This window comes from Mesocricetus auratus, unplaced genomic scaffold (genome assembly GCF_017639785.1).
Source record: "Mesocricetus auratus isolate SY011 unplaced genomic scaffold, BCM_Maur_2.0 Super-Scaffold_100676, whole genome shotgun sequence".
Classification (NCBI taxonomy): Eukaryota; Metazoa; Chordata; class Mammalia; order Rodentia; family Cricetidae; genus Mesocricetus; species Mesocricetus auratus.
The window spans coordinates 96,137,142-96,206,644 of record NW_024429266.1 but is presented as its reverse complement, the minus strand read 5'-3'; the positions used below and the strand labels follow the sequence as shown (position 1 = coordinate 96,206,644).

At 48.2% G+C, this 69,503-nt stretch overlaps 4 protein-coding genes across 6 annotated transcripts in view; 2 read left to right on the top strand and 2 right to left on the bottom strand.

The window, feature by feature from the left end:
* The window catches only part of Angptl4 (angiopoietin like 4), a 6,592-nt gene extending 1,392 nt beyond the window's left edge, over positions 1–5,200 (bottom strand). The window contains exons 1-6 of the mRNA XM_005081317.4: positions 4,704–5,200; positions 4,402–4,512; positions 4,168–4,285; positions 2,137–2,250; positions 838–933; positions 466–747 (exon numbers count right to left, since the gene is read on the bottom strand). Coding sequence (XP_005081374.1) covers positions 466–747; positions 838–933; positions 2,137–2,250; positions 4,168–4,285; positions 4,402–4,512; positions 4,704–5,036 — 1,054 coding nt within the window. The 5' untranslated portion in view covers positions 5,037–5,200. The remainder of the gene's footprint in view (positions 1–465; positions 748–837; positions 934–2,136; positions 2,251–4,167; positions 4,286–4,401; positions 4,513–4,703) is intronic.
* Positions 5,201–33,539: 28,339 nt separating this feature from the next.
* Kank3 (KN motif and ankyrin repeat domains 3) lies at positions 33,540–51,344 on the top strand. Of its 3 annotated transcripts, XM_021233698.2 has the most exons (12): positions 33,540–33,598; positions 34,543–34,690; positions 44,912–44,958; positions 45,691–46,953; positions 47,035–47,134; positions 47,329–47,535; positions 47,632–47,716; positions 48,256–48,472; positions 50,121–50,266; positions 50,356–50,556; positions 50,636–50,734; positions 51,141–51,344. In XM_021233698.2, exons 3-12 carry the CDS (start codon positions 44,925–44,927, stop codon positions 51,147–51,149), a joined length of 2,361 nt encoding a protein of 786 aa, XP_021089357.1. In that variant the 5' UTR covers positions 33,540–33,598; positions 34,543–34,690; positions 44,912–44,924; the 3' UTR covers positions 51,150–51,344. The 3 variants fall into 3 exon arrangements, with proteins under 3 accessions (XP_021089357.1, XP_040593170.1, XP_012976962.1); XM_040737236.1 differs by lacking the exons at positions 33,540–33,598; positions 34,543–34,690 and adding an exon at positions 39,682–39,763 and having other exon boundaries at positions 50,193–50,266; XM_013121508.3 differs by lacking the exons at positions 33,540–33,598; positions 34,543–34,690 and adding an exon at positions 39,682–39,763.
* A 216-nt stretch (positions 51,345–51,560) lies between these two features.
* Positions 51,561–53,501, bottom strand: Rps28 (ribosomal protein S28). The gene is made up of 4 exons (XM_005081315.4): positions 53,367–53,501; positions 53,228–53,275; positions 51,710–51,843; positions 51,561–51,627 (listed from the first exon to the last, which is right to left on the bottom strand). Exons 1-3 carry the CDS (start codon positions 53,403–53,405, stop codon positions 51,721–51,723), a joined length of 210 nt encoding a protein of 69 aa, XP_005081372.1. The 5' UTR covers positions 53,406–53,501; the 3' UTR covers positions 51,561–51,627; positions 51,710–51,720.
* Ndufa7 (NADH:ubiquinone oxidoreductase subunit A7) lies at positions 53,497–66,780 on the top strand. Its single transcript, XM_005081314.4, has 4 exons — positions 53,497–53,639; positions 54,377–54,426; positions 59,428–59,577; positions 66,577–66,780. The coding sequence occupies exons 1-4, from the start codon at positions 53,589–53,591 to the stop codon at positions 66,665–66,667; spliced, it is 342 nt and encodes a 113-aa protein (XP_005081371.1). The 5' UTR covers positions 53,497–53,588; the 3' UTR covers positions 66,668–66,780.
* Positions 66,781–69,503: the final 2,723 nt, after the last annotated feature.

Sequence of the window (69,503 nt, the reverse complement as noted above, 5' to 3'; positions counted from 1 at the left end):
CACATGTCTGCTACCCCAGCACTCCAGAGTTAGAGGCTGACCCTTTAAGGCCACCTATGGCTATACAATAAGTTCAAGGCCAGCCAGAGCTATATGAGACCCTGTGTCAGACAACTAAAACAGAAACAGCAGGGGCTGGGGTGTAGCTCAGTGGTAGAATGCTTGGCTAACGTGCACAAGATCCTATAACTCAAAAGGTTTTAAAAAAAGAACAAGACAAAGGTTTGTCTTGGCTTTGCCCAATGCCAGCTAGCTCCCTGCAACTGTTCTCATTGAATTTTCAAAATAACCTTATGAAGTGGGTGCCACGGTTATTACCACTTAAAAGACAGGAAAACTGAAAACAGAAGAGGTTAATTCGATGCCTGGACGGAGGGCACACAGCAGGCAAGGAGGAAAGGGGGCCAGGGCATGGACACACTTTGGGGCTGAACGTAGGCTACAGTGGGAGTAAAACTCGCTTACCAGAGAGGCTCTTGGCACAGTTGAGGTCCCCTCGGAGGTCATGGTCTTGGTCCCAGGTAGAGAAGGGCAAGGAAAGGCCATTGGGGGAGACGTTGGTGGCACCCAGCTCACTGGCCGTGGGCTCTGTGAGCTGCAGGCTGTAGGCTGTGTCCTCGCCCCCCAGGTGGATGGGAAACTGGAGCAATTTGGCATTGCCTTCCCAGTCCTGGAGCTGCACAGCCAACTGGCTGCCTCGGTCACCCGTGATGCTGTGCATCTTCTCCAGGCCCAGCCAGAACTCGCCTGTGGTAAGAGAAGTCATCCGGTAAGGCCAGCCCAGCTCCCCTCCAGCATTCCCCCCCCCCCCATTACGGCCTCCTGAGAAGCACCGACCTTGGGGATCTCCGAAGCCATCCTTGTATGCTTCCCAGGGCTGATTGAAGTCCACAGAACCATTTAGGCGTCTCTGAATCACTGTCCAACCTCCATCTGCCCAGGAAGACAAATCATCACCCGGAGTCTCCCTCACAGGGAAGCTGGCAGTCCTACCCAGTTCCCAAGCCTGATGCCAGGCTCCCACACAACCCCAGGAAGAGCAACACATGCATCTCTTCTGTCTCGGAGGGTGGGATCAGAACAGACTTCTGTCCCAAGACCTTGCAGGCACCAGTTGCAGATGTATTTTGTTAATTTTTGAAGCACTCTCTACCTTAGACTAGCCTAAACCATGCCTTTTCTTTTAAAGATTTGTTTATTTATTATATATATAGTGTTCTGCCTGTATGTATCCCTGTGGGCCAGATCTCATTACAGATGGTTGTGAGCTACCATGTGGTTGCTGGGAATTGAACTCAGGACCTCTGGAAGAGCAGGCAGTGCTCTTAACCCCTGAGCCATCTCTCCAGCCCTAGACCATGCTGTTGAAGCCAAGGATGACGTTGAACTTTTCCTATAGTCCAAGCTGTCCTACATAACCATGGATGATCTCAAAATCCTAACTCTTCTGTTTCCACCTCCCGAGTGTTGGGGTGGCAGACTTTTACTTCCACGCCCAGTTTATGCCGTGTTAGAGGTGGGATCCACGGCTTCAAGCATTCCAGGGAAGCACTTTACCAGCTATATAATGCCAGCCCATGTTTATTTAATTGAGACAAGGCTGTCCTCAACTTTCAATAATCCTCCTGCCTCAACCTCCGAAATATTGGAATTATAAATAACAAACACGCATGACCATATCCAAACTGTGGTTCTGGGGACTGAATTTAGGGTCTTGTATATCTTAGGCAAGCACTCTCCCATTGAGCTATGTCCCCAGCTCATTTGTATTTCATTATTTTGTGACTGAGTTACACTAAGTCACCCAGCTGACCTTGAGCTCACTCTGTAGATCACTAGGCCTAAACAGCTGCAAACCTTAACTGCAGAAACCCATCAGTGAGCTCGAGATGCATGTCAATGGGGAGATAAATATATACATATATACCTCCAACCTAAAATATAGACTACAGGCTACATCCTACAGGCTGCATATAGAGTGTGTGTGTGTGTGTGTGTGTGTGTTTGCTGTGGAAGGAACCCAGGAGCTCATACAGGCTAGGCGAGTGCTTTATCACCGAGTGACACATTGCTGGTTGTCATGACACCAAGGCTGTGCATGGCAAGTCGGCTGCTTGGTAGGCTAGCACATCCTACCTGAAGTCATCTCGCAGTTGACCAAAAATGGCGGGGATCCCTGAGGCTGGATCTGGAAAAGTCCACTGTGCCGCTCCCCTTCTTGGAAGAGCGCCTGGCAGTCCCTGGGAGGTCCTGAAAGTAGACAAAGGGAAAGACTGAAGCAGGAGAGATGCCCCCAGAGACTCCAGGACACAGGTGTGCACAAGGGCCGGGTGGTAGGGGGTGTGCCCCGGGGCCATCCCCCTAAACTTGTTCCTGGCTCCTTGCTGCATTCTCCAGTATGGCCTACAAGGTACACTGAGGACCAGCCCCTGGCCAATCCTCCCTCTTCCCACACCGCTTGTCCATCCTTTTTGCTCATAAATCCTTTCTTCCCTTTATCACACCTTCCTGCCATTGGGATTTGGCACATGGTCCTGATGCCAGGGATTCTCTTTTCTATTCCTTTCTCTGGGTCTGAGGTTTCAAAAGGATGCTTCCACTTTCTCAAACCCACTTAGACTTCCCAAAGTGAACACAGACATCTGCCCACTGGGGAGAAGTCATCTGGATAGTGTGTCCCTACTCCTCCCATTGAGTAGCGGTTTCCTAAGGTCAGGGACAAGGAGGAGCTTTGTCCATAGTAGGGACCTGAATCCACCTAAAGCCTGATCCTCTGCCAGCGTTTCAATAGACTTAAAACAACTGATGGGAATGGATCTGGGGTAAGGCTAGCGCAGAGCTGACTGAGCAAAAGGGTTTAGTTAGGAGGAGATGCTCACGGTGCCTAGATGGGACAGGGGACACTGAGGCTAGGGGGTGGGGTGGCATATGGCTGTCTCCGCTACCAGAAGAAGTGGGGCAGAGATGAAGAGAGAAGGAATGAAGAGGAGAGGAGGAGAGAAAGAACTTGGCCTTGACCAGGCCTCTAAACTCAGGAAGAACCGCCCCCAGCCCAGCCAGGGAAAGTAGGAGAAAGGTCACTGGGGGGAGGGGCATGAGGGAACTCTCTGCCAGCCAGCCCAGGCCACGCTGCCAGGAGTGGGGGGGGGGGGGCAGAAAGATGGGAAAGACACTTTCCAATCCCTCGGGCAGCTCCCTTTCCCCTACTTTCCTCTCATCCAATCAGGACAGGCACGTTGCCAAGCCATCCATGTGGGCTCCATTAGGGCCAGCTGTTTGTCTTTCCAGCTCTGAACTTTCCCCTATTTGGCTAGGCTGAGTCTAGGAGTCCCAAACCCACAAAACCACCCCATCTTTCTGCCTTTCTCTTCCACTACATCACCCAGCCAGAACCCGTGCCTGCTGACTCTGGAAAGCTCGCCCATGACCCTCACCATGCCCAGGTACATGCCTGGGTAAAAGCCAGGGAAGGGAACAAGTCAGCAACCAGCCCCGGGGTGTGAAGGGGGATATCCAAACTTTCACCCAGTTGGCTGTGGACAGCCACAGATGTCAAGCAGGGAGAGAGAATGGCTGTGAACTCAGGGCTGGAACAGGGAGCACCCGCCCCGCCCCCGCCCCCACTGCAATTGGAAACGAAGTATTGGGCATGCACAATATAGGACCTAGAGATTGTGATTGCAAAAGCTGTGGGGTATATGTGTGTGCATGATTAGATGGTGGCTTTGAGTACAGAAGAGGTACAAAGGACTTGGGAGCTGGGGTGGCAGGTGTCCCTGCCCTGGTGTTCCCTTTTATATCTATACCGAGAGACCTTGGAGGGTTCCAAACCTGGAAACACAACACACACACACATACACCCTCAGGATGATGTCCCTGAGCTATACCACCATCTCCAACCCCGAAACTTCAGCTCTTTATGGTCCATCTCCCTCCACTTGTTCTGCTAAGTGGCTAATAAGATTTTGGGGAGAGTCTGGGGAAGAAGGGTGGGGTGGCCTGGCCAAGCAGCATCAGAAGCCCTCGACACAGCCTAGTGAGCCCACAGGCATTCAAGTTTCATCTCTTCCTTTCTTATTAAGGTGGACCTGACCAGGGGGGTAAGTGGGAATGGCAGGTAGAGGGGTTGGGAATTGTGGGATGACATCAAAGCCCAGAGACACTCACTGTGCAAGCGGGTGGCATTGGGAGTCAGGCCATTGAGCTGGGCCATCTTGGGAAGCCTCTTTCCCCTCGAAGTCTTGGCCACCGCGTTGTCTAGGTGTGTGGGGGCCAGGAGGTCAAGCTGAGACAGGACAGGAAAGGGGTAGTCAGGCCTCTTGCTGACTACCACATTCTACCGCTACTGGTCCCCTCGCTTCTTCCCTGCCTCCGATTTGGGCCAAGCCCTGGGGTGAGTACCTGGCTTTGAAGATTTTGTATTCGCAGATTCTGCTTCGCTAGGTGTTTCTGCTGCTGGGCCACCTTCTGGAACAGTTGCTGGATCTTGCTGTTCTGAACCTTGAGCTGTGTCTGGAGAACGCAAGACTGGTGAAGACCTGGCTTTAAATGTCTGCAACCTCCCCTTACTCACCCTCCCTTCCATCCTTTTACATGTTGGTTCTTTGAGGCCCCTCCCCGCCCGGTTCCTGTGCACACAAATGCGCATCTGTAGGAGACCCAAAAGGAGTCCAAGGAGCCAGCCTCTTAGTGGGTGCGCCTACCTGCAAACTCTGCAGAGTCTCAGGCGCCGCTTCGCTGTCAGGGACTCTGCCCTCAGGGTCTTTGGAAGGTACCTCTTTGCCCTGGAGTCCCTGACAAGTGTCACCGCACTCAGCTAAGCGGCGTTCCAGTGCGCCTAGCTGCCCACGGGTGCGCTCCACGTGTTCGCGCAGCCCGTGGCCGAGCTGCAGCAGCCCATGAGCCAGCAAGTTCATCTCGTCCCAGGACGCGAAGCGCGGCGGCTCGGGTTGTGCAGGGCGGCCCTGCACGCTCAGCAGCCCCGCGGTAGCTGCGCACAGCACCAGGGCTGCGCTTGCGGTTGGAGCGCAGCGCATGATTCCCGGGGAGGTGGCCTTGGGTGCGGTGACGCTAGGACCCCGGAACGCAGGGGTTCGAGACCCAGTAGCTGGAGTTCTGGGGAAGCCGGCTTAGGCTTGCTCCGTTGAAGAAGGAGGCCTGGAGTTCCCAGCCGAACAGCTTTTCCCGGTGGCACCCAACGCCCCATTTTATAAAGCAGTGTGGGAGTGGGAGGGAGAGCCTCGGAGGCGGGGCCCGGGGAGTGCCGAGGGCGGGGCGAGCAGCCAAGTGTCGGGGTGCTGGGTGCCACAGGCCTGGTAGCTACGAGGTGTTTGTGCGTGTGCATACTTGTGTGTGTATGTGTGTGTGTGTGTGCGTGCGTGTGTGTCGGGGTGAAGAATCCTTGGAGATGCTGCTTGTTTGGCCTTCCCCCACAACCCCATGAGCGACGTGACTGTCGCTGCACTCCATGGTCCACTTTTAAGCCCGGAAATTCCCAGCCCTAGCCCCGCATCACGCTCCCCGCCGGGTTCAGTGGAGGAAAGGGCGTATAGGTCAATCGGGACATGGATGCCTTCTTGACTGACCCCTTCCCAAGTCAGAAGTGGAGTGGAGCAGAGTTGCGTGGCAGAAAGGTTTCTCCCTGGTCGGCTGAGTTCAGCTGGCAAGTGGCAGGCGGGCGTTACAGAACATTGCCCCCACCTCTTGGAGGCTTTCTGAGATCTGGAGTCTCCAGATCAGGCTGGAACCCCTTCCCCCCCACCACGCGTGCGCGCGCACTCCCTCTTCCACCAGCGTCCTCTCTGTTTTCCCACGCTCCTTCTGGCTCAAAGATTCGTCATTGCAGACGTCTTTGTGAGAGTCACTAACGCCCTTGTTCAATTAGTCGTTTCTTCCTGGCCAAATTGTCAGTGCTGTAATTGCTGGAACTTCTCCCTACATCGTACAGACCTCTTCCTGTTGCCTGCCCTCCACCGCCAGGGGTCTCGGTGTCCCGGAATTTACCTGCCTTAAAGCAGGAACAGTGTTTGAGGATAGCTGTCATCCCAGCTCTGGGGCATGACTCTGGGGCATGAAGCAGAAGGGTGTGCAATTATTCATCTTAAACTACACAGTAAGTTTGAGTCAGTCTGGACTTCTCTGAACCAGGTTTCCAAACAGTAACAACAAAGCCAGAGGCACTCATCTGTAACCCCAGTACTCAGGAGACAGAGTCAGGAAATAGTGCAAGCTTGGAGCTAGCCTGCTTAGTAAATTCCAGACCAATCAAGGCTGAAACGGCAGGACTTGTTGCAAACAAAACAAAACAAAAAACATTTCACAGTGTCAAATACTTGTAATCTCAGCACCCTAGAGTCAGAAGCAGTTGGAGGGAGGTCTGTGAGTTTGAGGCTAGCCTGGCCTACACAGTGAAGCTCCAGGCCAGTCAGGAGAAACTTGTCACAAAACAACAATAAAAACAAAATTAAAAACAAGGAGGAACCAGAGAGCTGTCTTAGCAATTAAGACCATGCCCAGCTCTTGCAGAGGACCCAAGTCCAACAGCCCACAACCACCTGTGACTCCCAGCTCCTGGAGACATGATGACTCTGACCTTGTTGGACGGACACACACACACACAGAGAGAGAGAGAGAGAGAGAGAGAGAGAGACAGAGACAGAGACAGAGAGAGAGAGACAGAGAGAGAGACAGAGAGACAGAGAGACAGAGAGAGACAGAGAGACAGAGAGAGACAGAGAGAGCAATTTAAAAAGCAAGCAATTTAAGGGATATCAAAGAAAGACTTCCCTTCCACACACATCCATTCATTCACTTGTTCCACACAGCTTAGAGCCGGCACGAGTTCCTTAGTTTGTGGATAGACCCTAGCACTGAGCAGGGGAAAGGGCACAAGGTTGAGACAAAGGGCGACCCTGTTTATGCTGCATGGCTAAGTTTTCATTCAACAGGTTTGTGTGGGCATCTCCTTCCCTGCCAGTTCCCCTCTAGCCTGCTAGGAAGAGGAGCTTGGCATAGAAAACCTGCCTGCCAGGAAGACCCTTAGGGCAGACTGACTGAAAAACCCCCAAGTTGAGTCAGCAGGGCTGGAAGCCAGCAGCGAATTTCTGGAATCTGAAACTGCATGCCCCAAGGCTGACGTGCAGGCAGGCGGCCTCTTGTACACTTGACCAGCTGGGCTGTTTGCCAGGGTGGCTGATTGCGGCAGCAGTGACAGGCAGACAGGAAGAGCAGGCAGGAAACCCTCAGCCAGGAATGAATTCCCATGTCCACCATCTGTCCACCCCAGGCATCTTCTGGGTGCAGGATGCAGCTATTCCATGCTAGCCCATAAAGGGAAAAATCACCAAGCTGGGTGTGGTGGTGCACGTCTGTCAGCACTTAGGGGATAGTAGCATGAGTCAGGATTTCAAGGTCTGCTTGGGCTACAGGAGGAGAACTGTCTCAAGAAGCAAAATTGGGGCTGGTTCTATGGCTCAGTGGGTAAAGAGGCTTGCTTCTAAGTCTGGTGACCTGAGCTCAGTCCCTGGAACCCACGTGTTGGAAGGAGAGAAAGGACTCCCAAAAGTTATCCTCTGACTGCAGCAAGTTTTCTGTGGCATGTGCACACACAATGTAAGTAAAGTAATGGAGAAAGAGAGGGAAAGAGGGGGAGAGAGACAGAGAGAGGCAGGGGAGGGGAAGAAAGAGGGACAGGAGAGATGGCTCATGCTTAAGAGCATATACTGCCCCCCAAAAATACTGTTTTCTGGCCTTTTCTGGCACCTACACACAACCAAACACACACACACACACACACAATTAAAAATAGAACAAAGTCTTGGAGGCTGAAGAGATGGCTCAGGCTCAGTAATATAGAACAGAATTTGCCGGGGTTTTTTTTTTTTTTTTGGTTTTTCGAGACAGGGTTTCTCTGTATTGTTTTTGGAGGCTGTCCTGGAACTCGCTCTGTAGACCCAGCTGGCCTCGAACTCACAGAGATCCACCTGCCTCTGCCTCCTGAGTGCTGGGATTATAAGCGTGTGTCACCAACGCCGACTAGAATTTGCCGTTCTTGTAGAGGACTTGCATTTGGGTCCCAGCATCCCCATGGTGATTCACATCCATCTGCATCTCCAGTTCCAGGGCATCCAATGCTCTCTTCTTATATCTCCAGGGACTCTAAGCACACACATAGAACATACATGCAAGCAAAACAATCATACATATAAAATAAGTCTTAAAACTTTAAAAGTATGAGTTCGAGGCCAGCCTGGTCTACAAAGTGAGTTCCAGGACAGCCTCCAAAGCTACAGAGAAACCCTGTCTCAAAAAACCAAAAACAAAACAAAACAAAACAAAAACAAAAAACTTTAAAAGTAAAATATAAAAAAAAAATCAAGGGAACAAGCAACTTCTTTGCTAACCTGACAATCTTTTGTGTGGCGTGTGTGTGTTCAAGTTAACATGTGTATGGGCATGCATATGTACAGCTGAGCATGCTCTTGTGTGTGCATGTGTATGGAAGAGGAAGATGATGGTGTCTTCTTTGTTGCTTTCTGTTTACTGAGGCAGGGTACCTTTTTGGACCTGAAGCTTACCAGCTTACCCTAGGGATCTCCCATTACTGCTTCCTGTGTGCTGAGATTACAATAACTTATTTATTTATTATGTGTATAGTGTTCTGCCTGCATGTATGCCTGCAGGCCAGAAGAGGGCACCAGATCTCATTACAGATGGTTGTGAGCCCACCGTGTGGTTGCTGGGAATTGAACTCAGGCCCTCTGGAAGAGCAGTCTGTTCCCTGAGCCATCTCTCCAGCTCCTCTACCCAGCTTTTATGTAAGTTCTGGGAATCAATTTCATTCCTTGCTCTATGGGACAAGTACTTTATCCACTGAGCCATCTTTCTGACCCCTGATCCCCACAGTCTTTTTTCCATGTACTTTTCATGAGCTTCTTCAGTACCACGTTTCAGAGAGTACGGCACTCTGAAGACTCTTGGAGGCACCTGATGTGTTCAACCATTACAAAAGACTCCTGTCCTCTTGGGACCTGGAGCTGGCTCTGGCTTCTATTCTAAAAACTTCTTTCTGGAATGTGCCCTGTTACCCAGCCATTGCGGTGACTCTATAAAGCACCTATCCACTGTGCATGTCCTGGTGTTCATACACTCCCAGCTTTGTTTCTGGGCTTTGATCTGAGAATATAGCTCATATTAATGCCCTTACCTAACATATATGAGGCCTGGGGTAATGGTCCTAGCACTTCAAACAAACAAAAACAAAAACAAAAAACGTGGCGTCTATATTTTGACTGAGGGTATAGCTTAGTGGTAGAGCACTTGTGTAGCATGCATGAGACCCCAAGTTTACCTGTATTACTGCAGCAAATCAACCAATAGCTAAAGAGAGGTGGCACAGACCAGTCGTGATGATTAGTATGGGTTGTCAGCTGGAAAAAAGTTAGAATTACCTGTGAAGTGGTTGTAGTAGTTATCTTGATTATGTTAAGGTAGGAAAAAAATCACCAACTGTGGGTTTCACATCCCCTAGACAGGGAATCCTGAATTTTGTAAGAGTGGAGAATTTCATAAGGCTGGAGAGAGAGCTCCACAGGTAAGAACACTTGTTGCTCCTGCAGAGGGACAGGGTTCGGTTCCTAGCACCTTCATGGCAACTCACAACCATCTGTAACTCCAATTACAAGGGATTTGACACCATTTTCTGATTTCCCTGGGCATCAGGCAGACACATGATATATATACATGCACACATAAATACACATACTTTTCAGATAAGTCTGAAAAGTAGAAGAGGGGGAAAAATAGGATCATCCCTAGCATGTCTCACTTTCCCCAAGGTGATGGACTTTGTCAGGCCCTGTCTGTATTAGCCCCACATTGCGGACTGATGTCTTGGGGGCTGCGATCAGAACCAGCCAAACAGCCCCAGGTCCATTCCTGAGTGGGGGAGTGTGAATGAGGGAAGGCTAGCTATCTAGCATTAAAGAAAAGGCAGAGACATCTGAATCATAGCAGGAGGGCATTCAGTTAATACTGAAAGCACCCAGTTTATTCATGTACCATCTTAAGTAACCATCCAAAGGTGGGGGCAGTTATAAAGAGCAGATAGCAATTACTTCCTGTAATCCTGAAGACACTTCTTAGCTGCACGTACTCAGGCCTTCAGGCACTCCATACCAGCACTTATCACCTCGCCTTCAGGGTTATTAGATAGGAGCCATTCTCCACGGAGGCCAGGACATCCTGCAGTCATTAGCTGACATCTTAAATACAAAAGAAATCGAGGCTCTCCTGTACTCGAGACAGGGTGGAATAGATTTCCGAATATATGCCCCGTCATGGACTTCAACCTTAAACTGTGAGCTGAAATAAATCCCTTCCCCCTTAAGTTTCTTTTGTCATAAAAAAACAAAAACAAAAAACTAAGACATTTTAATCACAAAATTTAGGAGACTTAGGCAAGAGGACCACAGATTCAAAGCTGGCCTAGGTTATATAGTAGGTATAAAGTCAATTTGGTTGACATATGAGACCCTGTTTTAAAAAGAAAAAACAGGGGCTAAGGAGATGAGTCAGTGGATAAAGGACTTGCCACACGAGTGAGTATAAGGATCAAAGTTTGGGATCCCAGGACCCAAGTAAATGCAGAGCTGACATGATGTCCTGCTTGTAACCTTGTCCTCAAGAGACAGACAGAGGATCTGCAGAGCAAGCTGACTAGTTAGGTTAGCCTAATTGACTAGCTCTGGGCCCAGATGAGAGACCTAGCCTCGATATATAAGGTGGAGGGAGAGCTAAAAAGACATCCAACAGCTTCCTTTGTCCTCCACAAACAGACACACAATACACTCAACCCACACAAACACGTGCAGCCACACACATTCAAACATGCACATACAAAACCCAAACTGGGTGTGGTAATCCAACCTGTAACCCCAGATGGAAATAGGAGGATCAGGAATTCAAGGTCAGGTTGGTGAAAGTGCTTGTCTCATAAGCCTGGCAACCTGATTTTGAACTTCAGTGCCCTGTGTAAAATGGAAAGGCGATAACTTGTTCCACAAGGTTGTCCTCTGGCCTCCACACATGGTTAGTGGCATGCACACTCCCTATCCTCTGTCATATACGCACAGACATACTCTGACACTTGAATACACACACATAGACACATGCACACACGCATACAGAGACACAGCTACATACATGCATACACACAGACAGATACACACACACATACAGACACAGAGACAGACACACACACACACACACACAACATTAAATTAATGTTTTAAACACACACGACCAAATAAAAAAATGAAAACAACAGCAACAGCAACAAAACGTGGGTGGGCTGAGAATAAAGATCAGTTGATAGAAACAACATACATGAAGTTCTGGATTCCATCCCTAGGACCACATAAACTGGGCATGCTAGTGCATGCCTGTGATCCTGGCACTTAGGTTATGTAGGCATGAGTATCAAAAGTTCAAAGTCACCATAGCAATACAGTCAGTTTGAGGCCAGTCTGAGCTACATGAGACAAAAAATAAAAGTTGGAGATAAAGCTCAAAGGTAGGACACTCCCCTGACATGCACAAGACCCTAGGTTTCGTTTCCAACACTAACAGGAAGAAAGGAAGGAAGAGAGGGAGGGAGGGAGAGAAGGTGGGAGGAAAGAAAGACCAGAGACTGATCTGTCATCAGGAAAGGAAGAAGAAAGACAAGTATCTTTTGTTGCTAGAATATAGCAGCAGAATGGAGAATAATTCCTGCCTTCAAAAGTCATCAGCCCCAAGAAGGACATGGTGTCATGAATGCTGTTTTTCCATCTCTGATCACGGAGACTTCTGGAGGATGGGTTAGGAAGAAAGGAACCAATCTTCTGGTGCAAGGGATGCTTATAATGAAAACAGCAGCCAAGACCTGCTGTGTACTTTATATACTCAAGTGATTATATGTTCATTTCATCCTAGCAACAACTCCATGGGAGGCAGCTATTACAACTATTCTACTTTATAGATGAGGACAGGATGAAAGAGAGGCTGTGTATCCATTTCAAATTCACAGTCATCTAGACAGAGCTAGGATTTGAAGTCTGGCTGTTTGACTCACAGCTGTGCTGTTAGCAGCCATGATAAGTTGCTGTTACTAGCGATACGTAATTCAAGCTGGGAGTGGAGCTCAGGGGTGTGCAAGACCGTGGGTTTCATCCCTAGTACTGCAAAAATAACAATGATAAAGAGTGGGTGTCATCTCCTGGCATTCACACCCTCATAGAATCCCTTCTAGAGGATAACTAACAGGACATTTTGGAAATGATGAGGTGTGTGGCTTTCTGGTGTCAATTTTCATTGTCAACTTGGTACAGTCTAGAATCTCCTGGGAAGAAAACCTCAACCAGAAATTATCTAGCCAGGCGGTGGTGGTGCATGCCTTTAATCCCAGCATTCAGGAGGCAGAGGCAGGTGGATCTCTGTGAGTTCGAGACCAGCCTGGTCTACAAGAGCTAGTTCCAGGACAGCCTCCAAAGCCACAAAGAAACCCTCAAAAAAAATTGTCTAGATGTAGATCAAGTTGGTCTGTGGGAGACTGTCTTGATTATGATAATTGCTGTGGAAAGAAACAGCCCACTGAGGGCGGCCTCAGTCCCTAGGCAGGGAATCTTGGGCCATAAAAGGGTGGAGAAAGAGGCTGAGAAGCTACACCCATATGTACTCATTCTTTCTCTCTTGATCATTGAACTGTGACCTCTTGACTGTGACTGTGACTGACTCCTTCAAATCCCTGCCTTGATTTCCTCACAGTGACAGACCTAAATAAGTCTTTTCTCCCTTAAAGCTGGTTTTGTCAGGATATTTTATCACAGCAACCAGAAACAAAACTAGGACGTGAGGTTGGTAATAGATAATTATACAGTGGGCTGGATGTCTAGCCCAACTGGCAGAATGCTTGCCAAGTATGTACAAAATGATGGATTCAATCCCGAATACTCCATTTAAAAAAAGGAAAGAAGAACAAACAAACAAACAAACCACTGGGTGTGGTGGTGCACTCCTGAAATCCCAGCACTTGAGAGGTGAGGCAAACCCATCAGGAGTTAAAGGCCATCTTTAGCTACATGTAGAGTTTAGGCTAACCAGGGATACAAGAGATCCTGGGCTACATGAAGTCCTGTCTCAAACCTCACCCACTTTTTTTTTGCCACAATGACATTTTTTTATGGATTTGTCTTTATGTGTATGGGTGTTTGCCTGTATGGATGTATGTGCACCATGTACAAATCCGGTGTCGACTGAGGCCAGAGGAGTCTTGGATCCTCTGGAACTAGACTTACAGACAGTTGTGCGCTGCCATGTGAGTGCTGGGAATCAAACCCGCAGCCTCTGTGAGAACAGCCAGTGCTTCTAACCAATGACTGTCTCTTCTGCTCTTGAATGAGTTCTTTCTTTAAACATGAATTTATTTTATGTGCATCTGTGTGAAGGTGTCTGGTCTCCTGGAGCTAGAGTTACAGACAGTTGGAATAGCTGCCATGTGGGTCCTAGGAATTGAACTTGGGTCCTTAGGAAGACCAGTCAGTGCTCTTAACTGCTGAACCATCTCTCCAGCATCCTCACAATGAGCTCTTACAAGGCGAATGAGAAGTGACTGCTCAGAGTTTTACTTTGGAGTCTTTGAAAAAGTTGCCCAACCAGTGAATGTATTTACTGCTGATTAATTGTATACAGGGGGTCTTCAGTTTATAAGGATCCAACTTAAAGAGTATTAGATTTTAGTTTTACTTTTTGATGCATATTTTAAAGTTTTTATTTGTCTATTTTATGTGCATGAGCATTTAGCCTGCATATGTCTGGGCATGGCGAGGGAGGGTGACTAAAAGGGATGAGAAGCCGGCGGTGGGTGGGTAAACTTACTTCCACACAAATCTGACACCAACATGTGACGGGAGAACAAGTAAGTCACACTAAGGATGGGGGCGCGGAGGTAGTTGGATATTTATTAAGATAGAGAGAAGTAGCTTATATGAGAACTGGGTCAGCGCTCTATGGCCTCCGAACCTCGGCGGGGATCCAAGAGTGAGCTTTTCCTTTCTTTTTCCCCTTATATGTCTCGTCTTTCCCACGTCCCTCTGTCCACGCCCCAAATGAGCATGGCCAGTACCTCAGGTACATGAGATCTCCTCTACTTGGACATATGCCTTCCAGGAGGGGTTACAGACTGTCACGTGGGTGCTGGAAAGTGAAAGCAAGGCCTCTGGAAGAGTAGGCAGTGCTCTTAACCTTTGAGCATCTCTCCTCCAGCCCCTTAACTGTATTTTCAAAGGGTGTCATCATGTAGTCTAGGCTGGCCTTTGACTTGCTTTATGCCTGAGGATGACCTTTAACCCCTGATCTTGCTGCCTCTGCCTCCAGAGTGCCGGGATGATGGGCACACAATCCTGCACCTGGTTTTAGGCGGTGTTGGTGACTGAACCCAGGGCTTCGTGCTCGCTAAGCAAACACACTGCTAACGGAGCCACACCCCCAGTCTCTTATGTTCAGTAAAAACTTTTATGCTTGCCTTGGGAGGGTGGCGGTGATGTTCATGAACTGCCTTCTAAGGTCAGAGGACAACATCTGGGTGTTGGCTCTCTCCTTGTACCACGTGGATGGAAGGAGGTGCAATTCCAGTCTTGAAGCTTGGTGGCAATTACCTTTAACTGCTAAGCTGTCTTGCCAGCTCTTCAATGCATGCTTTTTAAAAATTTACATTTGAGGCTGGAGAGATGGCTCAGCAGTTAAAAGCACTAGCTGTTCCTAGATTCAATTCCCAGCACCCCTATGATGTCTCACAGCCACGTTTAACTAAAATTCCAGGGGTTCCAGTACGTTATTCTGGCCTTCCTGGGTGCAAGGCATCTGGTGTGTAAATACACATGCAGGCAAATCATCCATATACGTAAAATGAAAACATTTAAAAATTACATTTGTGTATTTATTTTGTGTGTGTGTGAGCCTGGTGAAGATCCAAAGTCAACCTACGGGAATTGATTCTCTCCTTCTACTGTGTAGATCTTGGGGGTCAAACTCAGGCTGTCAGGCTTGGTGCCAGATGCCTTTAACCACTGAGTCATCTTTTCAGGCCTTCATGTTTTATTTAACTTCTTTTCAGTTCAGGATATGTGTGTTTTACATCACTACGAATAACATCAGAGGCTACATTTTTGACTTTTATAGAAAAAAAGACATTTACTTTGACTCATGGTTCTGGTCCAAGATGGAGGGCACATACCTGACCACAAACTCCTTGCCTGCCTCAAAGGTTTGCGAAGAGAAGGTAGCATACATAGGTGTACATCTCCTTTGGTCTAAGTTCTCGGTCACATGTCTCTAGCTGCGAGGAGTCTACCTTATGGCTTTATCCAATCCTAATCATTCCTTAGAGGCCTCATCTCTCAAGGCTGAGGCTGGGTTGCGTGTCTACACTCAGGAGTGGGGATATGGCTTTGCTCGTAGGGCGCTTGCATAGCATGCACAAACTCTTGGGTTTGGCTGTCTGCAATAACACCAGGCACATTATTACATGCCTGTCGTCTCAGCACTCAGGAGGTGGAGGCAGGAAGATCAGGGCTGGCCACGGTGTTCCTTGCCTTTAATTGCAGCACTCAGGAGGCAGATGCAAGAGGACCTCTATGAGTTCAAGGTCAGTTTGGTTTACAAAGACAGTTTCAGGACAGCCAGTGCTACATGCCTTTTTTTTTTCCTTCAGTTTTTCGAGGCAGGGTTTCTCTGTGGCTTTGGAGGCTATCCTGGAACTAGCTCTTGTAGACCAGGCTGGTCTCGAACTCACAGAGATCTGCCTGCCTCTGCCTTCCAAGTGCTGGGATTAAAGGTGTGTACCACCAACGTCCAGCTACCTGTATTTTTTTTAATGTTTATTTTATTTATTATGTATACAGTTCTGCCAGAAGAGGGAACCAGAACTCATTATAGATGGTTGTGGTTGCTAGGAATTGAACTCAGGACCTCTGAAAGAGCAGCCTTAAACTCTGAGCTGTCTCTCCAGCCCCCACCTACCTGGCTTATATAAAAAAGCATTCACAGCTGGCCCCAGCTGGACCTAGCATGCCCCAGCAGTTTAGGAGTCTGAGGTAGAGTGATCATAAAATAAATCCAAGGTCTGTCCAGGCTACAGAGTGAATTATGGCCAGCCTGGGCAACTGTTTAAGTCACTATTCTATTTGCTGTGAAGAGACACCATGGACAACCCAAAGACAGTGTTTAATGAGGAATTGCTTACAGTTTCAGGGGCTTCGTCCATTATCATCATGGCAGAGAGCATGGCAGGAGGCATGGTGCTGGAGAAGGAGATGGGACCTACATCTTTTTCTTTTTCCAGACAGGTTTCTCTGCTCTGGAACTTGCTCTGTAGACCAGGCTGGCCTCGAACTCACAGAGATCCGCCTGCCTCTGCCTCCCGAATGCTGGGATTAAAGGTGTGTGCCACCAACACCCAGCTGGGATTTATATCTTGATCCATAAACCGAGAGGAAAGAGGTGAGGAGGGGAGGGGAGGGGAGGGAAGGGGAGAGGAGAGGAGAGGGGAAGATAGGGGAGGGGAGGAGAGGAGAGAGGAGGGGGGAGGAGAGGAGAGGGGAGGAGAGGAGAGGAGGAGAGAGGGGAGAGGAGGGGAGAGGAGAGGAGAGGGGAGGAGAGGAGAGGAGGAGAGAGGGGAGAGGAGGGGAGAGGGGAGGAGAGAGGGGAGAGGAGGGGAGAGGAGGGGAGAGGAGGGGAGAGGAGGGGAGAGGGGAGGAGAGGAGAGGAGAGGAGGGGAGAGGAGGGGAGAGGAGGGGAGAGGAGAGGAGAGGGGAGGAGAGGAGAGAGAAGTCCCCAGTGACATACTTCCTTCAGCAAGGCCATACCTCGGAATCCTTCTAATCCTTTCAAAGAATTCTACTTCAAGCCGGGCATTGGTGGCACATGCCTTTAATCCCAGCACTCGGGAGGCAGAGGCAGGCGGATCTCTGTGAGTTCGAGACCAGCCTGGATTACCAAGTGAGTTCCAGGACAGCCTCCAAAGCCAAAGAGAAACCCTGTCTCGAAAAACCAAAAAAAAAAAAAAAAAGAATTCTACTTCCTGGTGACTAAGTATTCAAATACATGAGCCTATGGGGGCCATTCTTATTCAAACCAGCATAGCAACTTATATTCTTTCTCAAAATAAAAAAGTGCTCTGGGAATATAGCTCATAGTATACACTGGTTGTTTACCAATCCTGAGGCTCATGGCTCAATCCTCAATCCCCCCAAATAAACAGTTTATAAAAGTTATTAAAGAGCCGGGCGTTGGTGGCGCACGCCTTTAATCCCAGCACTTGGGAGGCAGAGGCAGGCGGATCTCTGTGAGTTCGAGGCCAGCCTGGTCTACAAGAGCTAGTTCCAGGACAGCTTCCAAAGCCACAGAGAAACCCTGTCTCGAAAAACCAAAAAAAAAAAAAAAAAGTTGATAAAGTACTTGTCTGTCATGTGCAAAGCTCTGGTTTTCCTATGTATATATAACATACGCAAATAGAGAGACGTGGTATATAAACACAAACACATTTAAGATGTGGACATTGCTTTCATGTACCCTAGGGTGACCTCCAGCTCTCTCTCTATGTGGCAAAGAATGGCTTTGAACCCCTGATCCTCTTGCCTTTACATTATACATGTGTATTTACATATATATATGCTACATGTATTTATATGTAGATAAGTATGATATGTAACAAGACGCACAAGCATAAATAGAAATACACATGCATATAACACACATATAGATATTAATATGCAGAGACATCTGTACATAATACATACACAGATGTATATAGAAAGAACCACGTTTGACCAACAGTGTGACCAAATGGATAAGATGATTGGCTAAAAAGAACCACATTTGTATAGAAAGGCTTATACAAACATATAAATATGTAATATTCACACGAATACATAAGTATCTGTAAATCAGCTGTGGATGTAGCTCAGTGGGTCGGCAGCACTACATAACCTGGTTATGTATGGCAGTGTACTTGTAATCCCAGCACTCTTGAGATAGAGGCAGGAGAAAGAACAGAAATTCAAGACCATCCTCCGATACATAGGAAACTTGAGTCCAGTTTGGATTACATGAGATCCTGTCTCAAATAAAGAAAACGGGGCTGAAGGGATGACTGGGTGGTTATAAGTACACCCTGTTCTTGCTCGCAACCTGAGTTCAGTTCACAGCACCCATATGAGGTGCCTTACAACTGCCTGTAACTCCAAATCCAGGGGATCGGATACCCTCTTCTGGCCTCTGAAGACACATGCTTGCCAGTGTATATATCTACGATGGACACATAGGTGTAATTAAAAATAAACTTAAAGCTGGGTACAATGGCACATGCCGTTAACCCCACCATGTGGGAGGCTGAGATATGTAGATCTCTGTGAGTTTGAGGCCAGCCTAGTATACAGAGTGAGTTCCCAGAAAGCCAGAACTACAGAGTGAGATTCTGCCTCAAAGAAGCAAAAACCAAAGACCCGAAATCTTAAAACAAATTACAAAAAAAACAATGAAATATATATAGGCATACATGAAAAACCATGTATGTATGTTTCCCTGCACACATATATAGGGATAACTATATATATATATGTTGCTAACATATTTATATATAAAATACACACATATTTATATAGAAAGAGCTCTATGTACAGAGAAATACACATCACAGGCTGTACAAGTATACACACACACATACACAAAATACAAAGAGATATGGATATGGGCTAGGTGGTGTGTGGTTTCAGTTCCTACCCCCGCCCTCCCAGACACACACACGCGCCACACAGGTGACAAGAGACAAAGTACACGTTCACACATGCACATTCTATTCTGGAGGGTAGCTGTGCTCATCATGGTACCATCCATGTGCCATTCACATACCTTTTAAACCACTTGAAGGCATGTTACACACAGAATGTGTACCTTCTGCCCTTTGGCCTTGGCTAAGAATAGGACTGTTCTTAATGTAATTATCCTACGGTCAGCAGTTGCAGGAAATGTAGCCCTCACCTAGTCCTGTTATCTAATCTACAGTCCATATTCCGTTTTCACCCATGGTCCAGTCATATCCTTTGTAACTTTAAGTTTCCTCCCATGGGGAGCCCCCGTCCTACCGAGCACTAGCTGAGCTTTGCGGTCACGCCCTTTGCGCCTCCATTGTCCCTCAAGTGCTGACAGTTTTGGCAGAGGCATACCAGTTATTTGGAGAACATCTGTCACTGGACGTATTTTGGTGGTTTTTCTCTTGCAGGTTTTTGTGGTTAATTTTTTGGAAATGATACCACATCCTTCAGAGTGGTTGATATTAGGAGGTGTATGATGGTCCGGTACTCCTATTGGCACCATTAACGATGAAATTTTTCTTTTCTTAAATATAAAAAATGTTATGTGTATGCACTCTCTCACGTTCATGTAGCTGTGTGCCCAAGTACGTGTGTGCGTGCGTGCGTGCATGCGTGCGTGCGTGCGTGTGTGCGTTATTTGGAGGTCACAGGTAGTTGCTTCCCGGAACTCTCTGTCTGATTTTTTGAGAGAGACTTTCTCACCCAGTCCTGGAACTCACTGATATGGAGAGCCAGGCTGGCCATCCAGCCCCAGGGATCCTCTAGTTTCTGCCTCTCCAGCTCTGGTGTAGCTTTTTATGTGAATGCTTGGGATTAGAACTCGGAACTTTGTGTCTGTGCACCAAGTACTTTACTCATTGAGCTGTATCTCCAGCCCCAAGCTATGATTCTTTTTAAAGCACATAAATTGAATCCTGCATGCATAGAGTTATCACAGAAGAAATTCACTAGAAAAAGCAATCTGGACAATGGTGGTGCATGCCATTAATCCCAGCACTGGGGTGAGGTCAGCCTGATCTTCAGAGATAGTTCTAGGACAGTCAGAGCTACACAGAGAAACTTATCAAAAAGAAAGAAAGGAAGAAAGACAGAAAGAAGGAAGGAGAAAGAAAAGAAAACATATCCCCCACCAAGTAAGGCTCCCTGGAGAAGAGACTTCCAAGATTGTTGCACTCCTGAGAGATAAGTAGATGAAGGAACTGAGGGAAACAGATGAACCAGATGCTGTGTAGCTATTTTCTATGAATTGAAAAGTTTCCTCGTGGAAAGAGGCTTTTTTAAATTCTCAAAGTAAACTTAACTACAAAGCTCAGGAAGTAAACAAAACCCACAGGTCTCAGGAAGCTCCTGACACTTATAAAATCTATAAGCCCCCCCGACAAAGCTATACAACACTAACAGTTGCTGAAGAGAGGAGGCTCCCTGACCAACAGAACTGCCTGCAAACTTTGTAGGGACCTCTAGGTGTGTAGCTTTTGTGAGCTGTCACTCACACCAGGGTGGGCTTTTGAGTGCTGCAGCAGCCTTTGGTCAGTCAGTAACCCAACAAACTCACATTCACTAACTCAAATTTGTTTCATACCAAAGGGTGCCCTTGCACTTACCGATCTCCCTACTCCACCTCTAGAGTCCCAGAATTACAGGTATGTGCTGCCACTCTTGATATACGTGGTGCTAAGGGTGGAGCCTGGGGCTTCACTCACGCTAGGCAACCTCACTGCACACTGAGCTGTATCCACATCCCCATTCCAACTGAACCTCAGTTGGGCTATGGAAGAGAGGAATAATTGCCTTTTTGTGAAGAACGAAGAGAGACAGCTTCTGACACACACTGTCATTTAGCCAGAATCACACAGCTTTCCAAACCCCAAGATTTGAACCTCATGCATGCCAGTTAGGAACCACTGAGGTTTTGTTAGTTTGCTTTTGTGAGTGTCGTGGTCTGGTAAAATGACTCAGTGGGCAAAATTACTTGCTCCTAAGTATGAGGGCCTGAATTTGGTCCCCAGGACCCACATGGTGGGAGGAGGGAACTGACTCCCACATGCACACAGTGGCATACACAAAAGAAATACATGTGATCAAAAAGTTAAAGCCAGCACATGCCTTTAACCCCAGCATTCGGGAGGCAGAGGCAGGTGGATCTGAGTTCGAGGCCAGCCTGGTCTACAGAGCGAGTTCTAAGACAGACAGGGCAACACAGAGAACCCCTGTTTTGAAAAGCTCCCCCATGGTTAAAACTAAATAATGCCTATTGTTTTGTGAGATATAACCTTGCATGAAGAGTAGGTTTACACGTCACAAGACCCTAGTGTATAAATTGCATAATTTGAAAAGAGTTGATTTTCTGATAATATGTCTATAGAGAATTATTCAGGAATATTTTGGCTTGAAGATGTAGCTCAGTTGGTAGAGTGCTTGCCTGGCATGCACAAAGCCATGGTTTTAATTCCCAGCATTTTTTGAAACCAGACATGGTGGCATAACCCTGCATCCCCAGCAAAGGGAGGGCAGAGAAAGGAAGAGTAAAAGTTCAAGTTACCCTTCACTACACAGTGAGCTCAAGGTCGTTCGGTTTACTTTCGGAGCTGGAGAGCTGGGACAGCAGTTAAGAGCATGGGCTGCTCTGCCAGAGGACCTAGGTTTGGTGGGCAGCACCCCCATGGCAGCTCACAGCCAGTTCCAGGGAATCTGGCATCTATGGGCACCCGGCATGCATATGGTACGCAGACAAAACACTGACACATGTAGAATAAATTAAAATTTAAAAAGATTTATCCATGATCACATTTAAGCCATTGTTTTATTTACTTCATGTGTATGGTGGTTTACATTTTAATTTTTGAGAAAGGATCTCACTGTGTAGCCCTAGCTGACCTGAAACTTGCTATACACAGCCCAGGCTGGTCTTGAATACACAGAGATCTGCCTGCCTCTACCTCTGGAGTGCTGGGAATAAAGCATGCTTCACTATGTCTGGCTCATATGGGTATGTATGTATTATGTATGTATGTATGTATGTATGTATTATGTATGTATGTATGTATGTATGTATGTGTACCATGTGCATGCCCTGTGACTACAGAATCCAGAAGAAGGTGTCAGATCTCCTGGGACTGGAGTTATAGGAGGTTGTGAGCTGCTATTAGTTGATAGGAATTGAACTAAGGTCCTCTGGAAAAGCAGCTAGTGTTTTCAACTGTGGCGCCATCTCTCCAGGCCCCACTTCACAGCACTTTTTATGTGTAAACATTTTCATTTTACAGATAGGAAGAAAATTTTCAGGACAGCTTTATTGAAGCGTGATATACATGCCATAACCCGTGGGTATTTCTAGCTTAGAGCTTAATAAGTGTTGACACATGTATTCCTTTTGAAATGATTATCATAATTAAGATAATAGATATATCAACCACACCCAAAAGTTTTTTCTTGTTGCTTGGGAACCTGAACCACTGGCTCCTCCCTTTCTGTACTTCAGGTTTGTATGCTCTCTATTGCTGTAGTTTGCATTTTCTAGAATGTTCTAAAAATGAAGTCACATAGGATATATTTTGTTTGGGGCTGGTTTCTTTCACTCAGCATGATTATTCTGCAATTAATTCTTGTTGACAGGTGCATCAATGGTTCTTTTTTTTTTTAAGATTGCTGATACTGAGAACCAGTTTTATTTTGATTTGGTTTTTTTTTTGTGTGTGTGTGTGTGTGAGTGTTTTGAGACAGGGTTTTTCCGTGTATCCCTGGCAGTCCTAGAACCCACTCTGTAGACCAGGCTGGCCTCAAACTCAGAGATTTGCCTGGAGTTAAGTATAACTGGATTTATAACTGGACTTACAGGTGGTTGTGAGGCACTTGCTTGTGGATGCAGGAAGTCAGGTCCTCTGGAAGAGCAACAGTGCTCTTCATCACTGCTGTGGAATAGTTGTTTAACTATGTAAATCTGTTTGCATTTGTTTAGTTGTGCAAAGGTATGTTGACCTTTTGCTTATGCTGAATTTGTTTGACTATGTAAAGATGTGTGGCTGTTTCACCTTGCCTGGCTCAGGCACCTGATTGCTCTAATAAAGAGCTGAATGTCCAATAGCTAGGCAGAGGAAGGAGGCAGGGCTGGCAGGCAAAGAGAAAAGGGAAGCCAGCCAGCCAGGGGCCAGACAGACAGACACAAGAAGCAGGAAAGCAGGATGGATAGTATGTATCTAAAGTAAACAAGCTTCCGGGCAGCATATAGATTAATAGAAATGGGTTAGTCTAAGTAAAGAAACAAACAAGCTAGAAACGAGCCTAAACTAAGGCTGAGCATTGGTAATTAATAGTATGTTTCTGTGTCATGTTTTGGGGGCTGGTGGACCAAGAAAGCCTGCTACAAATCACTGAGCTATCTCTCCAGCCCATTTTTAAAGTATTCTGAAACAAAGTCTCATCAAGTTCAGGCTAGCTTTGAACTCCTGATCTTTACACCCCAGTCTTTTAAGCACTAGAAGGACAGACATGGCAACATATCCTCAATCACTCTCTCCCTCTCCCTACACCTCTCTGTTTGAGGCATGATCTACTATATAGCCCTGGTTGGCCTGGAACTCACTGTGCAGACCATAAATGGGTTTGACTATGTCATGCTGGTATGTGTGTATGATCATATTCACCCCATTACTCTGTCGTGCCCTCCCCCAACTCTCACTGACCCCTTCCTCTTTCCAGGTTGTCTCTCTTCTACTTAAAAAAAAAACAGCTTTTCCCCACAAAGCATAATGGTGCACATCTTTAATCCTAGCACTTGGGAGGCAGAGGCCTGACGATTTCTGTAAGTTCCAGGACAGCATGGTCTATATAGCGAGTTTCAGGACAGCCAGGGCTACACATAGGGACCGTGTCTCAGATTTTTACTTGGCATTTATGGGGGAACACAACACCACAGCCATTATGGTGATGCCAGAGGACAACTTTTGGGGTTCGGTTCTCTGTCCTTTTACCACGTGAGTCCTGGGGACTAAAGTCAGGTCATCAGGCTGGGTGGCACGTGGCATCTCCCACTGTATCATATCACTGTCACAAATGTTTGGGGTTTTGTTTGTTTTGCAGTAGTGGAGTTTGAACCTGAATCACCGCTGTCCTGCTTTTTGTTTTTGTTTTTGTTTTTTGACACAGACTTTCACTATGTCTTCTAGACTAACCTCAAATTCCAGATCTTCCTGCCTCTGCCTCCTTAATGCTGGAATCTCAAACAGAATGAATAGACTTTCATGTCATTAACTTGTGCGTATACAATTATACCTATTCTACCTGTAGGGTAAATTTTCATACTGGAATGCTGGGTCAAAGGGGACAAGTGTTTATGGCTCAGGTAGATGTCACCAAACCACTCTTCATGGGAACTAGACTATCACAGGCCAACACTGTATAATTGTTCACTTATTTCCCCCTGCTATTGTCCACAAGTTATTTCATTAACTTTCTGGTCGTTTGCCAATCTGATAGGTAGAACGTGACATCTCACACAGTTTTCATTTTCATCTGAATGCAAATTATCCTTCCAAATACTTAATAGTCATTTTCTATGTCCTTCATACAGTTTTTTCCCCTCTCCCCAAAAGTAAGATCGAAGGAACTGGCCATATGGCTTAGTGGGTAGAGGCCCTTACTCTCAAGTTTGATCCTGTGACCCACTTGTAGAAGGAAAGGACTGACTCCTCCTATAAGTTCTCCTCTGGTGTCCACACACACACCACGGTGTACACTTGCTCTCTTTCAATCTCACACATACACTTGCATGTACACATGCACGCACAAAATAAATATAATAATTTTTAAAAAAAGGTTTAATTACTGGCTCTATGGCGCAATGGATAGCACGTTGAACTTCCAAACAACAAAAAAATGATATGATAGCTGTAGGGAAAAGGGAGCAGTCTGCAACCAGAACCAAAGAAATGTACCCTGACCCTAAAACCAGTGCCAAAGGAACACACTTTGTCCCTGGAATCAGGGTCAGTGAAAGAAATGCACCCTGGCCCTAAAATTGGAGCCAAATGGCTAAAAAGGACCAGAGAAAGAAACACACTTTGGCCCTGAAACCAGAGCCAAATCTGACCTTAATCCTGTGCAGAAAACTAACCAATCCTCGAGCAGAGGTCTAGCCAATCTGAGCTCAACACTGAAATCAGACCAACCCCTACCCTGGAGAAATTTCCCTGCCCCCAAGAATCCCTATATAAACCCTGTGTATGTTCAGCTTGGCTGGTCCAGCTGCCTTCCAATAAACCCCTTTGGATGACCTTTGGGTGAAGATCTTCTTTTGCAGTGGCGATGGAGCAGAGGCGACCTGGGGCAGAGCAGAGCGAGCAGGGCTGTAACAGGGGGGAACCTTCCCTTGGCAGAGCAGAGTTGTTACACTCCGCTCCCGGCTCTCAGCTTTCTGCTCTCCAGGAGCAGAGCTGAACTGTAGCAACTTTGCCCAAGAAACCTCCTGCTAAGCAAAACTGCTACACTAGGTGAACAACCCCAGCTGGAAGACCCTGTCCTGCCGAATTGGAGCTGATACACCGGAGAAGCCTTTCTCTGAGGCAAGGCTGTAAGCTGCTAAACTTACTGCAACCTGTGGTGGTCCTTGGCTCCCGAGCTCCAGGATACCTTTCCACCTGAGCTGTGTAACACTCGGTATTCTGTGGCTCCTGAGTTCCAGGATACCTTTCCACTTGAGCTGTGTAACACTCAGTATTCTGTGACTCCCGAGTGACAGAATGAATACCTGACCCACTCCTGTTCCATCCTGTCCCGACCCTCCCGAAACGCTTACAATAGCACTAAGTTGGAATGTAGAAATAATACAAGAACTCAAATAATCGCTCCTTCTTTCCTTAAAACACATTTTTATTTTTTTATTTTTTATTTTTTTGGTTTTTCGAGACAGGGTTTCTCTGTGGCTTTGGAGGCTGTCCTGGAACTCGCTCTGTAGACCAGGTTGGCCTCGAACTCACAGAGATCCACCTGCCTCTGCCTCCCGAGTGCTGGGATTAAAGGTGTGCGCCACCAACGCCCAGCAACACATTTTTATTTTAAGTGTATATACCTACGTGTGTCTGAGAGAATATACGTGCACTGCACGGGTTCAGGAATCCACAAAGGTCAGAAGAGGGCAAACTCAGGGCCCCTGTACAGTGGCAAGTGCTCTTAATTGTTTCTCCAGCCCCAAAAGACACAATAATTAATTATGTTTTATTTATTTATCATGTGTGTGGGGGGTGCACATGCCATGGCATGTGTGTGTGGAGGTCACAAGACAACCTGTAGGAGTTCTCTCCTTCCACTACATGGGTCCCTGAACTTGAGACCAAATTGTTCAGGCTTGGCAGCAAGCATCTCCATCTCATGGCTCTCTATTTGAAAACAAACAAGTAAGCCAGGGTCCCAAGCAGTCCAGCCTGGTCCCAGCCAAGGATGACTTTGGATCCTATGAAGTGGTAGGGTTACAGGTGTCAGTCAACTTGCCCAGATGCTTTAGGGTTTCTTAATCCTCTCTGTGGTTTATTGACCTTCAGACATTGTTTTTTATGTCAGTAAAGCAAAACTGCTGTACGAGATTTTTGTTGCATTTCTCCTTGGAGGAAAATTCCTTCCCGCAGGTGTTAGGCAGGTGGAAGGTGCTCCAGGTTGTAACTCAGGTTCTAGCGCCCCCTGGTGGCTCATCCGTGAGCAGCCCTTGCTAACTCGGGAAGAAGTGCCCGCTGCACTCCTCGATGCCAAAAGTTGCCTTGGGCAAGATGCATGATTACCATGTCCAGAGAATCTGTCACATATTTAGGGGTCTATGTAAGTAACGAGTAGAAAGTTGTCCCTCCCTTACTTCTATCGTGTGGATCTGTGGATTGAACTTGGGTCCTCAGGATTGATGATTAAATGCCTTTGTTTACCCACTGAGTCCCTTCCCCGGCTCCCATCTCGTTTAACTGTTCATTCATCAAACATTTGTGTTTGATGCTCCGCACCATATTCTGTTCAGAGCACTTGGGGCAAAGATCTTTAATATAGCAACCGTTGTAATTACTGCTAAGGGAAAGATGTAATCAGCAACATAAGTTAGGGAAGGAGAGAGAAAGCTTATGGATCTAAGGAGGGAAAAAATAGTCAGAGAAGAAAAAGAACATAGGGATGGGGGAGGGATGTTAACCATTTTAAATGGATGGATGGCCTGTGGGCCTGAATTCAGTCGTTGAGACCTGTATTGTGGAGGGAGAGAACTGACTTTTGTAGGTTCCTTGTCCTCCATTTGTATGTCATAGTACTTGAACCCACACACACACACACACACACACACACACACACACTGAATCAATAAATAAGTAAAACGCTTGTTTTAAAGAGAAAGGGGAAAAGTCAAAGCAGGAAGACAAGAGGGGATCCTTAAAGGTCACTGGGAAAGGACTTGATCTTTTTGTTTTCTTGTTCTTGTTTTCTTCAAAACATGGTTTCTCTGTGCAGTCCTGGTTCTCCTGGAACGTTGTAGACTAGGCTGGCCTTGAACTTAGAGAGTCACCTGCTCTGCTTCCCTGGTGCTGGGATTAAAGGCATGCACAACCATAGCCGGCTACAGGATTTGACCTTTTATTAAAGTGTAAGTCATGTATAGAACTCTAAGCAAAGAGCTGACAAGACCTAGGCATTAAGAGCCTCTCTCAAGCTGGTCTGTGGTCTCACATATAGATGAGAGGAGATGCTGACTTCCTTAGCCCAGGCTGGCCCAGGATGGAATCCACAATGATGGTGAGACATGGCTGGATACATTTTGAAAATGAAGTGTATATGATTCATTGATTGATTGGAATATGGGGTTCAATAATGGTTAGGGCTCTAGCTCAGTTGATAGGGCGTTTGCTTAGCATGCATGGAGTCCAGGGTTCCATCTCCAACACCAGATTTATAAGTGCGCGCACACACACACACCACACACACACACACACACACACACACACACACACACACACACAATCAAGATCATCTCTGGCAGCCAGGTAGTGGTGGTGCATGCCTTTAATCCCAGAACTCGGGAGGCAGAGGCAGGTGGATCTCTGTGAGTTCGAGGCCAACCTGGTCTATTAAAGGGGTTCCAGGACAGCCTCCAAAGCTACAGAGAAACCCTGTCTCCAAAAACAAAAACAAACAAACAAAAAGAGATGATCTTTGGCTTGTTCAGTTGTTATGGAAATCAGTACGGCAATTTCTCAGAAAATTAGGGATCAACCTACCTCAAGACCTGCAATTCCACTGTTGTGCATACACCCAAAGAAGGAACACTCACACCATAAGGACATTTGCTCAACTATGTTCACAGCAACATCATTCGTAATAGCCAGATCTTGGAAACAACCTAGATACCCCTCAACTAAAGAATGGATAAGGAAGCTGGGTGGTGGTAATGCACACCTTTAATTCCAGCACTCCAGAGGCAGAGGCAGGAGAATTTTTGTGAATTCAAGACCAGCTTGGTCTACAAGAGCTAGTTCCAGGACAGCCTCCAAAACAATACAGAGAAACCCTGTCTTGAAAAAAAAAAAAGAATGGATAAAGAAAATATGGTACATTTGCACAATGGAGTACTCCTCGGCATTAAGAAACAATGACATCCTAAAATTCACAGACAAATGGACAGAACTAGGAAAAAACATCCTAAGTGAGGTAACCCAGACCCAGAAAGACAAATATACTATGTGCTCACTCATAAGCGGATATTAGACATAAAGCAAAAGATACCCAGCCTACAATCCACAGCCCCAGAGAAGCTAGAACCCTCTTCCAGAAACAGATGTAAGCAAATGCAGAAATCCACAACTAACCATTGGGTCAAGCTCCTGGAGTGCAATCAAAATGAGGGAGGAGTGATAATATGAACAAAGGAGTCAAGACCATGATGGGAAAACCCACAGAATCAGCTGACCTGAGCTAGTGAGACATTACTGACTCAGGTCTGACAAATGGGGAACTTGCATAAGACAGAACTAGACTCCCTTAATATATGTGACAATGGTGCGGCTGGGACAATATATGAGGTCACTGGCAGTGGGTTCAAGATCTAACACTAATGCACAAACTGACTTAGTGGAGTCCATTCTTTTTGTTTGTTTGTTTTGACAATTTTTAATTTAAATTAGAAACAAGTTTGCCTGACATGTCAATCCCAGCTCCCTCTCCTTCTCCTCCTCCCCCGCCCCACACCAATCCCCAAGCCCCTATCCCCCCCTCCACTCCTCAGGGAGGGTGAGGCCTTCCATGGGGGATCTTCAAAGTCTGTCGTATCAGGAGGGCAGGGCCTAGGCCCTTCCCCATGTGTCCAGGCTGAGAGCATCCCTCCATGTGGAATGGGAGTGGAGCCCATTCTATATGGAAAAGATACCTTGCTCAGCCTAGACACAGGAGCGTGGGGGGTTGGGGGTTGCCTTGGTCCCTACATCAACAAGATAACGGGACAGACTTAGTTGACTTCCTAGGGGAGGCTTTATCCTCTCCGAGGAGAAGATGGGAGGTGGTTGGGGGAGTAGGGAGAGCCAGAGGAGAGGAGGGAGGGGACCTGGGATTGGAATGTAAAGAATAAATTAATAACGACTCAAAAAAAAAACAAACAAAAAACAAAAAGAGCATCTTGGCTGCATAGAGAGTTCCGGTTTGGTTTGGGTTACATAAAACCTGCTCAAAGCTGGGAGGTGGAGGCTCATGCCTTTAATTCCAGCACTCGGGAGGCAGAGGCAGGCGGATCTCTGTGAGTTTGAGACCAACCTGGTCTACAAGAGCTAGTTCCAGGACAGCCTCCAAAGCCACAGAGAAACCCTGTCTCAACCCCCCCCCCCAAAAAAACCAAAAACCTGTCTCAGAAACAAACAGCATTGGAATAGTGAGGAGAGGGAAAGGGAGCACTCCAAGTGATCTTGTCTTGATGCTGATGACGTGGATATCAAGGAGGATACGATAACCATTAACTGAGACGCTGCCCACTTTAACATTTTATTTATTTTGAGACAGGGTCTCTCTCTTTAGCCCTAGAAATCCTGGACCAGGCTGACTTTGAACTCAGAGAGCTCTTCCTGCCACTGACTCCTGAGTATTCGGACTAAAGACAAGCCCCACTATGCCTGGTTGCCCTTTTAATATTTTAAATTAAATTGCAAAGCAACAGCCCCCCCCCAAGATGGGTGTAGTGGCACACACCTTTAATCCTTAATTGCAGCACTTTGGAGTCAGAGACAGGGAGATCTCTATGAAGTTCAGGGCCAGCCTGATCTATATAATGAGTACCAGGACAGACAGAGCTAGATATTGGGTCTCTGGACCAATCCAGGGCCATTTATGACATTTTCATGTCATATCTCTCAGTCTACCTTCATCTGGGACATCCCTACTTCCTCCTCCCTTACTAAGGATGGAGGCTAGAGTGTGACACACACTTGGTATGCCCTCTGCTACTAAACTGCATGTCCTACCTTCTCCTCTGTTCATCTTTTATCACACAGGCGTTTTTCTCTTATATTGGTGTGTGTGTGTGTGTGTGTGTGTGTGTGTGTGTGTATTTGAGTGTGGGCACTTGCACACCATGCCAAGCATGAGGAAATCAGAGGACACCATTCTAGAGTCAGCTCTCTCCTTCCACCACGTGGGTCCCGGAGATCTGGGTCCTAAGACTTGTGCAGCAAGCCCTTGTGCACTGAGTCACTGGCCTCTCTTGTTTCTCCTTTGTGGGAGAAGGTCTCCTATAGCCGTAGCTGACCTTACGTTTCTGAGGATAATATTGATCCTCTTTTTTTATTTTGTTTTGTTTTTTCGTGGCTTTGGAGGTTGTCCTGGAACTCGCTATGTAGACCAGCCCGGCCTCGAACTCACAGAGATCCGCCTGCCTCTGCCTCCCGAGTGCTGGGATTAAAGGTGTGCGCCACCACCTCCCGGCTTACTTTTTTTTTTTCCTTTTTAATTTAGGTGTGTTCTGAGTCTGGAGAAATGACTCCGTAGTTAGGAGCACTGGCTGTTCTTTCAGAAGATGTGTGTTTCACTCCCAGCACCCACATGGTTGCTCACAACCATCAGTAACTCCAGTTCCGGGGCATACAGCATCCTCTTTTTTGGCCTGCGTGGGCACTATGCACATACATGGCGCATGTATACATGGAGGGAAAATCCACTACATAAAAATTTTAAGAATTATATATTTATTGATTTTGAGTGCACGTGTGTGTGCCCATGTTAGAGCGTGGGCTTGTACATGCCACAGGGCATGTGTGGAGGTCAGAGAACAGTTTGTGGAAGTTGTTCTTTCTTTCCTCTGTTTGAGTCCTGGGGTTTGAACTCAGGTTGCTTCTCCTTGGTGAGGCATATCCGTCCCGCCCCCTCCCGCCGCCGCCGCTTGACTCTGGAGCCTGACATCGTGATAAAGAACGCTCTCCCCCTAGTGGTCGTATGGGAAATAGCCTCTGCCTCCATTCCCGGAGTGTTAGGACACCCACATGTGTTTGAAAACCTTTGTAGGGTGCTTTTTTATTTGCGATTAGTATCATGTGACACCTTTACAAATACCACAGTAGTGCGGTTAGTGGTTTGACTTTTGTTATTGTTTTTTTCCTAATGAATGTTATGTTTTGCCTGCACATATAAGCACTGTGGCTTGCATGGTGCCCAAGAAGAGGGCATTGGATCCTCTGGAACTTGAATTACAGACAAGTGTGAGCTGCCATTTGGGTGCCGGAAATTGAACCAGGGTCCTCTGGAAGAAGGGCCAGTACTCTTAATCAGTGAGCAATCTCTCTAGTCCCTCGGGGTCCCCCTCCCCTCCCCACCATCACGGGGATTTTAGAGCAAGAGATTCTATCTCGCTATAAACCAAGCAGCCAACAAACAAAGCCAGTCTGAGTAACTGATTCAGCCTAGACCCTACAGTGAAGCAAGTTGATGAAAATTCCAGAAGAAATAGAACACTTACACAGCCTCCACATAGGAGCCCTTAAAATAGACAGCAACTAAAAAAGGGAGCAACTGCCACCTCACAGGAACGTGACAGAAATCGTCTTTCACCAAGTAGTTATTATAATTAAAACTACTAATAGGTCCACATGGGAGCTCATGTAACTCCAATTTTTGGGAGGGGGGGACGACAGGGTTTCTCTGTGTAAAAGTCTTGGCTGTCCTGGAACTTGCTCTACAGACCAGGCTGAGCTCGAACTCACAGAGACCCTCCAGCCTTTGCCTCCCAAGTGCTGGGATTAAAGGTGTGTGCCACCACCGCCCAGCTCATTTCTTTGTTTCCTTATTTGTGTGTGTGTGTTTGCACAGGTACAGGTACAGGTGTGGTGTGTGTGTGTGTGTGTGTGTGTGTGTGTGTGTGTGTGTGTGTGTGTGTACGAATTTGAAGACCAGAGGACAACCTTTGACATTGTTCTGCAGGTGTCAAACCTCTTTTTGGCTCGGAGTCTCCCACTGGCCTGAAACTTGCCAAGTTGACTAGACTGGACAGCCAGAGAGCCCCAGTGATCTCCCCGTGTCTGCTTTCCCAGTGCTGGGATTGAAACCACCATATCCATTCAGGAAAAGCCCCCACATCCATTCAGAAAAAAAAAGGAGTTCTGAAGAATGGAACTCAAGTCCTGAATCAGGCTGGTTCTCTTCTTCACTAGGTGGGTCCCAGGGATTGAACTCAAGTTCCCAGGCTTGGGAGCAAATGCCCTCACCTACTGAGCCACCTTACCCTTCCAGCTCTTTCTCTTAAGCACCTACTATTTATTAACCCTGTAATAAGACGCCTGTCTGAAGCCATCACGTTGTAAGTGAATTTCAGTCTTGGAATTCACTGAGACAAGAACCTGGCTGCCACTGACCCAGTGGAAATTTTGTGCGCACCTGAGGCTAGGAAATGTCTGTCAAACTCAAGGACATCCCACTTGCCCAAATCATTAAGATGTGAGGAAACTGTGTGTGCAATAACTGAGCTTGCTCAAAGCTTGGCAAGGGAGCCCGAGGGCAGTGGGGATGGTGCCCGCTCCAGGAATGATGTGTTCCTCCATCCCCACAAGTAGGAGAGGAGTATGTTCCAGAACTCCCTGGGGAGGGAAAGAACTGGATGTGGGCCACCTGCCTTTGCCTAGGGAGGGGAGGGGGTGCAGGATGAACCTGGAGGCTGAACTGGTGGCGTGTCCTTTGAAAGCCCCATCTGCGTCCTCAGCCCAGATGCCGGGGGTGTGTTTGTGTTGAGAGTCGGCCACAGCCCCTGTGGGCTGCTGCATTCCAAACGGGGTGGAGGGTACTCCGGCGTGTATCCAGGAGGTCCTTGAAATGGCGAAGGAGCCCGAAGTGGCTTCCAAGGGCTTCATGTACACTCTGGAGTGGCTTTCCCCACCCCACTTCTCATGGGATAGCTTGGGACAGAAGGTCACATTTGCTACCATGAACATGAAGGGTGACAGCAATGGGGTGTATGGGAGGAGATGTCAGTGAACTCTGAGGTAATTGCACCCTTCTCACAAAGCTGCCTTTTCGGCTTGGAAATTAGACTTACTCATTTTATTTTATGTGCTTTTTTCTGCAAGCATGTGTGGGTACCACATGCATGCTTGGTACCTGAAGAGGTCAGAAGAGGGCATGGGATCCCCTGGAACTGGAGTTACAGATGGTAATGAACTACCATGTGTGTGCTGGGAATGGGAACCTGTTCCTCTACAAGAGCAGTAAGTGCTTTTAACTGTGGAGTCGTCTCTCTACCCCCTTCTTTTCAAAGTTTTTAATCATATTTATTCTCTCTCTCTCTCTCTCTGTTTCTCTCTCTCTCTCTCTCTCCCTCTCTCTCAGACATGGTCTTTGTGTAGCCCTGGCTATCCTGGAACTCTTACCCTCTCACCCTAGACATGTAGCCCAGGCTGGCCTTGAACTCACTGTGTAACCAAGGATGACCTAGAACTCCTGATTCTCCTGTCTGTACTCTCCAGTTGCTGGGGTGAAAGGCATGTACCACCACACTAGGTCTTGTGCTGGGGGTTAAAGCCAGGGCGCTGTGCACGAGAACAGCACTGCACCCGTTGAGATACATCCTCAGCTTCCCACTTACACAAAGTCCCTTCTCCCTTCTCAGTTTCCCAACAATCTATTAGGCTGGAACTGTTTTAATTTTTGTAGAAGAGGGGATTGAACTCAGGACGTACCAAGTGCCAGGCAAGTGCCTTTCCAGCTAAGCTGTGTCTGTAGTCCATTTTTAAAATAATTTTTTGAGAACTTTGTCCACAAACACTCTGTCTACATCATTCCTACCCACCCTTCCCCCTAAACTCCTTTCACTCCCTCTCCTAAATTCGTGGTCTTTTCTTTAATTATTACTGATATGTTTATACCTATGTAGTATCTATCTGTCTGTCTGTCTGTCTATCATCTATCACCTATCTATCTATCATCTATCTCCTGCTTAGTTTATTTAGCATTATTTGTGTGTATATGCATCCATGGCTGGCCATTTGGGATTGGATATCCCCTGTGGGAGCCCATCCCTTGAGGAAGCGGGTTCTTCCTCTCTCAGCCCCCATTGGCCACTTGTAACTCTTCATCTTTCGGTGGGACCCTGTGGACTTTCCTTTGTCTGTATTGGCATGTCAGCTGATGCGATTATGCCTGTCCTGTCCAGGCAGCCATCAAGCTGGAACTGATCTGAAGGGACTGACTGGTCCACACGGCATCTGAAGGTGCTATGCAGGGGAGCGAGGCAGAGGAGCAACTGACAGTGCTCCTCAGGCCGTAAAAGACAACAATGACAGGATCGGCAAGACATCTCGGTAAGTTTGAGGCCAGCCTGGGTTGCACGAGACCCAGCCACAAAAGGAAAGAAACGGGTGGTAGGTGGGGGTGGGGAGGAAGATGGAGAGAGAGAATACATACGAGAACAAACACACACACACACACACACACACACACACACACACATGCAGACAGACTGCTTATGACAATGGGTGTTTAAGTTTTATTTTTGTTCATTGGTGTTTTGAGACAAGGTCTCATGTTACCCCAGGCTAGCCTCTAACTTATAAACGTGATTCTGGTACTGCCATCCCAGCATCCAGGAGATGGAGACAGGAGGGTGAGTTTAAGGTGTGATGCCAGCCTGGGATACATGGAACCTTATCCCAGAAACAAAACATGGGTGGTGGTGGGGGGGAGACTTAGCAGGTTAAAGCACTGGCTGACCAGCTTGATTTTCTGAGTTCGATTCCTGAAACCTACGTGCCGGAGAGAGAGAAGCAATTCCTCTAGGTTGTCTTCTGAGCTCCACAGGCATGCCTTGGCATGCATGTGCCCTTCTTCAACTAAATAAAGGTAGAAACAAACAAATAAAACCAAACAGCAACTCTAAACCTCAATCAAACAACAAAACAAGCAAGCATAAAAACATACAAACTAAAACACCTCCAAGTCACAATACTGGTCTCCTAGGGAGTTGGTCTGCTGCATTTGGGATGACATCATGGAAGATGCTCTGTGGAGCTAGCAATGTGATGTTTAGTATCGAGGATGTGGTTACAGTGATAGTTGCTTTACAGATAGATTTTTTAAAAAGATTTATTTATTATGTATACAGTATTATGCCTGCATGTATGCCTGCAGGCCAGAAGAGGGCACCAGATCTCATTGCAGATAGTTGTGAACCACCATGTGGTTGCTGGGAATTGAACTCAGGACCTCTGGAAGAGCAACCAGTGCTCTTAACCTCTGAGCCATCTCTCCAGCCCACAGCTAGAATTCTTAACACAATATGGTATGTAACAGGCTTTCTTTTGGGCTACCAATCTGCTCCCAAATCATGACATGGAGACTTCTATTTTTTCATTTATTTTACATCCTGACTATGGTTTCCCCACCCCCCACTCTTCCTTTCTGTTAAAAAAGGGGCAGACTTCCCATGGGTGTCAAAGACGCATGGCATTATCAAGTTGAGGTAGAACTATGCTCCTGACACAAAAACTTATTAGTTATGAATGCTTGGCCTTATTTTACGTGTGTCCAACTAGCTCTTATAACTTCACCTGCCTCTCTTCATCTATGTTTTGCCTCGGGTTTTTTTTTTTTTTTACCTTTCTTTCATTCTGTATGCTTTACTCTGTCTGAATGGTCTTGGGCATCTCCCTTCTTTTTTCCCTCATTATCTTCTCATACCCCACCAACCCCTTTCTCTAGCCTAGATTCCTCCTCCTACTTATTCTCTCTGCCTGCCAGTTCTGCCTATCCCTCTAATGCCTAGCTAGTGGCTGTTCAGATTTTATTAGACCAATCAGGTATCTTAGGTAGGCAGGGTAAAACAGCAACAAATCTTAACATAATTAAACAAATGCAGCATAAACAAATGTAACACACTTTTACACAGTTAAAGTCATACTCCACAACAGAAACAAATGGTAACACATCTTTACAGAGTTAAAGTAATATTCTACAACAATGGTGGCATGTGTCTTCAATCCCAGCACATGGGAGGCAGAGGCCGGCAGACCTCTGTGAGTTTGCGGCCAGCCTGGTCTACATAGCAAGTTCTGGGACAGCCAGGGCTATATTGTAAGACCCTGTCTCAAAAGACAATAACAAAATCAAACAAAACCCCAAACAACCCCCTCCAACTGCATAGCTATGTTTCATAACAAAAACATAAACCAAACTGTGAAGGGAGAGCAGAAGAGACAGCCCGTGTCTCCTCATTACTATCCACTTTATTTTCTGAGGCAGCGTCTCTCATTGGACCAGGAGCCTGCTGATTTGGCTAAGCGTCTCTCATTGGACCAGGAGCCTGCTGATTTGGCTAAGCTTCTTCCCAGTGTTTGGATTACAAATGTGTCTCACCCAGTGCCTGGTGTGGAGCTCCAAATTCAGGTCCTTCTGCTTGCACAGCAGGCACTTGTCAATAGCGCCAGCTCCAAAACCCCCACAGCTGGATTTCTTATAAGCAGCATGGTTCCCATTCTGGCTAGTTTATCCTTGGTTCTGGGAGAGCTGCCTTGTGCATTGTAGAATGCCTTCCCGCATCTCGGATGCTACTCACTAAATGGCCAAAATACACTGTGATGGTTTGAATGGGAATGACCCTCATAGGCTTATATATCTATGTGCTCAGCCCCCAGTTGGTGAACTGTCTGGGAAGGATTACCGGGCGTGGGCTACTTGGAGGAGGTGTGCCACTGGGCAAGGGGTTGGGCTTTGAGGTTTGAAAAGCTCTGACCAGACCCAGTGTTTATCTCTTTCTTCCTGCTGCCTGTGGATTAGAATATAAAGCTCTCAGCTACTGTTCCAGTGCCATGCCTGTCATCCTGATGACTATGGACTAATCCTCTGAAACTGTAAGCAAGCCCCCAGTAAAATGCTTTTTTTTTTTTTAAAGATAAGAGTTGCCTTGGTTGTAGTGTCCCTTTATAGCAATAGAACAGTGACTAAGATATACACTCTTCCCCAAGTCAATCAAAGATACTGACTGCTAGACCCTCCCAAGCCTTAGGCAGGAGAATTATCACACATTGTAAGCCATCCTGTGCTACAAAGTGAAGGCCATGTCTCTAAAACAACCACACAAAAATGTTTCTTGGACTGGGGATTGGCTCAGTATTTTACCATTTGTGGAATACAGTGGAGCCTTAGGTTCCCTTCCCACCATGGAGGGGAATAAAAATCTTTAAATATTTCAAAGTTTTCCTAGTGTAGCAAAACGGCCCTGGTTGAAAAGTTAAAACTTAAAACTTCTTCCTTAGCTGCGCATTTGTCTTACTAATATGGTTCTCTCTCTCTCTCTCTCTCTCTCTCTCTCTCTCTCTCTCTCTCTCTCTCTCTGTCTCTCTGTCTGTCTCTCTCTCTCTCTCTCTCTCCCTCCCTCCCTCCCTCTGTCTCTCTCCCTCCCTCCCTCCCTCTGTCTCTCTCCCTCCCTCCCTCCTTCTCTCTCTCTTCCTCCCTCCCTCCCTCCCTCCCCCCCTGTCGTGCATCATTTCACTTTTCAGTTAAACATTTTTTGGTTTTGTTTTTGGAGACTGAACCAGGCTTTGTACATGTTAGACACGTGCTCTACGTATTGTGCAATAAAAATATTTTTATGTCTCCAAAATTTCCATAGCAAACTGAGCATCTTTCTTCAGCTGATCAACCAATGAAAATAGATCAAGTTTTTTGTAAATGGAAAGAATCAGGGTTTGGGAATATAGACAGGTGTGGCGGCATTAGGCTGTGACCCCAGCCTTGGGGTGAGGAATAGGGTGACAGAGACAGGTAGGTTCCTGAAGATCACTAGCCAGTCAGGCTGGTCACACTGGTAAACTTCAGTGATGGGCCAACCCTATCCCAAAGACATAAAGGTAAAAGACCTGACACCATCCCCAGCTTCATGGACAGTCACCTCCATGCACACAGTCATACTATGAACATATAAAACACCACTCACAGCTGAGCAGTGGTGGAGCATGCCTTTAATCCCAGCACTTGGGAAGCAGAGGCAGGCAGATCTCTGGTCTACAGCTCCAGTTCCATCCAGGACAGACTCAATAGCTACTGAGAAAAACCTGTCTTGAAAAACCCAAACCAAATGAAAAATCAAACAAACAAAAATAAAAAACAACAACAATAACAACAACCCCACACTATTGTGTAAGTGCTGTACTATCTGATACTGTTACAGTTGCTGTAATTAAAACAAAGAGACTGGGAAATCATGTAGCTCTGGGTGCCTTTGAACTCCCGCTCCTCCTGCCTCCAACCTCCGAATTACAGGCATGCACCACCACACAGACAGCTGGCACTGCTGGGTTAAATCTGTTACATGCTAGTGAGACCATGTTTCAAAAGCTGGGGAGGCAGAGACAGGAGGATCTTTGTGAGTTCGAGGCCAGCCTGGTCTAACAGAGTGAGTTCCGGGACAGGCTCCAAAGCTACATAGAGAAACCCTGTCTCTAAAAACACACAAACAAAAAAACGTTTTAATTTACTGTGTGTACGAATGTGTGTGTGGATAGATGTGTGACACAATATGGAGGTCTGAAGACAACTTGTGGGCGTTGGTTCTCTCCATTACTTGGTCCCAGGGATTGAACTCAGATAGTCAGGTTTGGCGGCAAGCACCTTTATATGCTGAGCCATCTCTCACTGGCCTTAAATATACTTGTAAGTCATTGCTGTGACGTTTTTTTTAAATCTATCTATCTATCAATCATCTATTTATCTGCTACATATAGGTATTTAATAAATGTCTGTTCTACTGGGGTTATAGAACTCAGTGGAAGAGCAATCGTCAGGCATGGGGTTAATACTCAGTACCGTAGTAAGTAGGTAGGTGGTAATGATAAGATAGATATACAGGTAGACACAGACTGAGCACCGGGAAGCAGGAAAAAGTATCACATGTAGAGAATATTTCTGGAAAGTTGCACAATATTTGCAAAGGTCCCGCGGGGCTGGGGGAGGGGGAGGAAGGCGCAAGATCCGGGGTCTTAGGACTTCAACCATACCCTAGGACTTAAACTCGTGGCATAAATCCCACAGGAATGGTTTGCTTAGATTCCTTCTGTAGCCTAATAGTGTCCTGTGAATGAAACCGCACCTTCTTGAGTCCTGTCCCAGGTAGGATTCAGAAATGTCTGGGGGCAGCACCCCACTCCACTGATCTCATTTTCCCAGATCGCTACTATCGGCCCCGCCCCCGGGCGTGTCCCCAGCCCCCGTCCCCGCCCAGACAACCCACTCTGTCTTACTATTGGGTAGTTCTGTCAGACTCTAATTTTGGTTGGCTGAAATGGCCATCAGTTAGTGGTGAAAGCCTTGATAACCCGTCCCGAGCTTCGAGGGGGGCGGGCTCGGGTGCGGTGCGGGCGCGGCCAGGGCTTCGAATTCAGGTAAAGTCCTAATTTGCCGGGACACCCATGGGGGTCCGAGCGGGGAAACTGGGGACACAAGTGTCCAGGAGGGGTACGGTTCATTCAGATCCTTCTTTGGGCTCTGTGCGCTGCGACGGGGTGGGTGCCCTGTCCTGTAACGGTGACTCCGCGGACACTGGGATCCCCAGGTGGGTTAGAGCCCAGCCGGGAGGGGAGTGCTGGATTGAGCAGATCACAGCCTCACGACCATCCAGGACCCAACGGGGAGTTTGTGCGCACGGTAGTCTCCTAGATACCCAAGGGATCCTTCTCCGGTGTTGGCTTGGGGACCCGGGACTGGCTCTTTCGGGATGGGTTTCTTGCAGGGGAGTGAAGGGGGGGGGCGGGTGATACGGAAACGGTGTTGGAGGGAGGGACGGATGGCGCCCCCGGACCCATAGACAATAGTAGCGGATGGAACCGCCCAGCGGCTTTTCCTGTAGGAAACTGCCTTGTCTTTTCGAAGCTGACCTGGTTGTGTATGTTTGGGGAGGGGTGTGTGTGATGAACCAAGGACCCCCAGCCCCTACCATCTTCTACTCCCCACATGCCATAAATCTGAGAATCCCGTTCCAACATTAAGAGGGCACCACCATCTAGAGTCTTGGGTCAGGAAGACATACCTTCTTGAGGACCTCGGGTGCGCACTGCGTGTTCTGTCCCCCATCCTTGGGCTCCGTGTCCCGAAATAGCCCCAGGGGCGGGTGTGGGGGCGTGTGGCTTCAGCTCTGACGGCCTAATGAGGGGGTCTCAGGCAGGGGATCTGAATTTAGCTTTGACAGCCAGGCAGTGTGGGAGAGGAGGAGGTAGCTACACGCCCCACTCCCAGGAGGCATTGGCTTGTGGAGCAGCCTAGGTGTGGGATTTCTCCATCACACACTCCTTATTCCGCCGGACCCATGCAGGACTGACTGGTGCTGATCAATAAGTGGCCCAGGTTCCCTGCCATTTCTGGGGAGGGGAAGGGAGTCTTCCCAGAAACTCCTGTAATCCCAGTTACGGGGAGAGGTCGAGGTGGGAGGATTGATAGTTGAGGGCTGCCTGGGAGCTACAGAGTGAGTTCAAGGCCTGCATGGGCAACTTAGTAAAGGGATTTAGGGGTCAGCAAGATGGACTGGCCAGCAAAGGTGCTTGGTGCCATCCCTGACATTCCTGAGTGGTGGAAGGAGAGAAGTGACTCCACCGCGTTGCCCTCTGACAGCTACTCTCACCCGGTGGCATGTTTGCACACTCCCCACCCCCCACCTAAAATAAATAAGATGTAAAGAGGAAGGGGCCAGAGATGTAGCTCAGTGGTAGAGAACTCATTTAGCATGTCTGAGGCTCCTGGAGGGTTGGAGGGGTTGGGGGTCAGGGAGGGGATGAGAAAGGAAGAAAAGGCATTCCTTTGGGTGTGGTGCACGCATGCCTGAAATCCCAGCATGTGGGAGGCTGAAGCAGGAAAATCTGGAGTCGGAATAAATAAATGCAGGCCCCCAGCGTGGTGGTGGTGGTGCATAGCTGAAATTGTTGGCACTCCAGAAGCCAAGGCAGGAGAATCTGTTAGTTTGAGGCCATACTGGTTTACATAGCAAGTTCCAGGTCAGCTAGAAGTGCATAGTAAGACCCAGTCTTCTGTGGCTTTGGAGGCTGTCCTGGAACTCGTTTGGTAGTCCAGGCTGGTCTCGAACTCACAGAGATCCGCCTGCCTCTGCCTCCCGAGTGCTGGGATTAAAGGCGTGCGCCACCAACGCCCGGCAAGACCCAGTCTTAAATAAATACATAAAATAAACAAAGAGCAAACAGGGCCAAGCTCTGTGAGTTCAAGGCCAGCCAGGTCTAGCTGCATAGTGAGACCTTGTCTCAAACACAAACAAAACAGAACAAACAAACAAAAAAAAGTCCAAAACCTCTAGCAACCACAAAACCCGCAAACTTCCAAAACAAACAAAACGGGGAAGGAAATAAAACAGGGTGATGAGATGATGGTTGCTAGAAACTTTGAGTCCAGCCCAGGGACCTACATGATCAAGAGAACGGTCTCTCACCGTTGCTCTCCAACTTTCCTGTGGGTGTTGGGCATGAATGTGCTCCTCCGACCCAGCACCCTGAAAAACCAGCAAATAAATAAATAGATAAATAAAACAAAAAAATGCAGTCAAGCATAGTGGCCCACACAGGGATCTGAACGAGCTACATGGTACGAGCTGCCCATACATGCCTTTTGGGATACAGGTTGCCGGCTCTCTGCGCCTCTGCTTCTCCATCTGTACAGCAGAGAGGGGTCAGTGATAAGATGAGGGCCAATGGCAGAAGGCTCAGGCTGATGAGCACAAACTACTTAGAAGCCGGGGGTGGGGGGTTGGGGGTGGAGAAAGGGAAGCAACGGGGCTGTGGCTCAGTTTATTAGAGTGTCTGCTTAGCATGCGTGAAGCCTTGTGTCCAACCCAGGTGTGGTAAAGCACATCCCAGCACTCAGGAGGTGGAAGTAGGAGGTTTCAGGTCACAGTCACCCTCAATGACCTAGGGAGTTGGAAGTCAGCCTGTGGGCTTCCTGAGACCCTGTCTCAAAAACCAAACCAAGCCAAACGACAAAACCAGTGGGCTGGAGAGATGGCTCAGTGGTTAGGATCGAGTACTACTCGTGCAGGTTGATTGACACCCAGCATCAACCAGTTGATCAGCTCTCACCTGTGACTCCAGTTCCAGGGGGATCCATGGCTTTTGGCCTCCATGGGCAAATACCCACACACAGACACAGAATTGAAAAAGCCTTAAAAACAAACAAACAAACAAACAAACAAAAAACCAGCCGGGCCTTGGTGGCACACGCCTTTAATCCCAGCATTCAGGAGGCAGAGGCAGGCAGGTCTCTGAGTTGAGGCCAGCCTGGTCTACAGATTGAGTTCCAGTACAGGCTCCAAAACAATACAGAGAAACCCTGTCTCGAAAAACCAAAAACCAAACAAAACAACAACAACAACAACAAAAAACCCTCCCCAAATTGGAAACCACCAGCAATAATCTTACTGTTATTTACCTCCCGACTAACATCCCCCCTGCTGGCCTGGCTGTTCCAGCTGCTCTGGGTCTTAGAAATGACTATTTTCTCTGCCCTGTAGCTTTGAATTTGGATATGGCCAGGTCACTGGAGGAGGGGGCAGAATCACACTCCAGCTTTGTGAAAGGCCGTTCCAGACCCCTGAGCCTTGGTCCAGGCTTTTTTCCAAAAACCCAGTTCTTCCTGGCAATATCCTGAAAACAAGCCGTGAGAGGTACTGGCTGTCCTCGGTGGTGACCTGCGGCCTGCCCTTTCAGCCGGTGTGAGGGGACAGGAAACAGCTGCTTGGGGTGGGGAGGGAGACTTCAGAGCCTCGGTTTGGACAGGGGGAGGATGGAGAGAGGGGACTCAGAGCAGAAGGGATGCTCGAAGCAGTGGAGAGGGGAATGTGTTAGGCTGCTGGGTGTTGAACCCCTGGTAATGTCTGGCACTCAGTGGCCACCCAGAGTGCTAGGACCTGGGAAGAATGTCTGGGTTCTTAGAGCCTAATCTGAAAGTTTTTCCCCCACATAGGCAATAAGCTTAATTGCTCTGTGAAATGTTTTCTTGCGTATTCTAACTAGTGAACTACATCTCCAGTCCATGAGTCACTCACTCATTCATTCATTCATATTTTTTTTTGGTGTTGCTCTGATCAAATTCATGTCCTTGTGTATGCTAGGCAAGTGCTCTACCACGGAGCCAAATCCCTGCTTCCAGAAGGTCAGCTACTTAGCCTCCATTGTGTGGCCTGAAGAGTCACACTCTCTGAACTCCCTATGGATAGTCATAGCTTTGTCTTTTTAGGTGCTTGTGTTTCCATTATACAGCCCCACAAGCCAAGAGCAGAGGTTTGTAGCCCTATGCTAGACACATTCCAGAGAGACAGGCCTTCCTCAGTTGTACCATTGAGCTATCTGGACTTACACTTTCCATCCATCTTTTTTTTTTTTTTTTTTTGGTTTTTACGAGACAGGGTTTCTCTGTATTGTTTTGGAGGCTATCGGTCCAGCCCGGCCTCTGCCTCCAGAGTGCTGGAATTAAAGGCGTGCGCCACCACCGCCCGGCCCATCCATCATTTATAGAAGGGTTTTGCAAGTAACCTTGCTTAAAACTCTAATGCCCATTTACATCTTCTTACCGTTTCTCTAAGGAAAATGTAAGAAATGAGTTTGTGTTTCTAGGGGATGGACCTACTACCTGGAGAATGCTCCGTAAGTAAGCATTTGGCCATTGAGCTATACCCTCAGCTGTTTTCCCTTTTTGAGACGGGATCTGTCTAGACAGACAACATCTGTCTAGGATGTTGCCTAGGTCTAACCTTGTACTTGTCCCCCCCCCTTAAAGACAAGGTTACACTTATGTAGCCCTGGCTGTTCTGGAACTCACTGTGCAGGCCAGGTTGGTCTTGAACTCACAGATCTGCCTGCCAAGTGCTGGGATTAAAGGTGTGCACCATTACGCTTCGATGTGATCCTCTAGTCTCAGCTTCCTAAGGTGCTGAGATTTTTAAGCCTGAAATACTTCTGGTTTTGTGCTTTTCTCTGCTTGATGTCATTCTTGCTTCCTCCTTCCCAGGTTTGCAACCTGGGTGTTCCTACTTGGTTCACTTCAAATTTCAGCTAAACACGGTGGCATTGAACTTGGGAGGTTGCCAGGCGTTGGTGGCACACGCCTTTAGTCCCAGCATTCGGGAGGCAGAGGCAGGCGGATCTCTGTGAGTTCAAGGCCAGCCTGGTTTACAAGTGCTAGTTCCAGGACAGCCTCCAAAACCACAAGAGAAACCCTGTCTCCAAAAACCAAACCAAACCAAAAAAGAAAAAAGAACTTGAGAGCCTGAGGCAGGATTATGATTTTGAGACCAGCCTTAGCCATATACCAAGACCTTGTCTCAAAGCAAAAATGGTAGAACATTTGTATAGCATGCAGAAAACCTTGGGTTCCATCTGTAGCATTAACATTTGCAAGGTTCCTGAAGAGAGGGGAGAGCCTGGGCACGGGTGAGGTGGAAAAATGCACTTGGGCTGTCTGCTCAAAGTTTCATCAGGTTCAAACCAAGGGGTGGGATTGGGTTTCCACCCTAACTTCTCTGGGGGACATTTTTTCAGGCTGTCTGGAAACATGGCCAAGTTTGTCCTGAATCAGAACCTGCCTGGTGAGTGTACAAAATGATCCCAGACCCACATTGGGTGCTTGTGTGTATATGTGGGTATAGCTAAGCCGATTAGCCAATGCCATTGCTTGTTTAAAACCCACTCATGACATGCCCCATAAATAATGTTCCACTCCCCATGGTGGCCTCGAGGACCCCACAGTGTGCCCTCTGTCCATCCTTAAGGTCTTCTCTCCCTTCCTCCTTTCACCATCCGGGAGACACCTGACTTCCATCGACTGTCGCTCCTCGGCACCCCTCCCTTTCCAGTGTCTTCCATGGGCCATTTTTCTTCTTGGAACCTTCTGCCCTTGCAGCTGCTTCCTCCTTGTTATGAAGGGCTCAGTCTTTAAGTGTCCACCACAGGAAATCTTTTCTGATATGAGAGCCAAACTTGGCTCCTGCAGTGGTTCTGTATTTCATAGTGTATTCTTGTCTTGAAACTCATTTGAAATGATTGTGTTTATTTATGGCTAACAAGAGGGCCCGGATATAGTCTTTTTTACTATAGTGTCCCATGTTTATAATTGCTTGGCACCTAGTGGGTGCTCAATAAATACGACTGCATGCCCATCCGTGTGCAGATACGCCTGCAAGCCTCGGGGGTGTGGCCATGAGCTATGGCATCTGTACAGGTGCATCACAGGGCAAGGGGGCGGAGAGCACATTTCTTCTCTCTCTGAGTGCTTCTTGCTTTGACCCCTCTTCCCTCTCCCCGTCCTTGTTATACCACAGACCTGGGTGGCCCTCACCTGTACCCAGGCTCCACCGGGAGTGCCCGCAGCCCTAGCTCTCCCTACTCGGTGGAGACGCCCTACGGTTTCCACCTGGACCTGGATTTCCTCAAGTATGTGGAGGAACTCGAGCGCGGTCCTGCTTCCCGCCGAGCCCCGGGACCCCCGCACACGCGCCGCCCGCGCGGCTCCCGAACGGTCCTTGCGGGGGCGCGGAGCCCAGGCGCCTGGACCTCCAGCGAATCCCTGGCCAGTGATGACGGCGGAGCGTCGGGTGCACTCTCCCCCGGGGCGTTCCCGGGGCTGTCTCTCCCTCCGCTGTCGCCGCGCTCCTTCTCGCGCAACCCGCGCGTGGAGCACACACTCCTGGAGACCAGCCGACGACTGGAGCAGGCGCAGGCGCAGGCGCAGGCCCGGGAGCGCGCCCTCAGCCCGGCCCGCGCGGTCCCGCGTAGCCCTCGCGGGTCCGGCCGCAGCAGCCCCGCCCCCAACCCCGCCCTTGCTTCCCCTGGCCCTGGCCAGCTGCAGCAGGTGAGGGAGCAGATGGCCGCGGCGCTCCGGCGCCTGCGCGAGCTCGAGGACCAGGCGCGCGCTCTGCCCGAGCTGCAGGAGCAGGTGCGCGCGCTGCGCGCCGAGAAGGCGCGGCTACTGGCCGGGCGCGTGCAGCCAGAGCAAGATGTAGAGACCGAGGCGCACTCCGACAAGCTCTCCCAGCTTCGGCGCCTCACCGAACGTCTGGCCACCTCCGATCGCGGAGTCCGCTCTAGGGCCAGCCCCCGGGCTGACGATCCCGACGGGTTGGCTGCCAGGCGCCCCGAAGGCGCGCTGCAGGTCCTCGACCCGGTGTCTAGGACACCCGATGGGGAACCCCAGACTCGGGAGGCGGGCACCGAAGTCGTGCCCGAGACCCGAGAGGCGGATGCCCAGGCAGTACCCGAGACAGGGGAGGCTGGAGTGGAGGTGGTCCCTGACACCGTTGAGGTGGACACGTGGGTGACCGAGGCGCTGCTGGGGCTGCCTGAGGCTGCAGAGCGTGAGCTGGAGATGCTTCACGCCAGCTTGGAGCATCAGCGCGGGGTGAGCGAACTCTTGCGGGGCCGATTGAGGGAGCTGGAGGAGGCCCACGAGGCTGCAGTGACCCGGCCTCAATCTCGAGAGGTGGCCACCCAGACGGAATTGGGTTGCACGGAGAAGACCACGCAGACCGAGCTCCTATTGGAGAACCAGCCCAGGCCCATGGCTGGAGACGAGGTGGCCCCTGCTGGTGAGTTTCCACTCCTGGTTGAACCCTGGCCTGCCAGGTTGCTGAAGTCAAACTCAGTGCCCTTATATGATTCCCTGCCAGGCATCCTCAAATCCATCATGAAGAAAAAAGACGGTACTCCGGGTGCCCAATCCAGTCAGGGACCCAAGAGTCTGCAGTTCGTTGGGGTCCTCAACGGAGAGTGAGCGCTTCCCTCCCTTTTCCCACGATAGCAGCCTCAGGGACACAGGCTATTAATTCCAGCTCTGCCCCTCTGCTCCTGGTCTGGCTTTGGCGGTCCTCGATTTCTTCATTTTTAAAATGCCACTCTCACCTCAGGTCTCCCGAATGAACCCACAGGGGAGGCTCACCAGATGCCTCCCGTCCTGTTCCTAGGTATGAGAGCTCCTCCAGCGAGGATGCCAGCGACAGTGACAATGAAGATGGTGTCGCCGAACTCCCCAGGAGTAGCTCTTCCGGCTCAGGAGATGATAGTGGGGGATCTGATGCTGGAACTCCTGGCCCCCCTAACGTCCAAATCCAAGACATGGAGGATTCTGAACTTGAGCCACAGCTGGAGCCGAAGGCAGGGACAGAAGAGAGGTGAGCGCTCCCCTTTCCAAAGGTCTGTAGTGCAGATACCCTCTCTCCTGGGCACCGTTGCCCAGGACCCTGAGTCTGGACTGGCCTCCCTGGCAGGTGTGAACTGAGCCCGCGTTTGAGGGAAGCGTGCATTGCTCTGAATCGGCAGCTGATCAGGCCCCGTGGTGTCACCAGAGATGCCGTGAGTGTGGGCCCTACTCTCCCCTCTGATATCCCCTTAGTGAATGTGCAGGGTCTCCTAGAGCACGAGTACCAACTTTGGTACTCCCTCACTAGAGACCTTCCATGATCCTAAGCTCTCCAAAGAGAAATCCGCCCCCAAGGACAGCTCTGACCTTTCCTTGAACTGCCCACCCACAGCCCCAAGTAAAGATCAGAGCCCCAGACCCATTCCATGAAACTTCGAGAGAAAGTGGGTACTCACTGCTACACTCACTCCTGGTCCTCTATTTCCCAATGTAGTCTTATTCCTTGAGCCTGCAAACCTCATCGGCTTTACTTCCTTCTCGAAGAGGGTGTGGTCCTAGCTCTCTTCTTAGAAAGCATTGGCCTTGCTTGCTTGCCAGGATCACCAGAGGGTCTTCAACACACACTCTTCTGCCCCCCCCCTTAGGGTCTTACACACACACACACACACACACACACACACACACACACACACCCTCTGGCCCCTCCCTTCTTTTATCGGCATTGATGCCTTCTTTGCCCCTGTCCTGTCAGAACGCAGCACGCCTTGTGGCCCAGGAGTGGTTTCGAGTGTCCAGCCAAAAGCGCTCTCAGGCTGAGCCTGTGGCAGGGGTGCTCCGAGGAGTGAAGAGCCTGGGGCCTGAGCTGCTGGCTCATGTGGTGAACCTGGCCGACGGCAATGGAAACACGGCCCTGCATTACAGCGTGTCTCATGGGAATCTGGCCATTTCCAGTCTACTGCTGGATACAGGTCAGGGGATCGGGTTGTGGAAGAGAGGGCCGGGGTGGGTGAATCGCTGTACATTTGGTCAGTTTCACTATGACTACCTACATTGTTTTCTCAAACAACTTCCCATTGACCCTGGAGCTGTTTGGCCAGCAAGTCCCACCTGTTTCCATCTCCCCAGCCTTGGGGTTACAGACATGTCACAGTGCTCAACTTTATGAGGGTGCTGGGGATCCGGATCTTCAGGCTGGCAGTGAGTGCTCTAGCCCCTCTGAGCACCCAGACTTTATTTGCTATGTAGCCCTTGCCTGTCTCCCATGGGTGCAAAGCCCCTTTGACCTCATTGTATCTTCAGCCGTCCTTAGTCGACTCCCCTGACCCCCACAATAACACCCAGCTTTGAAATCAGAGACCTCAATTGACACCCCTCCCTGGGCATGCTGTATTCTCATTCTCTGGATCTGCGCTTTTTTCTTTCTTTTTTTTTTTTTTTTTGAGACAGGGTCTATGTAGCCCTGGCTGGTCTCGAACTCGAAGATCCATCTGTTTCTGCTGGGATTAAAGGCATGTGTCACCATGCCCGATTACTTCTGAGTTCTTGGGTTCCACTATCTGTCCTGGGGTGGGGGTGCTCACTGCTTAGTTTTCTGACTATCACCAAGTAGTTAGTTGTATTGTTACCTACCTCCCTGCTTTTTCAGCCCTGCCTCGAAGCACACACACCTGGATATGTGTAACTCCTCTGGGTGCTCAGTTGCAAGTCTCATTTCACGTTCACATCAGCATGACACACAGCAAAAAAAAAAAAAAATAATTAAAAAAACTCTTGTTTTGAGAGTCTCACTGTATAGCTCTGACTATTCTGGAACTTGCTCTGTAGACCAGGCTGGCCTCAAATTCAGAGGTCTGCCTGCCTTTGTGTCTGTTGAGTGCTTGGGACTAAAGGTGTATGCACCACCACCTGGCCGGTAAACTTTTTAATTCTTTGAGACAAGGCTCACTGTGTAGGCCTGGAAATATGTAGGGCAGGCTGGCTTTGAACTTGTGGCCATCCTCGTCTCTATTAAGCTGTGGTTACATACCTTGCAAAATCTCCAGTGTTGAAGTCTGTGTCCTTACTCTTGTAAAGCACTCGTGAGTAAATAGCTGTTGGATGCAGCTGAGCAGGACAATTAGCAAATAAAAACAAGAGGGACAGGGACAGAGGGAACACCTGCCTGGGAAGAGCAAAGGCTAACCCATGCGTCTGTCTCTCTGGGGCTGTGGGGCAGACTACAGGGCTGTACTGGCTGCCAGCCACACTCGTGTGCGCACGCACTTGGTGGACGGACTAGGGGTGTAGCTTTACTGGTAGAGTTTTTGCCCAGCACTCTCAGTCCTGGGGAGGTGGAAACAGAACAAGGTCATGGTCCATCCTTGTCTGTTGTCAGCCTAGGCGGGGATCTCAAAAGTTGGCTGATAGCCAGGCGGTGATGGTGCACACCTTTAATCCCAGCACTCAGGAAGCAGAGGCAGGAGATTTCTGAGTTCAAGGCCAGCCTGGAAAGCTACATAGAGCAACCCTGTCTCCAACCCTCCCTCCCTCCAAAAAGTTGGCTGACCCACCATCTGTGATGTAGGAGACCCCTCCCCCCATCTGAGGCTTGAAATGACAGACCTTTCTTCTTCCCAGGGGTCTGTGATGTCAATCATCAGAATAGAGCCGGCTACTCTGCACTCATGTTGGCTGCACTTACTTCTGTAGGGCAGCAGGAGGAAGACATGGCTGTGGTCAAGAGACTTTTCAGCATGGGTGATGTCAATGCCAAGGCTAGCCAGGTGCATAGAACATCCCCACTCACAACGGGTGGGTAACACTGTCACTTTCTACTTTCAAAGCCATGGACCTCTTTTCCTTACTTTTCCAGACTGGACAGACAGCCCTCATGCTGGCTATCAGTCACGGCCATCAGGACATGGTGGCTGCCTTGCTGGAACGTGGGGCTGATGTCAACATACAGGATGCAGATGGGGCCACAGCACTGATGTGTGCCAGCGAATATGGACGCCTTGATACAGTTCAGTTGCTGTTGGCCCAGCCAGGCTGTGACCTCACCATCTTAGACAACGTGAGCCACTACGAGGGCCTGGAGTAATGGCATTGTGTCTCCCTGTGCCCCAGGTACCTAATGTCCTATTATTTCTCAGGAGGGGACAAGTGCCCTGGCCATTGCTCTGGAGGCTGAACAGGATGAGGTGGCAGCACTGCTCCATGCCCACCTGACTTCAGACCACCATGGTTCCCAGGTAAGTGCAGTCTCTAAGAAAGACATATGCCAACAACCTTCAGAAGCCTCCTTTCCAGAACGAGAGAATGTCTGAATTCCACTGTAAAGCTACGATTTGATGCTTAACTAGCAAAGTCAGAGGTAAACACAACCTTAGGTTAGGGTTATCCTAGAAAAGGAGCCTTTTGCTGTAGGAAGTTTGCCCTGCCAGAGAACATACCCTATGGGTAGAGCATCGGACAGCAAGTGCTAGGCTTATTCTCAGCATTTCTGTGACTAATCCACCCAACTGGTCCCACTCATCACACACTCACCCTAATGTAAAGTGGGAAAGGAGGTCTAAGTGGATTCAGTCCAGGGAACCTGGCTCTATAGGAATGGGATGTTTCCTACATCTACAACATGCCCCCCCCTCTTTGTTCTAGGGCCAGTGACCCCCAGGGTCAGGAACAACCAGCTAAGGGATGCCATGACAAACGAGGGGACTCAACCAGCACTACCTACACCTGGATGCTTTCCTTATGCCTGACCTTCGGAATCACAGCAGGGCACTTTGTGTAGACGCCGAGTAATGACACAGCTCTCAGCCCACTCACAAACACCTTTCCTAATAAAGCATTTCTACTGAACTTGTGTTTTGTGTGGATGGCAGTGGTAGGACACACACACACCCTATCTTAAGTGCAAGATACATGTATGAAAGGATAGAGTATACAAAGAGTAAATGATCACTGAGGCTATAAAGCAAAGACGCTGCCCAGAGAAACTCCATCCAGAAGGATTCCAAGTTCTAGGCCAGCCTCAGCTACCAGAGGAGCAGGAAAAAAAACCTACCCAGACAATAGTTAAAATACAAATGCTTTATTCAATAGTTGCATGTCATCATGGGCCAAGTGGTGGATATCCAGGACCCTGTAAACAGAAGCAAACATTAGATAACCTTTCCTCACCTCCCAGCAAGTGGCAGTCCTTCCCAAGGGGGCCATGTACCCACCAGCAGCAAGGTCAGCGTAATCTCCGAGCCTCTCTTTCTGACTCCAATAGGGTGAGCACATCACCTTCTCGAACAGGGCCTTTGACGTTTCGAATGATGGAACGGCTGGTGTCATCCATAAATTCCACACGCACCTATGGACCCATTAGAAGAGTTAGGTGCTGCTGCTTGCTAGTGGGGAGGAAAGGTGACAGGGACCCAAGGATCACGTAGAGATATCTGTTTGGGGCAAGTGAGTTGGTTCAGCAGTTTTACGAACATGTAGCTTCATTTCCCAGCAGGCACACTGCTGGCTAACAGCTTATAACTTCAGTTCCAGGGGGGAATCTCGACCCCCGTTTATTTTCTGGACACTCTATCAAGTGGTAGAGACATAAAGTGGAACCCTCGACAGGAACCTGGGACAGTTAAAGGGCTTACATCAGAACTTAAGAAGCGGTACATCCGGATTGCTGGAAGGTCTGTGATCCCGGGTGACCCTAGAACACCAAAGTGGTGTGCCTTTTTGCTTCTCTAACAGGCGTTTTCTCAGATTGGCCTTGAATGCCCGCTTCTACTCCAATTCCTAAGATCACAAGTGTGCAATAGCATACCTAATTTTTTGTCTCTCAGTCAGGGTCTCAACTCTGTACCCTAGCCTGACCTTGAACCCGTGATCCTTCTGGAATTACACCACCACTCCAACAAACCCCTTCCCCACCTCCAGTGTTTTGGATTATATCCCTGGGCCTCCCACTTAGACTATGCTAGGCTGGCCCAGAAATAGGCAATCCAGCTACTTTAGTTTCTTCAGTAAGTTACGATGGAAACATAGGTATAAACCAGATCTTTTCTTTCCCCAGGAGAGCAATCAGGGAATCATTAGCCCAGGCTGGCCTCCTAATGACATAAGACACACCCCACCATTCTTGGTTTATGTGGTGCAGGGAACCCAAACCCTGCATGCTAGGCAAGTGCTCTACCAAATGTGCCCCCAATTTTTTCGGAACCAGATCTCACTCATCCTGGAACTCCCAGGGATCTTCCTGTTTTAGACTCCTGACATTTCAGTCTTTTAAAAAAATACAATTTTCAAAGACATTCTCACTAAGATATCCAGGTTGACTAGTCTAAGGATTCAGGCATGCTTGCCTGCCCCTAGCAGAATGCCTTCAGTGCCCTGGTCAGTCCAGGGTTCCAGCGGAGTCTGCACGTAGGTGCAAAGGACCCCTTGCCCACTTACACCCTTTCCTGCGGTCCCCCTGGGGCAGGCAGGGCTTTTCCTGCCTCCCTTTTCTCCTCTGTCCTCTTTTTTCTCTTCCCTTTCTAATAAAACTTCTCACTAAGCTGCGTCTGCCTGGCGTGTTTGTGCCCCGCCTGCCATGGAATTCACAAGGTCCCCACCACGCGCTTTGCCGAAACAGCTACCAAGTTCTGCCACTAGCAGCTTGGATCGGAGGCCACCAAATCCAGTAGTAAGCTGGGTATTCAGGAGGGCTCAGACCCCAGGAAGTCGCCCGGGTGTCCCCATCCGCTCACCTGCGTGCACTGTCCCTGCGAGCCGGTCCTGCCCAGCACTTTGGTTACCTGCGGGAGAGAACGGACAGTTAGACCCGACAGGCCCAGCTTCCTTCCTTCTCCTTCACCCAGGCTTCTAAACGCCCGCAAGTCGCCTCACCCTAGCCAGCTTGATGGGCTGCACGCGACTCGTGTCCATGATGGCGGCGATCTGGCCGGAGAGGAGTCACGTGAGCAGCGGAACGCTTTTATAGCGCGCTCGTGACCACGCCCCGCTCTCCCTCCCCCGCCCACCTCCCCGCTCTCGCGAGGCCGCACGCGCTACCCAGCAGCCCTCGGGGGCACAGTCGTCGCCGACGTCCTTCGGAGCGGAAGCAACAACATGGCGTCTGCCACTCGCATCATCCAGAAGCTGCGGAACTGGGCGTCTGGGGTGCGTGTTCCGGTCCGCTTGGCGCCGGGCAGGAGTTGGGCTCTGCGCTGCCCCGAGTCCTCTCCCGCTCGACATCAGTGGGGAGTGCAGGATCCCTCCGTTTGTGACTCCTGAACGTTTGGGCAGGCGTCCCGGGATTCCCTCGTCCCCACCCACACCTTGGCTTTGGATTGCCGGGCTTTAGCTTCCTCCTGCCCTCCTCCTCTCCCGCCCTGCTCTCTCAGCCCGGGAGTCTCCTCGTCCCCGCGTCTGAGCTTGGAGTCTTGTGGCCGTAGCTTTCTCCTGTTGAGGAGAGTCGAGGGCGAGTTTTTTTTTGAGGTTTCGGAAGGAAACGGAGAGGTCAGGGTAGCTGTAGCTTTTGTCAGCTCCCCGGAGATAGGCGGTTGGAGACGGACGAGAGGGAGGGAGGTAGCTGTGCCTTTTAAGTTAGGGTTCGAGAAGGGAGGAATATGCCAGCACCGGTCAGCAAGCAACTGTTCACGTGTGTGGGAAAGTAAGAATGTCCGTGTTAGGGCAAGCATGTTTAGCATGCTGACCCATATCCAAAGAGGATAAAGGGAGAAAGAGGGAGGCTCTTAAAAGTTCGGTCCTTGGAAAGGCTCGAAAACGTAGCAGTAAAGTTGTATAAGCCGCTGCCCCCCCCCCGGCTGTCTTCTTCCCGACTAGACGCCCCCGCGCACTAACCCAGTCCTGGGGTTCGTACCAGTCTGACCTCTCCTGTCCTCCTCCCCCCACAGCAAGACCTGCAGGCGAAGCTGCAGCTGCGCTACCAGGAGATCGCCAAGCGGTGAGCAGGCCCTGCCTACTGCCAGCCTCACCCCCTTCCCCCCAATTCATCCTGTCGTTCTTCCACCAAAGCTAACTCCGAGGCTGGTCATGGTGGTACAACCTCTAGTCTCAGCACTGAGGAGACAGAGGCAGGCTGATTACCGTCAACTCGAGGCCTACTTGATTTACATGGTGAGACCCTGTCTGAAAAACAAACAAATGAAGAGAACAAACAAAACAGAACAAAAAGAAAACCCGACCTCAAGTTTGTTACTCCTGAACTTTCCTTGGAACATTAGGCAGACATCCTTCTTGTCCGGCTGTGGAAGCAGAGATTTACTCTTAACTTCATTGGATTGCCTTGTAATAGTTAGGCGGTAGATTGCATTATTTGTTGGTATCTCGGGGTAGATTTGCAGTCTTCGTTGTGACTCTACACTTTAAACGTTACATTCTCAAGCTGCTGCTGAGGGGAAATGAGATCCAGGCAGACCGTTACTGCTTCAAGTCCCTTAGGGACCTGCCTTGAGTTTTGAATACATTTATGTATCGAGGAGTCTTTGTCATGTGCTCAGACTTTTGGATGCCGGAGTAAACAAGAAAATTCTCGGTTTGTGGAGTTGGTGGCTTTAGCACTGGCAGGACCACACCTCACTTTGCTGGGTTCAGAATGAGCCCCTCTGTGAAAACTCAGCAGAAGCCTAGGGGAGCACTCAACCTGGCCCCAAACTTGTCATGTAGCCCAGAGTGTACCCTGACACTGATCCTGCTTCTGCCTCAAGTGCAGGAGTTCCAGGAGTGTACCACCATACCAGGGTTATGTGGTGCTGGGAACAGTGTCATGCATGCTAAACACTTTATCAACTGGGTTACAGCTTAAATCCTTACTCATCCTTTTTTCTTAAAAATAGTTTTAGATGTGTGTGCGCGTGTCTGTGTCTGCATGTGTAAATGTTGTGCCTGTATGAGTGTATGTGTATCGTGTGTGCCTGGTACCTGTGGCGTTGAGAAGAGAGCACGAGATCCTCTGGAAGTAGAGTTACAGATGGCTGTGCGTTGTTACCATGTGGGAATCAAATCGTGGTTTTCTGTTAGAGCAACAGTGCTCTACCCACTGAGCCATGTCAACAGCCCTCTGGCCTTATTCCTTCTGTGGATATTGTCTGGGAGGGGGAAGTGTTGCAGGGAAGTAAATGCAGCATGCACCTTCCCACTTTATTCATTTATTTATTCATTCATTCATTTATCTAATTATGTATGTATGTATGTATGTATGTATGTATGTTTTATTGAGACAGGCCTTTATATGTTAGCCCGAGCTAGTCTCTAACTCTGATCTCCTGCCTGCCATATGCTGGGAATGTGTTAGTATTCCTGTCCAGAGGCAGGGTCTTAAGAGTCCTGGTTGACAGCCGGGCGGTGGTGGCGCACGCCTTTAATCCCAGCACTCGGGAGGCAGAGGTGGGCGGATCTCTATGAGTTCGAGACCAGCCTGGACTACCAAGCGAGTTCCAGGACAGCCTCCAAAGCCACAGAGAAACCCTGTCTCGAAAAACCAAAAAAAAAAAAAAAAGAGTCCTGGTTGACTTGGAACAAACACACTTAAATAGCCCAGGTATCCTTGAACTCAATCCTCTAGGGAATTACAGGCCAAGAATTAGCATCTTCTTTAGGATAAGGGCGCCCTCTAGTGATTCATTTGGGTATTGGCCTTAGACTGGTTCTTTTTACTTTGCTGTGTACAGCAGCTTTCACTCTCTTCAGGCAAATTTTAAATTTCAAATACTGTTTATTCTTTTATAACTATAATGGCCATTTTTTCTTTTCAAAATTACTGCATTTATTGTGTGTGTGAGAGTGTGTGTTTGTGTGTGTGTGTGTTTGTGTGTAGGTTAGGGAAAAACTTGTGGGAGTTGTTCTTTTTTCCTCCATTTGGATCCTGGAGATTGAATTTAGTTCGTCAGGCGTGGTTGCAAGCACCTTTACACAATGAGCCGTAATACTGGCTACAATGTAAGACCCTCCCTCTGGAAGGTATTGTAACACATTCCCAGCCAACCCAGCACATGGCAGGCAGGAGATCACAGACACTAGCTCCGGCTAACATAAAAAGACCTGCCCCAATAACAAATAAAAAACAAATAGATAGATTAAATAAGTATTTAAAAAAATCATTAAAAAGGTGCATGCTGCATTTACTTCCCTGCAACGCTTCCCCCTCCCAGACAATATCCACAGAAGGAATAAGGCCAGAGGGCTGTTGACATGGCTCAGTGGGTAGAGCACTGTTGCTCTAACAGAAAACCACGATTTGATTCCCACATGGTAACAACGCACAGCCATCTGTAACTCTACTTCCAGAGGATCTCGTGCTCTCTTCTGAACGCCACAGGTGCCAGACACATCTTGCTTTGTTTTCCTTTAAAAAAAATTATTATTTTGTGTGTGTGTCTGTGTGTCTGTGAACCACATGCATGCAATATCCTGGAGGCTAGAAGGCATTGGATACCCTGGAACTGGAGTTGGGAACAGTTGTGAGCTGGGAGTTGCTCTTGGGTCTTCTGCAAGAACAAGTGCTAACCATTGTGCCATCTCTCCAGCCACACACTGTCGCAGCTCAGGCTGTCCTGGAAGTTGTTATTTGGCCAGGCTTCTCTTGAGCTCTAGACACCCCCTCCTCCTTGGTCATTTGAATAATGAGTCTATACCCAGTGCCCAGCTAGTCTCTCATTTTTTCTTTTCCACTTAATTTAAAGAATGTTTTTGGAAAGAAAAAGAATGTTTTTGGCGGAGTGGTGGTAGCACATGCCTTTAATTCCGTCACTCAGGAGGATCTCTGAGTTTGAGGTGAGCCTGGTCTACATAGTGAGCTCCATGGTAGCTAGGACTGTTACACAGAGAAACTATGTCTTAAAAACAAAAACAAACTTTTTTTTCTTTTGTGTGTGTGTGTGTGTGTGTGTGTGAGAGAGAGAGAGAGAGAGACAGAGACAGAGACAGTTTCTCTATGTAGCCCTGGATATCCTGGAACTTGCCTGTCTCTCCCTTCTGAGTACTGGGATAAAAAGCATGCATCACCATGCCTGGCTAACTTCAGGAAATTTTAAGCTAGGCTTAGTGGTGCAGGCCTTTAATCCTAGGTCTGGATCTCAGAATTTGAGGCCAGCAGTCTTTGTTAACATAGAATTCCAGGACAGCCAGAGACCCTGTCTCAAGAGAAAAAAAAGATGTATTTATGTGTGTACGTGTCTGGGCGTGTGTGTGGGACTGCCTGTGTGAATGCAGAGGCCAGGAGAAGGCAGTGGGTCCCTGGAGTTACAGGCATTTGTGGGATGCCCTGCTTGTTATGTGTGTGCTGGATCTGCACTGCGTTCCTTAAGATTGTATAGCACTCACTCTTAAAAGCTGAGCCACTCTGTAGCCCTTGTTGTTGTTGGTTTTTTATTTTATTTTATTTTTTTTGGTTTTTCGAGACAGGGTTTCTCTGTGGCTTTGGAGGCTGTCCTGGAACTAGCTCTTGTAGACCAGGCTGGTCTCGAACTCACAGAGATCCTCCCGCCTCTGCCTCCCGAGTGCTGGGATTAAAGGTGTGCGCCACCAACGCCCGGCTAGCCCTTGTTTTTTATTTTTGAGACAGTATCACATAGCCCATGCTGACCTGTAACTCATATTGTCTAAAATGACCTTGAGCTGATTCTCTTCTACTTCTCAAGTACACTGACCTCCCTCCCTCCCTCCCTCCCTCCCTCCCTCCCTCCCTCCCTCCCTCCCTCCCTCCCTCCCTCCCTCCCTCCCTCTTTTTCTTTTCTCCAAGACAGGGTTTCTCTGTGGCTTTGGAGGCTGTCCTGGAAGTAGCTCTTATAGACCAGGCTGGTCTTGAACTCAGAGATCCGCCTGCCTCTGCCTCCTGAGAGCTGGGATTAAAGGCGTGTGCCACCATCCCTCGGTGACATGTTTCTTATTTAAAGACTAAAATGGTTTTTTTGTTTTTTTTGGATTTTTGAGACAGGGTTTCTCTGTATTGTTTTGGAACCTGTCCTGGAACTTACTTGGTAGACCAGGCTGTTCTCGAACTCAAAGAAATATGCCTGCCTCTGCCTCCAGAGTGCTGGAATTAAAGGCCGTGTGCCACCAACACCCGGCGTCATTCAAATTTTTAAGAACTTAAAATTGCCAGGGAAAAATACTTTTTGACATGTGGCCAAATAAACAAATAAAACCCCAAACTTTTTATGATCATCCACTCTTTGTCCCAGGAAATTCCGATTTTGTTTGAAGCTCAGTGTTTCCTTTCAAGGCCTTAGATTTCTTGGTAAGCCTAAAGTTTAACCCAAGGCCGGACTGAGCTTTGTTTCATGTAACCCGTTCACTTCCCTCTACAGGGAATTTTGGCAGCAGACCACACAGTGGCAGGAAGTGCAGAGACTTGGACAGGTTCCCAGGGCAAGGTGTTCTTTGAGTAGTAAACCTTTATCCCAATAGGGCTCTTCAAAGGGTTCCTGAGATAATAGGGAGCTCACAAGTTCCATAGCCTGGTCTTGGGGGTGGGGGATGGGGGTGGGGTGAGGGGAGAGCCACTTCAGTTGAGTAATCTGGGGCTGTGGCTCGGTGTTACGAACTGTGATTGCTGGATAAGGGGTGGTCACAGCTTGGCACTCTGAACTGATTTCCTGAACACCTACCTGAAGGTGGAGGGAAGGCCACTGCAAAGCTTAGTCTTGTGTGGGGGATGGGAACATGTCTAGGCTCTCCTTGTCTTGGAAACTTCAGGAAGGGTCCTCTGTAGAGAGAGACTTAGGGCGGCTGGGCTTAAGCATACTTCCTCAGCCTGGCTTTGAAGATGTTTTCATAGAGATAAGTGTCTGCTCCTTGCTTTCCTGTCCCAGACCTACATGTGTAATGTGACTGTGTATGACAAGCCTCTGGCCTACAGCCTTTGTAGGTCCCGATTCTCAGTCTTGAAAATGAGCTGTGGCGTGAGAGCTGCTGAAGGTTTCAATGCCTGCATCTTTTTCCTCAGGACCCAGCCACCTCCTAAGCTCCCTGTGGGCCCCAGTCACAAGCTGTCCAACAATTACTACTGCACTCGTGATGGCCGCCGGGAAGTTGTGCCTCCCTCCGTCATCATGTCTTCACAGAAGGCCCTGGTGTCGGGCAAGCCAGCTGAGAGGTGAGGACCTCTGTCTGCCCTGCCCACAACTCTGCAGCATTCCCTTCTGCCACTGGCCTTTCCTCCCCTGTAGGTGGAAAAAGGTGCTTCCCACAAACCCGTTTTATCAGCTAGGTGTGGTCGGACAGGCATGTGATCCCTGCACTCAGAAGGCTGCAGCAAGAGAATCAGTTCAGGCCAGGGCTGAGAATATAGCTCACTTAGTAAGCCCCTTGCCTTGTAAGCACTGAGACCCGAGTTTGATCCCCAGAATCCACATTAAAAAAAGCAAGGCCTGGTAGTGTGCTTGTAATCCCAGTGTTGGGGAGGTAAAGGCAGACTGAGGCAAGTAAGATGTCTGAGTGGTAAGGTACTTGATGACTTGAGATTGATGGCCTGGGTCCATGTGCTGGAAGCAGAGACTTGATGCCTGCAAATTGTTTTCTGACTTCTACACATGTGCCGTGGCATGCCCCCATCCCCAGTAAATTAATCCAAAAATAACTATGATGATAAAAGAACCCCAAAGTAACCAAGAGAAAAAAAGCCTATTTGGTTCTTGTTCTCAGGTGCTAAATGAGGGTGACAGTAGTATTTCATAAGGTTCATAGAAAGCCATGGTCTGGAATGAGTTTCTGCACTAGATCCAGCAGGCTAAGACAGAACAGACACTTACAAATTAGCTGTTTATCTAGCCTTCTGAGAAACCAGGTGAAAGATCACAGCAGTTCCCTGGCAAACCAGTTTTAGCTGGCAGGATACAAAAGTCCCCTCTGGTTTAGTCTTTGTAAGGAAGGTAACTTTGAACTGACCAGTCTTTGTTTGGCTTCTGCTTCCTTCAGCCCTTTCATGTCTATAAAGCCAACCTCTTCTGCTGTATTTATCAATTTTTGTTTTGATTCAGAGAAAGAGGCGTGAGGATTGGCAATATTTTAGTATATAAGAGCACTTGCTGATCTTGCAGAGGACATGGGTAGGGTTCCCATGGCAGCTCTTAACTTTAACTCCAGATCCAGGGGATCTAATGCCCAATTCTGGCTCTATAGGTACCAAACATTGCAAGTATAGACAAATTACCTATACACATAGACATATCCATACACATAGACACATCCATACACATAGACGTATCCATACACATAGACGTATCCATACACATAGACACATCCATCCAAATAGACATACTGATACACATAGATGTATCCATACACATGGACACATCCATACACATAGACACACCCATACACATGGACACATCCATACACATAGACACACCCATACACATGGACACATCCATACACATGGACACATCCATACACATGGACACACCTATACACATAGACGTATCCATACACATAGACACACCCATACACATAGACACACCCATACACATAGACACACCCATACACATAGACATACTGATACACATAGACACACCTATACACATAGACACACCTATACACATAGACGTATCCATACACATAGACACATCCATACACATGGACACATCCATACACATAGACACACCCATACACATAGACACACCCATACACATAGACACATCCATACACATAGACACACCCATACACATAGACACATCCATACACATAGACACACCCATACACATGGACACATCCATACACATAGACACACCTATACACATAGACACACCTATACACATAGACGTATCCATACACATAGACACATCCATACACATGGACACATCCATACACATGGACACATCCATACACATGGACACACCCATACACATAGACATACTGATACACATAGACACACCTATACACATAGACACACCTATACACATAGACACATCCATACACATAGACACATCCATACACATAGACACACCCATACACATAGACATACTGATACACATAGACACACCTATACACATAGACACACCTATACACATAGACACATCCATACACATAGACACATCCATACACATAGACACACCCATACACATAGACATACTGATACACATAGACACACCTATACACATAGACACACCTATACACATGGACACATCCATACACATAGACACATCCATACACATAGACGTATCCATACACATAGACGTATCCATACACATAGACACATCCATCCAAATAGACATACTGATACACATAGATGTATCCATACACATGGACACATCCATACACATGGACACATCCATACACATGGACACATCCATACACATGGACACACCTATACACATAGACGTATCCATACACATAGACACACCCATACACATAGACACACCCATACACATAGACACACCCATACACATAGACATACTGATACACATAGACACACCTATACACATAGACACACCTATACACATAGACGTATCCATACACATAGACACACCCATACACATAGACACACCCATACACATAGACACACCCATACACATAGACATACTGATACACATAGACACATCCATACACATAGACACATCCATACACATAGACGTATCCATACACATAGACGTATCCATACACATAGACACATCCATACACATAGACGTATCCATACACATAGACACATCCATACACATAGACGTATCCATACACATAGACACATCCATACACATAGACATACTGATACACATAGACACACCTATACACATAGACACACCTATACACATAGACACATCCATACACATAGACACATCCATACACATAGACACACCCATACACATAGACATACTGATACACATAGACACACCTATACACATAGACACACCTATACACATAGACACATCCATACACATAGACATATCCGTACACATAGACATATCCGTACACATAGACATATCCGTACACATAGACACACCCGTACACATAGACATACTGATACACATAGACACACCCATACACATAGACATACCGATACACATAGACACACCTATACATGTAGACATATCCATGCACATGGACACATCCATACACATAGACGTACCCATGCACATAGAACAGAACAATAGAATGAAGCGTTAAGGACAGATGCAGTGGCACACATCTTACATCACGTACTCAGAAGGCAGGGCTGGAGATGGCTACAATTTGGAGGCCAGCCTGGTGTACATACTGAGTTGTAGACCAACCAGGACTCTGTCTCAAGCAAGCAAGCAAACCAACAGACCCAACAAAAGGGGTCTGGAGAGAGGACCCAGTGGTTAAGATTTTGTAACGCTTTTGAGGGAACAGTTCTGTTCTCAGCATCTGTGTAGATGGGCCTGCAACTTGTAGCTCCAGCTCCAGGGGATTCATTGCCCTGCACTGGATCCTACAAGTGTACGAGCTCACACATGAACCCCTCCCCACATGCCTTACATGTTACTGTAAAAAGATGCCGAGATGATGGCTCAGTTGGTGAAGTTCTTGCAGAACCTGATTTTGGCCTAGAGTCTATGGGGGAAAAGATGATTACAAGATTTACATTTGTAATCTCAGCCTCCAAAGCCACAGAGAAACCTTGTCTTGAAAAACTAAAAAAAAAAAAAAAACATTTGTAATCTCAGCATTGTGGTGGCAGAAATAGGTAGATCCCTGGACCTGCTGGCCACTTAGCCTAGGAGATGTTTTGCCTGCAAATAGATCTTTGCATCCCATGCATGCCTGTTAACTATAGAGACCAAAAGAGGGCATCTGGTCCTTTGGAACTGGAATAGAAGCTCCAGCCCCAAGATTTATTTTTTATTATTTTTAATACACGTGTGGTGTAGGTCTGTGCATAAGAGTGCATATCCCCTTGGAGGCATATGTCCTCAGAGCTCCCTGTAGAGTTACAGGTTCTTGTGAGCCACCTCATGCGTGTGTTGGGAACTGAACTTGAGTCTTCTGTAAGGACAGTAAGCTGGATTACTGCTGAGCCATCTCTCAGCCGTAATCCAGCGAGTAAGCCTGTGAGTTGTGCTGACACACACCTTTAATCCCAGTCCTTGGGGGACAGAGGCACGGAGAACTCTGGTTTGAGGCCAGCCTGGTCTACAGAGAGAGTTCCAGGACAGCCAGAGCTACACAGAGAAACCCTGTCTCAAAAAACAAAACAAAACAGCTACAGAGAAACCCTGTCTCAAAAAACAAAACAAAACAAACAAAACCAAAAAGGTTTTACTTTGTGTGTGGCTTGTATATGTGTGTGAGTGGGGAGAAGAAGAGAGGAGACAGAGAGATAGGGTGAATGGTTTACACATTACAGAGTGTGTGGAGGTCAGAGGACAGTTTTTGGGAGTTGATTCTCTCCTTTTCCCTTGTTCAGGCAAGGTTTTGTTTGTGTCTCCTGCTGTGCTGTGTGCTCAAGGCTAGTTGGCCCATGAGCTGGCTCTGCCTCTCATCACTTTGTAGGAGTGTTGGCTTACAGATGTATACCACCATGCACAGCTTTTCATGTGGGGTCTAGGGATCAAATGTAGTTTGTCAGGCTTGCACAGCAAACACTTTTACCCACTGAGCCACCTCCCAGCCAACAGCCTGTTTATTATTTTCTTTTGCTTTTTGAGACAGAGTTTGCATGTAGTCCAGGTTGGCTTTCTATTTACTATGTGTCTGAGAACTTGAATTCATAATTCCCTTACCTCCAGCTCCCAAATGCTGACAGGGATGTGCTACTACACTTGGTTTATGTGATGCTGGGGGTTGAACCCAGGGCTTTTGGCATGCAAGATAAACACTGTAGTTGTTCAGGCCATGAGGCTGGATGTCTCAGTTGGTCTTCAGTATAGGTAGGAATCTTGAAGTAGGCTCTAAATCCAGACTTGCTAATGAGAGTGCAAGCAGGTAGAGAGAGCTTCCCTTTTCCGTGTCCTCATACAGGCTGCCAGCAGAAGGTGTGGTGCACGTTAAAGGTGGGTTGTCCCACCTCTAAAGATCTGGATTAAAGGGTTATCTTCCCACATCAATGATCCAGGTTAGAAGTGTTAGAAGTGGGTCTTCTCGCTTCAAATGATTTCATTAAGAAAAACCCCTCACAGGTGTGTCCAGTCATAGCATTTTTCTCCATGCCCAGTCTTCATATTTTTAAGAGCTGGGTAGTAATGACACACATTGCTATTTTGCCTTGGTTGTCCTTGAACTCTTGGACTCAGGGGATCTAATCTAGTTGTTTGCTTTGACTCTTTTTAAGTAGTTGGTACTATAGGTGCATGTCACTTACGTACTACCCTCTCCCCCTCGTATTTTTAGATAAGGTCTTTCTATGTAGCCCAGTCTGGTTTTTTTTTTCCCCCCAAGACAGGGTTTCTCTGTGTAACAGTCTTGGCTGTTCTGGAACTCACTTTGTAGACCAGTCTGGTCTGATCTTAAGTGCTGGGATTGTCTGTTTACATGTCATACTCTGCTCCAGCACCTCAAGGGCTAGCCTTATGTCACTAGTACTGTGGCTGTGCACACCTGCTATGGAGTGTTTGTGTGGTACCTTCTCCCTGAGAGAGAACAGTGGATGACCATTACCCAGTGAATGAACGTAAAGACATGACAGCTCCTAGGTATGGGTCAGGAGGTTTTGATGTAGATATGAGGGAGAATGCAGCCAGAGGCATCTGGAAAGGTACAACAGAACATGGCCGGAACAGACTGGGCCACGAGAGGAGGAGAAGAGAAGGGACCTGGACCAGAGAGGGAGGCAGATCCAGTGGAGCCAGGAGACTGCTTGGCATAACCGGCTGGGTTGTGTTGGAAAGGAAAGCTGGGAGAAGGGAAGTGAAGCTCAGGGGCTGGAGAGGCTTAGGATGGGGGTGGGGTGGGGGGGTGAGAGCGTGGGGGTGAGAAATGAGGAGTCTAGGGAGCCTGGCCCCAGAGGGGCTTTGATATGTTAGTAGGCACCTCAGTTAGCCATTGTCACAGGTTTCTTTGGGACCTAACACAGTATCCTGCTCTGGAGTTTGTCCACTGGGGTGGGAGGATTCCAGCTGTTCAAGGCTGGGCTATGGGCTGGCAGTCAGGGCAGGTGGACTGAAGCTTTTCATGGTCCCTGCCAGTTCAGGGACTTCACTGGGGAGGGATTGGGCATTCTGAGATACATTCCCTCTGCACTGCATATCCAGAAAGCCCAGCCGGTGTGCTAGTGGCAGGGTGGGCATGACCACCTTTACAAATGAGGGAAATAAGGGCTAGAAAGGCCAAGTACCAGGTGGGTTTCTGAGAGTTTGAGGGCAGCCTGGTCTTCAGAGTGAGTTCCAAGACAGCCAGGCTGTTACACAGAGAAACCGTATCACGACAAACAAAGCAGCAACAACAACAAAAGAAAGATCAAGTAACTGCAGCACTTAAGGTCCTTCCCCATTGCTAATACAGAGACCACAGCCAGAGAGTGCAGAGTGGAACTTTGAGTCCTGTATGGGATGCCTTCATTACACCCCTCCCCCAGGGCTCAGGGCACGGCAGAAGGGGAGAGGCTGGAAGATTGGAAGAGCTAGTAGGCATGCAGGACACCAGGGAAACAGTGCTTTACAGACACAGCAGATGACATACAGTGACCTCACAGAGTCTGTGGCAACATGCACAGGTTCAAGCCAGATGGGGGCCCAGCACTGGGAGGGGAGGTAGACATGAGCTCCACTCTTAACCCAGAGCTTGTGTCCAGTGGACAGCTGCTTGCCAAGGAAACTACACTCAAGGGTAGGTGGCCAACACAAAACAAACTTAGTGGCGCTTTTGGAGGTTTTGTCTCAGAGTGCTTTGTTTGGGCATTTACAGGTATTTTGCTATGTATTATGGTTTCCAATCTTGGATTTTATCTGTGTGTACATGTGTTTTTCTTTTGATTTGATTGTTTTTCTTTGCCAGTTTTATATAGAGAAAGAAAGCATGGAGTTGGATTGGTGGGGGAGGTAGAGAGAATCTGGGAGGAGATGAGACAGATCAGAATATATTGTGTAGAAAAAATTATTTTCAATAAAAAATGAAAAGGAAAACAACAACTAATAAACAGAAAGCTCCCTCCCCAGTGTTCTCTGCAGACCTGGCTCTAACTGGGTTTGTCTTTTTCTTGCAGCTCAGCTGTGGCTGCCCCTGAGAAGAAGGCAGTGACGCCTGCTCCTCCAATGAAGAGGTGGGAGCTGTCCAAAGACCAGCCATACCTGTGACACTGCCCCAAGCTGCTTTGCCCGGTCCTCAGGGCCACCTGACTGCTTTTCCTCCTTGGATTTCCTGGGGAGAGTGTGACCTAATTTATAACAAATACACAGAGCTCACATTACCTCCATTCTCTTTTCTCAGTATTTATTGACTTGGTCTGTTGTTATTGTCTGTGGAGAGTGTGTGAGTCCATCCTGCAGCGTGTATGGAGGTGAGAGGACAACTCTGGGAATTGGTTTTCTCCTTTCTCCTTGTCGAGGCAGGGTCTTTTGTTTTTGCCATGCTGTGTCCTTCAGGCTAGCTGGCCCAAGAGTTTCTGGGCGGTGCTGCTCTCTGTTCCCCCCATCCTGCTGTAGGGGCGGTAGGTTACAGGTTTGAGTCACTGCATGTCATTTGTGGGTTCTGGGGGTGGAACTCAGCTAGCACTTTACTTGTGAGCCATCTTGCCAGTCCCCCTCCCCCCCTTTAAGATGAGGTCTTGGTGGGTGTTGTTGATCTGTACCTATAACCTCTGCATGTAGTAAGCTAGTGTGTGAATATCATTGCTGTCCTGTGCAATGACCCTGTAGGTCTGTGGATCCTGAAGGTAGATGTATGGAAAATGTGTGAATAAAACACTGACTTGAGTGTGGTGGTACAGTACTGAGGAGGCTGAGGCAGGAGGATTGCCAGTTTGAGGCCAGCTTGGGTTTTAGATTGAGAACCTATCTCAGTGTGACAAACAGAACTCTGCCGCTACAAGAAAGGGTGCTGATAGAGTTGAGAAGAGCCCTCTGGAAGCTGAGAGCACGGGGAGAGAGGTCACAGCCCTGACCAGTGTCAGCGCCTCAGAGGGAGCTGCAGATGCCTCAGCCCTAGCCTTCACTGAGGATGGTGGGCTTGGTTGGGGGAAAAGGACAAGCTAGATTCAGAAAGAAGGTCAAAGGGAGAGGAACAGTGATCACAGTGTCAGAGGCCACTGGGAAGGCAGCCAGAGAGCTCCTAGAGGCCCCAGGCAATATGTGGCATTCAAAATTTCTGTGTCATTTTAATGACTCTGATGAAATTCCATGCAGGAGTTGTGTGGGGAAGAGGTCTGTGTTCTTTCTGGGGCTGGGAACTGTTTAGAATGATTCGTGTTCATCCTGGACCAAGGACTGTTCATATTGACTTCCTTCCTTTCTTTCTTTCTTTCTTTCTTTCTTTCTTTCTTTCTTTCTTTCTTTCTTTCTTTCTCTCTTTCTCTCTTTCTCTCTTTCTCTCTTTCTCTCTTTCTCTCTTTCTCTCTTTCTCTCTCCCTCTCCTTCCTCCCTCTCTCCCTCCCCCTCCCTCCCTCCCTCCCTCCCTCCCTCCCTCCCTCCCTCCCTCCCTCCCTCCCTCCCTTCCTTCCTTCCTTCCTTCCTTCCTTCCTCCTTTCCTCCCTCCATCTCTCTTTCTTTCTTTCTTGGGGGTTTTTAAGACAGGGTTTCTCTATGTAGCTTTGGAGCCTATCCTGGCACTCTCCATAGACCAGGCTGGCCTCAAATTCACAGAGGTCCACTCTGCCTCCCTAGTGCTGAAATTAAAGGTGTGTACCACTACCGCCCAGCTTTTTTTTTTTTTTTGGTTTTTCGAGACAGGGTTTCTCTGGCTTTGGAGGCATTTTTTTTCTTTTAAGTTTTTCAAGACAGTTTGTCTGTGTGGCCCTGGCTGCCCTGGAACTCATTCTGTAGACCACACTGGCCTTAATCTTCCTGCCTCTGCTTGAGTGCTGGGATTAAAAGTATGTGCTGCTGTACCTGGCTGGTTTTTCTTTTCTTTTGAAACAGGGTCTTATGTAGCCCAAGCTGACCTCAAGTTGTCTGTGTATTTGAGGGTGACCTTGGGACTTCAGATCCTCCTGCCTCTGCCCCTCAGTGCTGGGATTACTAGTGTGTATCCTCAACCCTCATAGGATGCTGGGGATGGGAGGCAGGGGTTGGTGGATGCTAGGCACACTCTACCACTGAGTTCCACCCTCGGAACTTATTAAGTAGCCTAGGCTGCTTTTGAAGTTACCGAAGCCCTCCTTCCTCAGCCTCCACGTTCTGAGGTTACAGGAGTTAGTGTCCACATGTGGCTTCACCTCTTGAGCAGTTCTGGGAGGCCATCTTTGGCACTAAGCACTCTCTTAGGCTAATTGAGAACTGGCTGTGAACTCTAGGCAGTTTGCAAGTACATTGCATCGCTCTGTGCAAATCCAGGGTCTGCCCGGCTACCTCCTCCCCTCCCTCTCCTGGGCAGTCCTAGTTATCCTGTTTGCTTTCCTCTGCATCCGAACAACATTGCATGTTATTTCCTTTGCCTCTAGAAATCGGCGAGACAATACACACCAAAAGCAGTTATAACTTTAATGTTTTACAGTGGGGAGGCAGGCCATCTACTGGTAAATAGAACCTTTGTTTGAAATTCTCCACTTGAAGGCTACATTTTGGGAAACTTGCCCAGTGAGTGACAGTGACTGTCCCCAGCCCTGCTGGGAGGTAGTGTCACAGATTGTGAAGGTAGAACTGTGGGAAACCATGTGAAGAACTGGTGGGTGTGGTGGTACATGACTTTCCCCAGTACTTAGGAGGCCAAGTGGAGGGTCACCAGTTTCAGGCCAGCTTGGTATGCACTACCATCCCCAAATCACTAGCCATACTGGATAACAGACGAGGTACCCTCTGTATACAAGTTGGATGGCAGCCAATCCCGTGTCTATCTCCTACCGCCCAAGGATGAGGATGTCAGAAAAAAGTGTTTCTCAAGTCTGAGGTTGGATGGAATCTAAGTGGATGGGACAGCTCAGGCTGGAAGCCAGTAACTACGTTCATTTGTTCATTCCATCATTCCTTCACCACATGT

What these genes read in the sequence shown, in the direction of transcription:
- Kank3 (XM_021233698.2), top strand. Translation starts at nt 44,925, where the DNA reads ATGGCCAAGTTTGTCCTGAATCAGAACCTGCCTG. An exon ending in AGACGAGGTGGCCCCTGCTG is followed by an intron (nt 46,954 to 47,034) that starts GTGAGTTTCCAC and finishes ATTCCCTGCCAG; the next exon opens with GCATCCTCAAATCCATCATG. An exon ending in GTGGTGTCACCAGAGATGCC is followed by an intron (nt 47,717 to 48,255) that starts GTGAGTGTGGGC and finishes CTGTCCTGTCAG; the next exon opens with AACGCAGCACGCCTTGTGGC.
- Rps28 (XM_005081315.4), bottom strand. Translation starts at nt 53,405, where the DNA reads ATGGACACGAGTCGCGTGCAGCCCATCAAGCTGGCTAGG. An exon ending in AGCCCATCAAGCTGGCTAGG is followed by an intron (nt 53,276 to 53,366) that starts GTGAGGCGACTT and finishes TCTCTCCCGCAG; the next exon opens with GTAACCAAAGTGCTGGGCAG. An exon ending in CGCAGGGACAGTGCACGCAG is followed by an intron (nt 51,844 to 53,227) that starts GTGAGCGGATGG and finishes ATGGGTCCATAG; the next exon opens with GTGCGTGTGGAATTTATGGA.
- Ndufa7 (XM_005081314.4), top strand. Translation starts at nt 53,589, where the DNA reads ATGGCGTCTGCCACTCGCATCATCCAGAAGCTGCGGAACTGGGCGTCT. An exon ending in TGCGGAACTGGGCGTCTGGG is followed by an intron (nt 53,640 to 54,376) that starts GTGCGTGTTCCG and finishes CTCCCCCCACAG; the next exon opens with CAAGACCTGCAGGCGAAGCT. An exon ending in TACCAGGAGATCGCCAAGCG is followed by an intron (nt 54,427 to 59,427) that starts GTGAGCAGGCCC and finishes CTTTTTCCTCAG; the next exon opens with GACCCAGCCACCTCCTAAGC.